This window comes from Ascaphus truei, chromosome 3 (genome assembly GCF_040206685.1).
Source record: "Ascaphus truei isolate aAscTru1 chromosome 3, aAscTru1.hap1, whole genome shotgun sequence".
Lineage (NCBI taxonomy): Eukaryota > Metazoa > Chordata > Amphibia > Anura > Ascaphidae > Ascaphus > Ascaphus truei.
Genome location: NC_134485.1, coordinates 53,173,368 through 53,245,456, shown reverse-complemented (window position 1 = coordinate 53,245,456; position 72,089 = coordinate 53,173,368). Strand labels below are relative to the sequence as shown.

General features: G+C 41.6%; 2 protein-coding genes across 4 annotated transcripts in view; both read right to left on the bottom strand.

Annotated features, from left to right (window-relative positions):
* Positions 1–7,980, bottom strand: part of C3H3orf38 (chromosome 3 C3orf38 homolog) — a 13,522-nt gene extending 5,542 nt beyond the window's left edge. Inside the window, exons 1-3 of the mRNA XM_075594009.1 lie at positions 7,787–7,980; positions 5,753–5,958; positions 822–2,581 (exon numbers count right to left, since the gene is read on the bottom strand). Coding sequence (XP_075450124.1) covers positions 2,042–2,581; positions 5,753–5,958; positions 7,787–7,913 — 873 coding nt within the window. The 5' untranslated portion in view covers positions 7,914–7,980 and the 3' untranslated portion in view covers positions 822–2,041. The remainder of the gene's footprint in view (positions 1–821; positions 2,582–5,752; positions 5,959–7,786) is intronic.
* Positions 7,981–18,977: 10,997 nt separating this feature from the next.
* Positions 18,978–58,346, bottom strand: ZNF654 (zinc finger protein 654). 3 transcript variants are annotated; one of them, XM_075594006.1, is made up of 9 exons: positions 58,125–58,346; positions 47,993–48,138; positions 46,409–46,490; positions 43,629–43,764; positions 42,627–42,829; positions 40,702–40,841; positions 38,342–38,483; positions 25,444–28,201; positions 18,978–24,218 (listed from the first exon to the last, which is right to left on the bottom strand). In XM_075594006.1, the coding sequence occupies exons 1-9, from the start codon at positions 58,254–58,256 to the stop codon at positions 24,208–24,210; spliced, it is 3,750 nt and encodes a 1,249-aa protein (XP_075450121.1). In that variant the 5' UTR covers positions 58,257–58,346; the 3' UTR covers positions 18,978–24,207. The 3 variants fall into 3 exon arrangements, with proteins under 3 accessions (XP_075450121.1, XP_075450122.1, XP_075450123.1); XM_075594007.1 differs by lacking the exon at positions 58,125–58,346 and having other exon boundaries at positions 48,030–48,138; XM_075594008.1 differs by lacking the exons at positions 43,629–43,764; positions 46,409–46,490; positions 47,993–48,138; positions 58,125–58,346 and having other exon boundaries at positions 40,702–40,893; positions 42,627–42,762.
* Between the last annotated feature and the right edge of the window lie 13,743 nt (positions 58,347–72,089).

The window sequence follows — 72,089 nt, the reverse complement described above, 5'->3', positions numbered from 1 at the left end:
GTCACGTGGGCAGTTCGCCCAATGAGGGTGTACCAGCTCCGTGACGTCACTGGCCCGCCCATAGAGACACCCCCGGACGGCGCGCGTACTAAGGTCAAGGAAAGCACCCGCTTTCCCTCAGTCTCTGCGTGCCTCCGCACGGCTGCAGTGTCTATGGACGCAGCCTTACTGTAACAGAGCGCCTGGGAAGCCAGACCATAGTGCCTGCCTAATGTCATCTTCCTATTACTCACGCTACTCGGTCTGAAGCACTTATAAAAGGCATAGGCAAGGAAAATACACAACAGTGTTTCATTTTGATAACTGGTCTTTTAGCAAGGTAGGCCAGAGAACCGTTTCACTATATTTTCTAATACTTGTTTGGGTTTCTAGTCTCAATTGTCACATTCTTATTTTTGTGCAACCTTTTTTTTTTTTTGTATACAATTAGTTTTTTATTTAGTAGAGCAATCTTAAGAGAAAGTATGTGTATCAGAAGGATACTTTCATTATAAAAAGACTAAACTACAGTATACACAATTTAAAAGTGAGATTAACATCTCAATAGCATTTAATTATAGGCTACTTATTGTAGTGTTTTGAGGAATTACATTAAAATTCCCATCATAATATAGTTTAAGTCCATGTAATAAAACTAAACAATATTTACAATGACTATAATCCAAGGTGCTCTAGGCTTGAATTTTAATTATAGCTATTTCAACCATAGTCTGTTTTTTTTTTAAAGTAAGATGCACAGTAGTTTAAAGCAGCAAACAAATTGAAATCTTATTGATTTTTTTTTTTTTAAATAAATCAGTTCTGTAGTATTAGATACTTACGGCATTTTTATTATTATTCAACTCGTAGTGCCATTTGTAATGGGTTTTTAAGCATCCTTTGATTTCTATAGCAGGTATTAGCCTACCTCCCAAGCAGTGCAAGATCATTGTAACAGTTTCCTGTTTGGGAGAATTTGTTGCCAATATTCCAAGCAGTTTGAGCTGCAAACTGTAACAATAGATAAATGTTACCTTAGTAATATCAGGATACATTGTAGCTGCTTAGTTACACTGACTGAAGCAGCCATTATGTTAGCCACACAATCAGGATTTTAACGGATTAATAACAGGAACACCAAACGATTGCCAGCTTAGGTAAGAATGTAGAATTATACATTGTCACATGCTTTGCATATACAAATAATTAAAATTTAAAAAAAAGGGGGGAGGGAGAGATGTAGTATTGCTGCATTAAAGAGGCCTTTCATGGGAATTAAAACTTTAGTCTTAGTTTAGCCAAGTTATTCTAGGTATAGAGTGCAGCTATTATAGAGACCTTGCACCTTGGATTTAGCAGACCTAAAAATCAGCACATGGAAAGTGATACTTTTTATTTTCCGAAATTAATTTTAAGCAGGAATCTCATTAAAGTTTCAGTCTTCACCAGCACGGCACAGCTAGTAAAGTGCCGAGATTGGCAAGTACAGAACATGGACACCCACTCAAGGACTGTTACTGTGGGTCTGTCAGTTTGAGTCTGTCTACAAAATGGAAAGCAAACTAGATTTAGATTAAGGTTATGAGCCGAAACTGAATATCAGTTGTGTGATGTTTTAGACTGAGGATGGAGTGAGATAGGAAACGTGTGCAGTATACAGTATGTGAAAACACTTGACTGTTTACTGTCCTCCAAAGTAAAAAGCACACTTTTTTAAATCTAGTGGTACATAGCCATCATATAAAAAGTCACTATTAGGCGACAAACTAGAGATTAAGTGTCCTCGCATTTAACTGCATTAGCCATATTTTGTTTGCATGTTTTAACTCATGGCTTTCAGGAAAATGTTTTACTACTTTACCCATAGTGTAAACTTATTTGTACAAAAACTTAAAAAATATCTGCATAAATGTTTGAACTCGGTTATTATAGGGATGGACCAGCTTAGTTTCACTTGAAGACATTCTCTAAGTGAATGTTTAATCACAATAGAATGTTTAGTTTAATGATACCATGACCCGGTTTTGCACTTGATATAGTGAAGTGTGCTATGAAATACATTTCAATTATAGAAACATTCCAATTCACTTGTCTTATATTGAATGGAAGGCACTGGCAGTGACTCTACTGTGCCCAACATGTCCCGCCCAATGATTTTCAGGTTAACAAATCTGATCTTCCAGTTTTCACCCACTGGGCAGCGAATTAGTCCAAAGATCTTTTCAAAGACACCCATACACAAACTGCCCCTGTGCATTGTGCCAGCAACGGCCACTACCACGAGCCCATGCGGAGAAAGCACACATTTTAACCCACTGGCATCAAGGTTAGGCTGAAACAACAGTCTCTCCTCTCGTACAAGAGCCAGCAGACGAAGGCTTGCCATTTGGGCACCACTGTACTCCTCCACATTCTGCTCTGTTGTGCTGTATACAAACTTGAGTACAACATCCTCCCAGAAGTGCTGTGGTCCCCAGTCACCCTTTTCATGTTCGAGCAATGGGTTCTGAGAGTTCAGAAGTTGGAAGAACCATTTGCAGAATTGTTCTCCAAGTTTCACACAGTCAAGTGACCCAGGGACGGGCTTGTCTTCTTTCTTTACCTGCAAACGCAGAGAAAACGCCATAACCAATCTTTAAAAGCAATAGAACATAGTAATACACTGTAGATCACCACCATTGAAAACGCTGCTTCTGTCCTTAATGGACGAGTAGTTTGATGCAGAGATATCCCGGTATGGTTATAAAGACCCCATACTCTAGCATAAGGGTGCTCAACTCCCGTCAACAAGACCCTCCAAACTCCCAACAGTCTTCAACTGAGCCACCTGTGCTGAAGGAGGGTTATCCTTAAAACCTGACCTGTTGTGGGATCTTGAGGACTGGAGTTGAGCCCCACTGTTCCAGAATACTCCATCAGTGTGCAGTATTTCAAATATCAAGTGTTTGCAACCAGTGTAATAAGCACTGATACCATAATGCAGAACTGATAATCTGATTATGAGCAATCTTCGTATTGACAAAAAAAGAATACATAACTATCTCCTGTCACTTTGTACAGCTTTACAAATACAGAGACTTGGAAAAGCCCTGTTCAAATCAAAGTGTCAGCTTCACAGGGCAAATCACTTTATCCCTTAAGGTTGGAGGAAAGAAGATTCCACCAGCAGGAAAGGGTTCTTTACAGTAAAGGCAGTTCCAATTTGGAATTCATAATCCATGGAGACTATGATGGCAGATACAATAAATAACTTCAAAAAAAGGTTGGATATCTTTTTAGAATGGAAAGGTATACAGGGATATATCAAATAAGTTAACATGGGAAGGTTGTTGATCAGATATCTGATTACCAATATATGGAGTCAGGACAGTATTAATTTTTTCCCCCTTATGATGACGTCATCACGCTGGCGTCTCTGAGGGTGTTGGATCGTGAGACACATGCAGTGTCTATCTGGGGCTGGTAACGTTGTATCACATACTGGGATATACTGATCTGTTGGATTTACCCTATTGTGTCAGATCTAGCGCTTTCATGCTGCTGAGGTTTATTTTTCAACAGCCTTGGTTTACAGGACAGTTTTTGATGCAGCTAATACATGAGGCAACATTATTCTAAGCATGCTGATTATAACATTTGTTTCTGATTGAAGCAAGAGCTGTTTCTTAGGTCACCAATTGATGTAGTTATACAGGATTACAGATGTACTATTTAGCAATTGTGTAGTCAGGTCTCCACTATTCGTGCTTTGTGGCCATACTGCACATACCCACGTATATATTTGTGATATACTGAGCATTTATGCTGTTACATTGTGGTTTATATGTCATCTGATACCTGGTATACTATGTGCCTATTAGGTGATTACACCAACAGGGGATTTTTTCCACTGCGTACCAACCACTGCATTTATTAACTGGTGTATGTTGAGGATAATAATCCTATTATTTGAGTCTTATCTCATAAATTGACTTACACCCAACAGGTCTAGATTCAACACCCCATAGGGGATTTTAGTATTTGTTCGTTTTGTAATTTTAAGTCGTCGTGGTTGTTATAATTAATAAATATTTTTTTTTTTTTTTTTTTGAATTATTGGTTTTTGTGAGCTCTGACTCACTCTAGTTTGTTACTAGGTAGGGGTGATTCTACTTCATATAGTGGGACAATTGGTATCCCAGGCTAATTTAGCTATTAATATTACTTTGAGTGCAGTTAACTGGGTTCTTTTCGCTAACCTTAGAGTTAACGTGTTGTGCTATACCAATATATGGAGTCAGGACGGTATTCATTTTTTTCCCCCTTATGAGACAGCTTTGGATATTTCAATGGGGTTTTTTGTTTGCCTTCCTCTGGATCAAAATACTGTAAATACAAATATAGGCCAAGTATCTGCCGTATAAATTTAACATAGGTTGAACTCTTCTACGGGCATGTATTTTTTTCAACTTCATCCACTGTGTAACTATGTCATTATGTAACCATCTTCTTGTGCCTCAGGCATCAAAATAGATGGTTAGCTTGTCCCGACGTGTCTGTAAAAGTCTATATACAGCATAGCGTACCGCATGCTATATTGTAATTGTGAAGCGCTTTGTCCCCCATTGGGAGAAAAGCGCTACATGAAATAAAGTTATTATATTCTATCATACTAAGAGGGCTGGGCTGTATGTTCATCCAACAATCAAATTACAATATAGAAATTAACCACTTCCCAGACCTGAGGGCAGCAAGAGGATTTATTGTTGTGCGTTTGTAACCAAGAAACTCTAAAAAAATAAATAAAAAAAAAGCAAGTTATTCAGTTCCACCAAGTAACGTTTAAATAATTTTTATGGTGCAAACATTAAAAAAAAAAAAAAAAGGATATAGATAGATATTTTCATTCTGGCAGAAATTGCAAAGCTGCTTCACTTCACTAAAAAAAGCATCAATCCCCTGATTAATTCCAGTAAATATGTTACTGGAATCATCTGCTCTAAAGGACAAGCTGGGAGTAGCAGATCTCCTTGGAATCTCAACTTTAAACTTAAACTACACGCTTATTATAGCAAACAAAAAAAGGCAAAAGGCCCTTTGAGTCTGCTTGCCCACTCCCTGGAAAAAAAGGCGGCGGACACCTTTGGTTAATACCATTAGTTCATTCTGATAATAGGAGGCAGGGCCACGGACAGCTTTCCCGGGGCCCAGGACTTTCCCTTCCCCGCGTCAACGGCCTGGAGAGCCTTCCCCCCTCCTTTCACAACAACGCACCATCACCCCCCTTCTCCCTATTTATTTCTGTCCCTCACTCACACACACCCCCTTCTGCTATTATTCAATGACACCATCACTCAATCCCGCTCCCTCAGTTCCCGCCAATACATATACAATTCCACCCACAATCCCGCCACAATAATTAACCCCAATATACACACACACGCACACCTTGGGGGTGGTATCAAGTGCCGTTCCGGTCTGCGCGTGGTGGCGGAAGTTGGGTCCAACTTCCGGGCATTACCAGTTTCCGGCGCGCACAGGTGGGAGAGAGGCAAGCATGGCAGGCCTGGTGGAAGAAAGGCAGGCCTGGTGGAGGAGAGTCCCCTAGCAGCTGGGGAGAACTAGGGCCCGGCAGCAATCAGAGGTCTGGCAGCTGGATGCAGAAGTTGGACCTGACCTCTGGCCAAGCCAAACTTCTAGCACTGTCCAGTTCCCACAGCTGCCAGGCCCAGGCCGTTGTCCAAGCTCTCCCTCAGACGGCGGCCCTGCTAGGAGGGACATGTTCACTGCTAACCTGTGATATTGGTGGTGGTCTCTGTCGAACAACTGAGTCTCTCCAGTGCTCAAGAACACGCTGGATAAGTTGATGCTTTTCACTTGTTGGCAGCACAGCGATATTCTGCATCACAAGATACTTAAAGATCTCATCACGTTGAACTTTCCTCCGTTTCAAGAGCTCTGTGGCACTCTGACTATATGTTAGTACTGCATGAATGGCTTCTGAAAGGAAAATACAACAGAAATGCAGACAGACTTTACCTCCCGGGTGCCAGCTTGTGTTGAAGGAGAAATTCAAGCAATATCCTAAGTTTTTTTTTTTTTTAATATATAAATCAGTTCTGTAGTATTAGATAACTTACTACTTTCTTTACTTTAAAATTAAACTCTTATTAAAAATGGTATCGAGTTTAAATATACTGAGCATCTTTTGATTTCTATAGGAGGCTTTAGCATATCTCCCCAGGAGGGCAATATCTGTGCAACACTTTGTTGCTTGTGATCATTTGTTTACAATATGCCCAGCAGTTTGACCTGCAAACTGTAACAACAGATAATGTCACCATTGTAATACAAGAATACATTGTAGCTGCTGAGTTACACTGACTGTAGGATTGATTGAAACGGAAAAACAGTCATTTCATGAACCCTGGGATGCATCCCGGGAGAACAAATCGATCGGCAGCTAAAGTAATTCGTTTTAAAAAAAAGGTTACCAAATGGTGAATTTATTAAAACAAAAAGTTTTTTTTTTTTTTTTTTTTTTTTTTTTTTTTAAGCTGCTTGGACTGCTTGTTTAAAGGTGTCTAACACTAAAGGGAGTAACCACTGCTCTACTGCTGTAAGGCAGCATCTGGCTCACAGCACCTACTGTATATGGCCAATTGTGGTGTACACTGAAAGAGCAAGCAACCTGGGGTTGAGGGGTCTGCAAGTGGGGGGAGGGGGGGGAGGGATGAAGTAAGCAATCTTAACTAGGATATTGAAAGGTTAGTTGTGTTTTTTGTATGTCATTAGTGTGGTGTCATCTCCTGGTTAAACAATGTATATCCCAGTCTGACACTTCCTGGATTGATCACTAGGAAGTTATTACGTTCCCAATGTTATATATGTTGTACGTTAGTAGGATGGTGTCATGTTGCCCTGGTTAGATATATTATACTTGCGACTAGTTGTAGGCTAGCCAAACATCCGTATATACGAGATGGTCCCTTATTTCATTTAATTGTCCCATGTTTAGTGCCTTGACATGAAATCCTGAACTTAAAATTACTGTAATGAAGTAATAAACCGTAAAAGATTTCTACTTGTGTTATAGTTCCCTTTTCCAATAGATGTCACCTTAATAAATTATTCAAATAATAACGTTAGGACACTGCATGGTCATCACATAATACCATGACACCCACCCCTATAGACCAGTGTTTCCCAACTCCAGTCCTCATGGAACCCCAACAGGTCAGGTCTTAAGGATATCCCTGCTCCAGCACAGGTGGGTCAATCAGCGGCTCAGTCATTTTGACTGAGCCACCTGTGCTGGAGCAGGGATATCCTTAAGACCTGACGGGGTTCCCGGAGAACTGGAGTTGGGAAACACTGCTATTGGTGTTACTTTTTCTTCCACCGATACTTCTTAGTTCAGTGCGCATCTTTCCCCGCCAAGAGCAGAGGGGATAGAAAAAAAAATTAAAAAAAGAAGAATATAGCGGTCAAGTGGGCGATCCCATTCAGTTTCAGGAATGTGTAAATCATGCATCAAACTTTCATACTGGATTTCGGTGTCACATATTATAAAAAGATAAATGTGGCAACCATAGTGTGATTTGTTCCCTTAGTTACATGAAATGTATATGCCATTAGGATGTTATCATCCTTGGGTAATAATAAAGTACACATGGTCGTCAGTACAATAGTGTAATGCTCTCTTGGTTAATTAAAATGTATGCATCATTAGGATGGTGCTATTTTCGCCTGAGTGTCCTGTTATGTTATAGGCTGCAGCTCACATATTCAGTCTACATCTCCTCCCTCCGCAGCTCGAGGCTCTCACCTTCTCTGCTCTGCACCTGTATCAAGCGGTTGGTAACAGTCTCTGCCAGAGCCAGCAGCTCGGAGGTTCCCAGCAGCTCCAGCAATTGCTTGCAACCCGCTCTCTCCCGCGCACTCAGGCCCACCATGGCCAGAACACCACGACTATGCCAGGCGGGTAACAAGCAGTGCGGCGTGAACCGCACTGAAAGATCACTTCCGCGTTCCATGAAATGGACGTCACATCCGGCAGAAACCACTTGTCCGGCTCTAACGTTCCTGGGCTCCTCAGCACAGCGATTGCTGCAGGTGAGGCGATGCAGTGAGCAGCACATTGTACCGGGCCCCATGCCCCATGCCCCATGCCCACCGGTACAGCCCTGACACCCAATATAAATCCCCCAGAGTAAGAGATGCTCGGAAATTCATTAATGTTCATCTAACGTTCAATTCATTGACTTGGGGTTTTTATTTTATTTTTACATCCACCTAAAAAAACAAATGTAAGTGTTTAAAACATTGAGGGAGTTTTATGAATAGGGACAGTTGGACTGTGTGCCGATGAAGAGAATACAAGATAAAGTATTTGCATGGAGGCAGTTCTGCATTACAATTGGTACAGTGGAAGACATTTTAAAGCACCACTAACCCAGGTCAAGTGATGAATCTCACCTACATTAGCACAATCACTTTCTAGACCTCAATGGGGTTTCACTGGTAAATACAAGTAAAAAGCAGCAATACCTTCCCCCACTATTAAAATACCACAGGTCAATAAGAATCCACAAGGCCAGGAGTGGGGGTGACGGGGACGTTGTGGCTTCTTATAGAATAAGCAAATAAAAATACCACTTGTGGTCCTTTTGCAAGTCTCAGACAGGTCTACAACCCTGTCCCTCCGCATTATCGCTTAGCAGAGGGGTGCGCAAATGGGGTCGTGAGATTTTTCAGGGGTGCGTGACTATTAAAGAGGTTCCGCGCTCTCTCCCAAGGCATATAAATGAAACACCGGGGGACTGCGCAATGCCTCTGTAAGGCTGCGCTTATAGCAACGGCAAAACAAATGCATTGCTGCTGTCGCGTGCGCTTATAGTAAGAGCGATGTGACGGCTTGGTTGCTATCGCTGGAAGTCATCTGTATTTGATTTTTCCAGTGACCATAGCTTGACCGTCGTGTCGGCAGCATTATAAGCGTATCCTTAGACTGCGCTTATTATACTGGCAACGGCGCTGCAAGTACTTTAAGACCGTCGTGGGCGCGACACAGCGACCAAAATCGCTGTAGTCAAAGAATTTTGTATTTAGCCAGCGACGGAAGCGTGACGTCAGTCACATGAGCGGTTCAGCCAATGAGGGCAAACCGCTCCAGTGACATCATGGGCCCCGCCCCGTCACCCTCCTGCACCTCAGTGCAACAATAGCGACGGTCGCATCGCCGTCCCCATAGCCACTACTATAAGTGTGGCCTAACTTCTATCTGGTCTTCGGTGACGCATCGCCATGGTAACTCGGCATCAAATGACGCCGCAGGGTCACGTGATGTTCTGTTGCCATGATGCCGCCAGAGCCGAGGGGGGCATGTGCAGGGGAGAAGTGCAGACGGGGGCGCGGGGAGAAAACTTTGCGCACCCATGGCTTAGCAAACAATGCTTCCACTCCCACCAGGGATTCTGGCTAATGCGTATCTTCGCAAAAGTTTTATATACCAGTTATTAAAAAAAAATAATAATTATAATATATATATATATATATATATATATATATACATACATACACACATATATATATACACATATACACACACATTACCATGGAATGGCGAGGAAGCGACAGCACTCAGGTTGCAAGAAACAAACGTGTATTAAACATAGCACATAACTCCAACGTTTCGACCCCTCAGGGGGATCTTCTTCAGGGGGGTGCAGAGAACAAATGACCATCAGTGACTTAAATACCCACAAACCAGTGACATAAACCACACCCACTCATTAAAAAAACATACTTGCGCGCATCAGCAGGTATAAATCACACATTCAAGGAGGATCAGCTGTGTCTGTGTTGCCCTGGTGCTATAGGTCTAATGCCATCACATAGCTTAGTTCTGTCCGGCCTCTCCGTCACTAGGAGGCTTCCTCACACCGATCGCATTATGTCCCTGGTTGGCATGGCAACCACACATGCGTGATGATCAAATTCGCCGCTCTGGGGCTTCTCACAGCGTCCGCGAATGTCCTGGTAACGGCGCATGCGCATGCTATAATCTTCCGATGTCAGATATCTACTGGCTGCCCTAAAGATCTCAACAACTATTTGTAACATCCTAACAATTGTATCAACCACCTCATAGGGTGCACACAGCGTGACACCTCTCTATGTACTCAGCGGTGTGGCATGCTACAGTCTAATCCCACACGGCATTTAAATTAATAAAGATAATAATGCCCCCCATACAGGGTTGAGGGATAAGGATAGTGAGATCAACCTGAGTGCTGTCGCTTCCTTGCCATTCCATGGTAATGTATACCTCTGTTAACTCTATGGGACATGCACCAGTCTAACATTTACCTGTACAGGAGTGCCAGTGTTTCTTTACCACATATTTGAATTACGCACTGTGCACCCGGAGTGTGTTATTTACGGTTCCTCAGCCGCTTTACAATTAATATTGGAGTATTACTATTACTTTGAGATTCAGGACTGTCAGATATGGAAGATTTTGCTGACGCAGCTGCAATATTCGCTGATCTTTCTGATACACTAGGCCAGCGGGGCGCAAACTTTTTTCTCTGCGCCCCCCTGCTGGCGGTCCCCTCACTCCCGCGCCCCCCCAACCCCCACTTACCTGCGCTCCGGCATCATGACGTCACGTTGCCATAGCAACGTGACATCACATGACCTCACGCCGCGTTGCCATGGCGACGCAGGAAGGAAACCACCGGAGCCTAGGTAAGTAAAGGTTTACAGAGGCCCTGCAGCTCCCCCGGCACTTAATTTAAGTGCCTTCGGGAAGCGCGCGGGGCCTCTGTAAACCCCTCGCCCCCCCGCCGGCAGTCTCGCGCTCCCCCTGGGGGTCGCGCCCCCCAGTTTGCGCACCGCTGCACTAGGCTACACGGACGCAGATGTAGCTAAAATACGTTATACAGAATCAGTAGATGTTTTTGGGCCGGAGAAACCTACTGATGTTTATAATGATCTAATTCGTTTAAAGAAGAGAGAAGTGGACTTTTATTTCCACGCAGTTACGCTATCTCATTACCATAAGGAGAGGTTACTTCCTCGTGGCTTCCGGGTTAAAAACCAACCTACTATTGGACGTACGGATCCGGAGTTCTGTAAAAAGTGGGTGGCGATTCTAAATAAATGTTCCTTGGACCTGACCCTATTGGTAGTTGAACAGTCCACGAAGGAAATCACGAGAATCAAGAAAGAAATTGCAGACATTCAAGATAAACACGGACATATTCTGGAATCGGAATCCACAACCAATTGGACTGATAAACTCCAGACCGCAGTAGATTTGCACAGGGCCAACCTTATCAAATACAAACGTGATAAATTGAAACAGGTCAAATCTGATTACAAAGACCAGAAGGTATATAAGTGGCTTTTGGGGCTCAGTGACAGCACTCAGGGCAAATGAGATATTACTCCAAATCCAGAAAGGCAGCTTTTGGAGGGTCAAGGTATAATACCAGCGACACGGACCTGTCAGACACTCCAGATAATACCACTTCAGACCCTTTTTTAGGAAAACAACCGAACATCAGCAGGAAACCCCCGTTACCGGACTCTGACGTCGGGGACCAATCCGTAGAGGCGGGCGGAAATCAACAGTTTCTACCACGAGAGTCGAAGACAAGAGGTGCGAGAGGAAGGACACAGAATCGGTGATCTTTAAATTATCGGACTATACCCTCACTCCTGCAGAGATTGCGGTACTCCAGAAAGGGCTCTCATTTGTCCCAACCAATCTAAGGCAGCCGTTTGACTGGGAGGTAGACCGTTATAGGATGAACCGGCAGTTGAAGCTGAAAGATTTCTTCTGCAAGAGAGATGAGTCCACAATCACTGCTGGAACTCTGGGTCCTCATTCAGACATTAAGAAATCTAGACCTAAGAGTGTCTTCGATCCGTCAGTTACGAATCATTGCATCTCCATCTTCATGGGACTGGTTGAGTCTCATACCAGACCACGAGTGGTGAATCGTCAAATAAGTTATAACAATCTCACTAACAGTGAGCGTCTGGCATTCAGATCTCTCAACAATAGAAAATAAATTATTATAAAACCTGCGGATAAAGGGGGAGGCATTGTGATAATGTCATACTCCTATTACCACAGTGAAATCTTGAATCAACTTGCTCGCCAGGACCACTATAGGAAACTATCTGCAGACCCTACAGCAGTGTACAAACGTGAGGTGGATTCTATCATTTCAATGGGAATAAGCAACGGGTGGATCGCTGAGGACACGGCGAATTTCCCGACTACTGACTATCCAATTATGCCAGTTCTCTATACCTTACCCAAGGTCCATAAGTCTCTTATAGCCCCACCGGGCAGACCAATAATTCCTGCCAGGTCTTCACTGTGCCATCCGCTGTCACAATTTGTTGACTTTTTCTTACAGCCAATCGTTGCACAGATGCCATCATACATTAAAGATACCACTGATTTTATAACAAAGCTATTGGTACTTTCATTTGACCTTACAGATGTCCTGTTGGTGACACTAGATGTGTCAAGTTTGTATACCAATATACCCCACCAGGAGGGGATTGATGCAGTCAGGAGCTATCTACACTGCACTGGCCCTACTGATGGACCACCATCAGAGTTTATTATGACCCTCATTGATCTTATACTACATAAGAATTACTTTAGATTTGAACGCATCTACAACTTATGGGAACTGCCATGGGGTCCAACGTGGCCCTTGTTGATTCTACCAACCATGACGATTTAAAATTGTTACCAGTGGCGAGACACTTCAAGCTTAAACAACATAGCTTGGCCACATTTCGTTGCATGCCAATTGCACAAGCCCATCCATGTTCCACCAAGGGGAGGAAATAGAGGCAAGAATGATTTACAGGGACACGATGGCCCCTAAAGGTCTAAATGAGTGGGTGTGGTTTATGTCACTAGTTTGTGGGTATTTAAGTCACTGATGGTCATTTGTTCTCTGCACCCCCCTTAGGAAGATCCCCCTGAGGGGTCGAAACAGAGTTATGTGCTATGTTTAATAGTTACATAGTTACATAGTAGATGAGGTTGAAAAAAGACTTAGGTCCATCAAGTTCAACCTATGCTAAATTTAGACAACAGATACTTTATCCTATATCTATACTTACTTATTGATCCAGAGGAAGGCAAACAAAAAACCCCATTAAGGGGAAAAATTAATTCCTTCCTGACTCCAAGAATTGGCAATCGGCTGAATCCCTGGATCAACATCCTTCCCATGTATACTTATTTGGTATATCCCTGTATACCTTTCCCATCTAAAAAAATGTCCAACCTTTTTTTGAACAAATCTACTGTATCTGCCATCACAGTCTCCATGGGTAATGAATTCCACATTTTAACTGCCCTGACTGTAAAGAACCCTTTACTTTGTTGCTGGTGAAATTTCCTTTCCTCCAACCTTAAGGGATGGCCCAGAGTCCTTTGTACTGCCCGTGGGATGAATAGTTCTTTTGAAAGCTCCTTGTATTGTCCCTGAATATATTTGTATATAGTTATCATATCCCCTCTTAGACGCCTCTTTTCTAATGTAAATAAATCTAATTTAGCTAGCCTCTCCTCATAAGTTTGAATGTCCATCCCCTTTATTAATTTGGTGGCTCTTCTCTGCACTCTCTCGAGTTCCATAATGTCTTTTCTTAGGATTGGTGCCCAAAATTGTACTCCATATTCAAGGTGTGGTCTTACTAATGCTTTGTAAAGGGGCATCATTATGTTTACTTCCATTCCATCCATTGCCCGTTTGATGCAAGATAAGATCTTGTTTGCCTTTGCAGCTACTGCATGACATTGGGCACTATTGCTACGCCTGCTCTCTACAAGCACTCCTAAATCCTTCTCCATCAAGGATTCCCCCAATATATCTCCATTTAATTTGTAAGTCGCCTTTTTATTCTTGCATCCAAAATACATAACCTTACATTTATCTGTATTAAACCTCATCTGCCATTTAACTGCCCACGTTTCCAGTCTCTCCAAGTCCTTCTGAAGAGAAATTACATTCTGCTCTGATTCTATTACCTTACACAATTTAGTATCATCAGCAAAGATGGAGACTTTGTTCTCGATCCCAACCTCAAGGTCATTAATAAACAAGTTAAAAAGCAGGGGTCCCCGTTCCGATCCCTGAGGTACTCCACTCACTACTTTAGCCCAACCTGAAAAAGTTCCATTTATGACAACCCACTGTTGTCTATCCTTTAACCAGTTTTCAATCCAGGTGCATATATTATTACTGAGTCCAATTTTCTTTATTTTGTACACCAACCTCTTGTGTGAAACCGTATCAAAACCCTTTGCAAAATCTAAGTAGACCACATCAACTGCATTACCCTGGTCTAAATTCCTACTTACCTCCTCAAAGAACCAAATAAGGTTAGTTTGGCATGATCTATCTTTCATATATCCATGTTGACTAGTACTAATAATTTTGTTTTCCATTAGGTATTCCTGAATATTATCCCATATTAAACCTTCAAGTAGTTTCCCTACTATTGAAGTCAGGCTTACAGGTCTGTATTTTCCCGGTTGTGAACTAGCTCCTTTTAAATATAGGCACCACATCTGCTTTACGCCAATCTTGTGGTACGGAGGCAGTGGAAATGGAGTCTTTGAATATTAAATATAATGGTTTTGCTATTACTGAGCTTAACTTCTTGAGAACTCTTGGATGTATGCCATCGGGGCCAGGTGCCTTATTTACTTTAACTAATTTTTTTCAAGTCGCTTATGAACTTCTTCCTCAGTTAACCAATTGTTCATTAATATGGAGGTTGTGGCTTCCTCCTGTGGTACTACTATTGAACTTGATTCTTCCCTGGTAAACACAGAGGCAAAGAATTTGTTTAATACCTCAGCTTTTTCCTTATCTCCAATAATCTGCCTACCCATCTCACACTGAAAGGGTCCTATCTTTTCTTTTCTCATTTTTTTGTTATTAAGGTACTTAAAGAACTTTTTAGGGTTGACCTTACTTTCTATTGCAATCCTTTTTTCATTATCCATTTTTTGCTAATTTGATTGCCCTTTTGCAATTTTTGTTACATTCCTTATAATTCTGATACGATGTCTCTGTCCCTTCTGACTTAAAGAATCTAAACGCCTTCCTCTTCTTGTCCATTTCCTCCCCTACCTGTTTATTTAGCCACATTGGTTTTGACTTATTTCTTTTATACTTATTACCCAAGGGTATACACTGATAAGTGTGCTTTTCTAACAATGTTTTAAAGACTGCCCATTTATCTTCTACATTTTTCCCTGCAAAAACATCATCCCATTGTATTACTACTAGATTAGACCTCAGTTTATTAAAATCTGCCTTTCTAAAGTTTAAGGTCTTTGTTGAACCCAAGTGATCTGTTTTTTGATAATTTATTTTAAATGAGACCATGTTATGATCACTGTTAACAAATATTCAAGTCCTGGAACATTTGGGTATTACAGTACTTCTACATTGTTTGATATGACCAAATCCAGAACTGCCCCTCTCCTGGTTGGTTCCTCAATAATTTGGGTCATATAATTGTCTTTAAGCACCCCCAAAAACCTGTTTCCTTTTGTTGTAACGCTAATCTCATTGCCCCAGTCTATGTCTGGATAATTAAAATCCCCCATTATGCAAACAAGACCCAGTTTTGATGCCTTCTCCATTTGCAAAAGTATTTTAGCTTCCTCAATCTCACAGATATTTGGTGGTTTGTAGCATATTCCCACAAACATTTTCTTTATACTTTTATCTCCACTGCTAATTTCTATCCACAAAGTCTCTACATTTTCATCATTCCCTTCATAGACATCATCCCTTATAATAGGTTTTAGATCCGGTTTAACATATAAACATACTTCACCTCCCCTTCTATTTGTTCGATCCTTCCGAAAAAGAGAATACCCCTCTAGATTAACTGTCCAGTCATGAGTTTCATCCCACCATGTTTCAGTAATGCCTATGATATCATACTGCTCCCTTGCAGCTATTAATTCAAGCTCCCCCAATTATCTGTCAGGCTTCTTGCATTAGCAAGCATGCATTTAAGATTTTTTTCAGCCTGTACTATTATCTTATCTGCTCCTTCCTTTCTGCTCCCACTTGGTTTAGTCTTTAGAAGTTTTCTAGTATTATCTGTATTTACTATGGGTGTCTCACTGCTTGTCAAACTTGCACTTGCCCCCATTCTACCTCCATACCACCTTGTATCCCCATCTATTCCATTTAGTTCACCAACCCATCCACCCACTCACCAACCCACCCAGTCACCCACCCACTCAGTCACCGACCAAAACCAAGTCACCGACTCACCCACCCAGTCACCACATGGTCACCGACCCACCCACCCAGTCACCGACCCACCCAGTCGCCGACCCACGCAGTCGCCCACCCACTCACCCACCCAGTCAGTCACCCACCCAGTCATTCACACACACACACACACTGACTGACACACACACACTGTCTGACACACACACACACACACACACACACACACACACACACTGACTGACCGACACACACACACACACTGACTGACCGACACACATACACACACTGACTGACCAACACACACACACACACTGACTGACTGACCAACACACACACACTGACTGACCGACACACACACACTGACCGACACACACACACACACACACTGACCGACACACACACACACACTGACTGACCGACACACACACACACACTGACTGACCGACACACACACACACTGACTGACACACACACACACACACACACGCTGACACACACACACACACTGACTGACACACTTCCCCCCTCAGTCAGCTGACAAATACACAGGGGGGGGGGGGAATTGGAGATGTGAACTGGGGGGACGGGGGACCAGAGCTGTGAACAGGGGGGGTAACGAAGCTGTGAAGGGGGGGGGGGGTATTGCTGTCAACGGGGGAGAGAGGGGGGAGACAGTGGAAGGGAGAGAGAGGGGGAGCCAGAACATAAAATCCCAGGCAGCGCCGGGTATATCAGCTAGTGTGTATATATATATATATATATATATATATATATATATATATATATATATATATATATATATCGCAACTGTAAATATTCCTGTATATTCATTTGCATGTCTTAGACAGGTCTGCAACCCTGTCTTTCACCATTATCACCCAGCACACAGCACTTCCACTGCAGCAAGGGATTCTGGGAAATGACATGCAAATGAGCACACAGTGCCACCTTTTATCTCAAGCTCACATTACATGAGCACACACTGACACACACACACACACAATGCAGCATGCATTGGCTAAGAGTTGCTCATGTAATGTGAGCTTGAGATAAAAGGTGGCACTGTGTGCTCATTTGCATGTCATTTCCCAGAATCCCTTGCTGCAGTGGAAGTGCTGTGTGCTGGGTGATAATGGTGAAAGACAGGGTTGCAGACCTGTCTAAGACATGCAAATGAATATACAGGAATATTTACAATTGCTTTATGCTTTACTGTGGAGGGTTTTTGTCACTTTTTTTTACCCACCATAACCTGGGTTGACAAATCACCAAAAAATCTACTCGCCACCTAGTACCAAACGTGTGCTGCTTGGGCCAATATTTACTCGCCCGGGGGTTAAATCCACTCGCCCGGGGCGAGCAAATGTATAAGTTTGTCGAACACTGTATATATATATATATATATATATATATATATATATATATATATATATATATATATATATATATATATATATAAACAAAACATGGCAGCTGTTTTATTTTTTGTATCTTTTAGATTTGAATTCTGGAAAAAAAAAAAAAAAAGATTTCTCCACTCTGCCAAATAATATTGCACCACGCAAAAAAAAAAAGTGAGAAATCTTTGGCATGCAAGTCCTGGTAAGTGCAGGCTGTGTCAGGACCAATCTTGGGTTTTCCCTCACCCAAGCAGCTTCCTTGAGTGACAGTAGTGGAGGCGGGACAGGGCCTGTGTTGTGCCCAATCTTGGGCTCAGACCTTGTACCTTCCCCATCTGTACGAAGGAAGCTGCAACCCTAAATTGTGTTAGTGTTGTCTCGCCCTCTGGGGTGGGACTGTACCCTCAGCCAATCAAGGGGTTAAGGAAAAGCAAAGGGCAACGGGAAAGGCCTCAAGCCTCAAAGCTGACCCAGGACCATCCTGAAGTCTGGGACCAGAGAGAAGTCTGTAAATCGTGTATATCTACAGGTTGCTGAGTAAATTATGTTCCTGTTCAACTATAAAGAGTGGCTGTGGCGCTCCCTCAAAAAAAGAATAAATATACAAATACAATAATAATTAAAAGGAACACAGAAATAAACCGAAGAAGCGTTTATACTGGCCCTTAGTGTGCCGCTGCTCAATCAAAAAGGATCAAACGTTACATTTCAATCTTCCTACAAAATGTAATAGAAATGTTCACATTTCACCAACACATGTGTCAATCCTAATAAAATAAACACTTAAGCCTCAATTTAAGGGCGCCATGAAAAAAATCTGTAACGATATTTAATAAGGGATACGAAGTAAGCAAATATATTACGTACATACAAAAATCTATGCTTTTTAATTTAATACTACTTGTTTAATTTAAAGTAGTAACAAGTAACAGATGTAACCGTGAATTAGCTTTATGATCATTTTACCTATTGTATTTGCATACATAATTATACATTTAAATGCACATCATGTTACAGATCTAGCAGACGTTATTGCTAATGCGATAGCGTCATATTGAATGTTGCATCTCGCTCGATAGAAAATAATGGTAACATGTGCATTCTCTCCTTAACGTACACATACATTCATTTGTTCTTGTGTTACTGTATCCCACGTAAACGAGGACCATAACCTCTTTCTACCATCTTACCTTCAGTAGGTTGGCACACAAGTTCTAAAATTTATATGCATAAAAAGGGAATTCAACATATAGTTATAGCAACATGAAAAAAAACTCAATTTGTTCTCAGACAAATCACACATCCTTGGTACCAACAAAGAAAATATTTTATTGAACAAATCTATGTACAATACAAAATTTGTTTTCAAAGAAATACTACCGATTTATTGCAGTTCAATGGCTCAGTTTTTACTTATATCCCTATCAAAAATTCAAAGTAAAATAATGTGACTTTTAATAAGGAAGCACAGCTGTTCTTTGCCGAGTCCGAAATATTTTACAAACTAACAGTCCCTAAATGCATAACGTGCATTTAGTCACCCAAATAATTACTCTTACACACTGCAAGAAATAAATTAGTAAATAAACAATTTCCTCATACAGCCTTTCATGTGTTTGAGAATGAAGACAATATAAAACAGTTAAAATTTGATATTTAACAACTTCAGAAATGAATTGGATAGCAATGCATTGCTCAGAGAAAGAATTTGCATTTCAGGTTGTTTGTAAATGCTAACATCACTAGGATATAAAAAGATATACAACTTCCCCAGCGGGATCTAAAAATGTGGAGTGAGACATAATAGCAAGTTCTCAAGCCAAGAATGAAGACATTCCACCGTTTAATTGCTCAAGCTGCAAGGCATCACATCCACAGAATACCAACAAGGACTTTAGGGGGGAAATAAAATGCAAAAGTAAAAAAATAAAGTTTTTAAGTATTTATATGTATGGAAAGTGACAGCAATAGCATTTACTTTTCATAAAAACCAATAGTCTGCTCCCATTTTTCTTCTAGAGCAGGGGGTGGCCAACTCCAGTCCTCAAGGGTCACCAACAGGTCAGGTTTTAAGGATACCCATGCTTCAGCACAGGTGGCTCAATCAGTTGCTCAGTCATTAACTGAGCCACATGTGCTGAAGCAGGGATATCTTTAAAACCTGATCCGTCGGTGACCCTTGAGAACTGGAGTTGACCACTCCTGTTCTACAGATTAGTTGTGGACTGTTGTCCATTAAAGATTGTAGCAACATGACAAGTGCACCCTGTGCCACAGAAAAGGCACATACAGCAAGACCCTTTTAACTTACTTCAGTTTTGTAGCTGTGACTTGTGGTCAACACGATCCATTGAGAAATTAATTTAAGTACACACTTGATATATTTTTAATTCTTTAAACCAAATCCCAAACTAGGTTAGCATGGATAAATTTGTGCACGGTATGTAATTAATTTAAGTTTTCACGGTATGATTTGAAACTAACACTGTTCGTACACAATACTTGAGCACACAAAATATCAAGATGATAATTGGAAAACCCATCTTCTCTTGCAGAACAAGGCTGTGTAGACACGAAGGATTGTTATTATTAAGTGCAACAGCAAAATCATTTTTAAATTGAAAAAAAAAAAATTGTTTTGGTAAATTAATCCGCCAATACAACCATCCTAGGAACAATTTGTGAGTTTATATAGATTAAATTCAAATCTGTCGTCAGCAGAATGACGCTGGGGGAACGTAAAGCAAATGACAGAGATAACAAAATTAACAATACACTACTGCTTACAAAGATATTTAAATTGTTTTAATGTCTTTCATCTTACAAAAAGTAATTGAAATCCAAAATGAAAACCAACCCGGTAGGAAACACAAATTCTTTTTTTTTTTAGAATGTAATAATACCAAACATGGTATAAATAAACTGGTGTGCAAAAAGAAACTGGTATCGAAGCAGAGAAAGTGCAATGTAGATGGGAACATGTAGAACTAGGTCACAGATGTAGTTATGCATACAGTTTGCTGTGAAATAAGACATGAGACTATATAATGGGGGCATATCCTTCTGCACTCATTCTACAAGTCTGATAATCATCTTCCTCTTTGTTTTAACCCATTAAAGTATGCGAGAGTACACATTTCGTTTGAGATTGGATGAATATGATGTCCATTGCTGCACTGTTATTAACACGCGTGTTGTGCTACTTAAAAGGTGCAGTCCTATTAAAGATAAGAGGTACCTATTGGCAGTGCTAGTTTTAATAAGTTAAAGTTTAGTAATGTCCACTTTAAATAATTTGACAGATTCTATTTACAGTAGAGGTTATTGTCTATCTTGTTTCTTTCCATGCGCACGATAATCTAATTAATATAATGTGTAACAGTAGAGAACCAACTAAAAAAATAAAAGATTGGGAGCATAGCGACACTTAACATACAGGAGGATAAACAAAGAGCAGAAGAAAAAAATTGAAACAATTAAGTTCCAATTTACAATTATATAAATCACCTCCAAGACAATTTTAAAATACTTATTTTTTTGTAATCTCTGAAAGCCAATATATATAGTTTTTATTTTGCAGAAGTATTGTGCTTATTCAGGCATCAAAAAGTAACTCATATACTGTATCACTGCCACTAGTACACTCTTGTCCTGTGTGAGATTCTAGTTTTAAAAGCGCCGGTTTTATTACCATATTTTGGATTTGCAGTCAAGTAAATCTTCCACATTTGACTAGATAAAGATTGATGTTTAATGCAGAACAAAGTGTGACCTGAAGCCTTAACTCTAAACAGCAGAACAATAAATATAATGGAACATACAATACACACGCTTCAGACAGGGCGTAGTACCTTCGTTGGAGGCTTCCTACTGAGGAAAAAAGTGCTGCAGCATTCCACACTGAAGTGGGCAAGGATGAACTAAAGCAGTATTTGGAAAGTTCACTAAGGCAGATATTTAAGAGCCGCACAAATATTAGTTTAAATAATTTCTCTGTAAAAAAAAAAAAAAAATGAAATAATTTTAAAGAAATCTACAATATCCTGATGCCAGTGAAACATCTACAGTAATTAGGGTGAAAGGGGAAGATTCTAAAAACATTTTTGTTTAACTTAATAAGCAGGTCTGCACCTAGCAGCAGTCCTCACAACACTTTTTATTTTTTTAAATAGGATTGAAGCAGGGGGTCTCCAGAAATTAACTGCGTTAATTTTTTCTGCACCGGGGACCCAATGCTGCTTGGGATACCTCGGAAGGGGGTGCCGGTAGCAGCCCAGAGGGGGCTATCAATATGGCGGCTTAAATACCCCGCGAGCCAACAGGTAACAGTGATGTTATCCCTTGCAGCTGCCTATTGGCCCAAGTGACACAGGACCTTTAAACTGTGCAGATATACTGGCACTCCCTTTTGAGGTAAGTATCTCATGAAGTAGGGTGTCCCAGAACTGAAATCAATGCTTTCTGCCCATTAAAAAAAAATCGCCAGGACTGCTGCTTTTTTAAAAGGAAAACTGCAGATGAAACCCATAGAAAGTAACAGGATTTATAGACTAAGGGCAAGAAAAAATATTTTGTAAAATACTTGGTGCAAAACATTTCAGTGATAGATGACAGATGAGGTATCCCACAGTCTTCATGATAGAAAGTGTAAAGTCTAAACTCTATTTTCAAACCAAATAGAGTGCATTGAAAAACATCTGTGGCCATATTTCATATTATGTAAGAGATGAGCTTTGGGTTACTTCTTCCAGTCAATTAATTTCTCTTCCACTTTACATTAGAATTGCTATGGAGGTGTAAAATGCATACATAAACAATGATTTCATTTTCACATTTTCATTGTAGACTGCTAGATCATGCATTGAAGAGATCCCCACATTTCAAGTCACAGAAAGGTTCCATAACTGCTCTAGTCTTACAGTGAAATTCATCGCTGAAATTTTATTCCGATATAATTCCTGCTGATCCTATTACATTTATCCAAAATGTGTTGCAGGCCTCTCTGGGCACAGAAAGATAAACTTGCTATGAGTGTTTGCATACCTTCTTCCTCTTTACATGACTGGAAAGGATATAACAAATAGAGCCGTCAATGTGATTAAACACATTTGGATTTATCCTGTATGACCATACTCAATTTAGAATGAAATATTTCCACAAAATGCCTTTTAAGATCCAACATGAAAAAGCCACTGTACTAAAGTTTATAAAATGTTTTGTAAATACAAGTATATTTGTGCCCCAGTATATTCAAACGTTATACTTTTTACACAATTTGACAAGTCTGCTTTCAAATGACATTAGATTGTATTTTTTGATTGTACTATAAAACCACGATTACTTTAAAACTAGTGTGCGCAGCATGACACAGTACAGGCATACCCCGGTTTAAGGACACTCACTTTAAGTACACTCGCGAGTAAGAACATATCGCCCAATAGGCAAACGGGAGCTCACGCATGCGCCTGTCAGCACGTCCTGAACAACAATACCAGCTCCCTACCAGTACCGAAGCTGTGCGCAAGCAGGGAGACTATAGAGCCTGTTACAAATGCCTTATTTAAATCAGTTATGCACGTATAGGACGATTGCAGTACAGTACATGCCTCAATAAGTGGAAAAAAGGTAGTGCTTCACTTTAAGTACATTTTCACTTTACATACTTGCTCCAGTCCCATTGCGTACGTTAATATGGGGTATGCCTGTAATGCAGTTTGTTTTTCATTACTGGACTGTCTTTTGAAGCTCATGGTGATTGTTGAGCATGTATTTCCCACTCTTCTACGTTCATGGGGTTTTTGTTTTGTTTTCCCCGTCAATAGGCACGCTTCATTAAGTGTACATCAGGGGTGGCCAACGCCAGTCCTCAAGGGCCACAAACAGGTCAGGTTTTAAGAATATCCATGCTTCAGCACAGGTAAACGTGTCATCAGATTATCAATTACATGTTTTGCATCTGAATCAACGACTGAGCTACTGATTGAGCCACCTGTGCTGAAGCAGGGGTGTCCTTAAAACATGATGACATCTTGGTAACCCTTGAGGACTGGAGTTGGCCACCCTGGTGTAGGGCACTGTTAAATGTAAATAAATTTTGTGCAACATTGTTCTGCTCTTCATTACAAAGTAATCAGATTTCTCACTACCTGAAATCAAAAGTTGAGGCTTAAACCCAGAGCTAAAAATTAGTTCATGTTCAATTAGCATGGAAAGCAACAAATAACTAAGCACATGGTATCAGGAAGTCTCAACATAGGCAATCTTGGTAAAATATAAACTTTTTATTTGGTTAAATCTTTCAGGTAGTATTACACTTTAACAGTATAAAGTGGCACAATTTGTTGTCTCTAACGTTAGCTGAGAAACCTGACATTATTCTGGACTTGAAATATACACATCTAGCAGTCCACTGAAATGATTCATGAAAATGTGAAAGCGGACAAAATCCTTTTCATTTAGGAACCAAAAGCATTTTGATTAAGGCCAATTTGTTTACTGGAAAATTGATGATTTTTGTTTCTTCATCTTCTCGCAAGCTTTTACCAGGCACCTAAAAAAAAGAAAAGAAACATTGTTGACATTTATTAGCTCCCCAATAGTAAAAGTTCACTCAAGAACAATAGAAAGAGAGAGAGAAAAAAAAGGACCGGTGGCAGCTAATTTTTAGATTCATTCAGAAACTATATTCATTCTCATTTGCGTTCCTGAAAATTGCATGAACGCAGCATTACATAAAGCTTGTGATGCAAGTACCGCATGCACTAACTCAGAAATCTGCGTTAATCGCTGCAATTGTGGAGGGAGAATATCACTTTTCAACCAGAGGGTTATTGTAATAGCATTTCTTAAAACCCCTATAGCAGAACATGTAACCCCTTTGATGCCTGACGCTACTAATGCAAAGCAAAAGAACCAAAAAAGGTGATAACATACAGCAGTGTTTTGCAACCAGGGTTGCTAGGAACCCTAGGGTTCCCCGGGCATCCCCTAAAGGGTGCCCTGTAATTTTCAGGTCATTTTTGAACTATACCAAATACAGAAGAATTTGCAATGCATCTGAACTCAGAATTTCACATAATGTTCCTTCACAAAAATAACGCTGGAAACCACTTACATACAGCATAAACATCCTACTAAACTAAACTAAAACTAACTAACAGCATAAAATCTATGTGCGCAAATATTAAGGCAGTAATAATCATTAGCAGCCGTTCAGGCAATTTTAGGACACGAAATGCCTGAACATCCGTTTTGAAATATATAGAATAAGGGCCTAAGCCTTTAGTAGCCAAAGTGATGATGACTAGCTGGCCACTCGGGCTTCTAAGGGTTTGATATATGAATAAGTTCTACATTGTAAAAAAAAAAAAATGTCAGATAGCTACAGTAAGAGGCACACAAGCGTCTATTTCCGATTTCCTGCACTGACAAAATGTGTCAATTTTTTTCCTCTTAAAGAGAAGGTCTCTAATGAATACACTTGCACACAAACAAAATAAAATTAAAAACAAATAAAATGCCAAAACTGCTGCCCATGGAAAACATGGTGCAGGAAGACATTACATTTATTTTATGGCACTTCATTTATATGAAGGCAGTTAAAAAAAAGGTATTAAACTGTTCCTTTGTTTTAAATGCACTGTATTTAAAAAAAAATTAAATAAACATGTAGCATTTACAATTTTATAGAACACTACATTGATTTTGTTTAGTGATCAAAATCCAGGTTGGATCATAGGCTACGAAGGGGGAAAAAAAACCTTTTGTTTACTTACTTTCATCATCTGAATCAAATCCAAAATATAGCTGACACTTCTTTTGTGCAACATGCTCGTCAAGTGCTCCTGAGCTACAGTAATTTGTTAGGCACTTCCCACATCTGAATTTCTCCACTGATTTTGTACAAACAATATCTTTTTCAGATGTGCGGTCCTCGTTTGTTTTTCTGCGTTTTGGCATGCTTATGTACCGTTCATCTAGATAGCTTGGAGGCAAGGGCCTGAAATACGGCCTCTTTGCAATTACACCATATGATGTCAAAGCAGTGTTTGCATTTGGTGTGGAAGGATTCTGCACATGGTCAGAGGCAGGACCTTCTAGAACACCTTCGGAAACAAGAATAGTCTCTGAACTAGTGTCTGCAGTGCTCTGTGCAGAATCGGAGGATGCCACATGTATGACAGCATGCTCCTGCACATTGTTTCCATTAACAATTTGTTCCCCAATTATGAGACATTCAGAGGGCGTTTCTAGAACCCGAGACTGTTGGTCTATCATCTCTGACGCATTAGAAGCCTCCTGGGCTTGCGCATCATTCTGATCTTCACCATTTATTTTTTTCTCTATCTGAGTATAGGTCTTTGGTTCAGCTACATCCTTCCTTGACTTCCAGGTAGGAACTGGCAAGTCTAAAATGTCAATTTCTTTGACAGACTCTACTTTTTCAGTACAGAGATCAGATAAGTTTTTGTGAATACATGTCAAGTCTTGAACATTGTCCATCAGTTTCATTTCGGTTAGCTGTGTGGCAGCCTCACAGGCATTTTGTTCATAGTGCCGAGATTCATGATCATAAAGTTCGGGAAGCTCTTCAAAAAGTTCACAACAGTTCATATAACTGCACTGAGCTTTAAAAGATTCATGGCTTGACATGTGCTCGGTTAGTTGAGTTGCTAGCTTAAATCTTGTATTGCAGTTAAAATGCTGACAGAAATAGGTATTGGGGTAAACGTGTCTCTTCAGATGATCAATAAAATGTTTTGAATCTGTAAACTTTCTCTGACAGAAACGGCATTTGCCCTTATTCCACTTCATTATATGCTGATGTACTTTATCATCTGTTGGGTGAGCTTTCCTTGCATGCTTATTGAGGAACCGTATTTTTTGGAAAACACGATCACATCCCTGAGCAGGGCAGTTGTAGTTACCTTGCTGATTTAGAACAAGCTCTTCATTAACAGAACACAAAGATCCATTGATTTTAATGTATACAGGCACATCTTTTGTCAAGCTGTCCTCACCATGGGGCATTCCATCCGAAGCAAAAAAGTAATCTGAATTATTCATGTATGTCGAGTGATTTAGATTTTCACTATTATGGCCAATTATATAATTTTCAACAGGAGCATAGGATTCCGGGACAGGGGCATAGGATTCCGGGACAAGGGCATAGGATTCCGGGACAGGGGCATAGGATTCCGGGACAGGGGCATAGGATTCCGGGACAGGGGCATAGGATTCCGGGACAGGGGCATAGGATTCCGGGACAGGGGCATAGGATTCCGGGACAGGGGCATAGGATTCCGGGACAGGGGCATAGGATTCCGGGACAGGGGCATAGGATTCCGGGACAGGGGCATAGGATTCCGGGACAGGGGCATAGCATTCCGGGACAGGGGGATAGGATTCCGGGATAGGGGGATAGGATTCCGGGACAAGGGGATAGGATTCCAGGACAGGGGGATAGGATTCCGGGACAGGGGGGTAGGATTCCGGGACAGGGGGATAGGATTCCGGGACAAGAGCAAAGGATTCCGGGACAAGAGCAAAGGATTCCGGGACAGGAGCAAAGGATGCCTGGACAGGAGCAAAGGATGCTGGGACAGAATCTTGACAGATGACATTTGAAACAAGAATATCTGGCATTATCTCATTGGTGGAGCTATCGGAAGTACCATTTTCTATAGAAAAAGATGAAGTGTCTGAAGAATTAACTTCATTTGTATCTGACAATTCCGGCATAGAGTAGTTTGAAGCAGCAGCAATATCAGCCATGTGTTGCCTTTGTATTTTTTTTATGTGGTTCTTTAAATGCTTAAGCATAATTACTCTATTTCTGAACTTTCTGGCACATATAACACAAGAAAAGCAGCCCTTTTTCTGATGAGCCTGTGCATGCCTAAAAATATGACCACCAAGAAATTCCTTATTGCACAAAGTACAATGATGCCTTAGGACATTATGGTCCATCTTATTTGAACCAAGCACAGTATGGTTTTTCTTTGTGTTAGCAGGGATTGTAATTTTAGAACTGCTGGGATCTTTATGTTCCAATGCCCCATTGCTTCTTTCCGGAACACAGTCATCTTGATGCAAAGTTTGCCGAACTATTTCTGCATCAGTTATATTAACCAGTGTATTCGAAGGAAATAAAACTATAGCAGCTTGGTCTCCAAGCATAGTAACACAGTTTTTCTGAATCATTGAGAAATTCCAAAATTCCGGATCAAATAATAAACCCCGTTTTAAAATTGGAAGCAACTCAAACCGCACGCGATTTTCAGCACAGCTCGTAAACTCATTGTAATCCTCATCTGGGCATTTGTACAAACGCTCTACGGCATAATAGGATTCTATGGTCCTCTCCAAGAAAAAAACGGACAGCACACAGATCCTGCAGATCTCTAAGTCAGTGGGTAAAAGGCAAGCAATCGTTTTATAAATGAGAGATTTTGTTTCAGGATCATCATGAAGGTCTAGTTGTAAAGCACATCCGCACAGCTCAACAGACAACTGCAAACCAGTTTCTCCAACCTGAAAACAAAATCATGAGAAGTACAGCATGAATACATTTATAAAACTAGAAAGCAAACATACTGTACTAGCCAACACGGATATGTGTAATGTAAAGAAATAGTCTGTTTTGCCAGACGGCACTACATGCAATAATATAGTCGAGCAGTAGAGGCAGCAGGAGACAGCTATACGTGTGGACACCCAGACCACCTTCCTATACACCCGATAGAGCACAATCCTGAAGGGAAGTAACACTGGAGATAGATACAGGAGATACATCTATATCAGATAGAGATAGATATCTAGATAAAAAATATATTATCTATCTTATCTATATAGGATGTAGAGGTATCTGTACCACGTAAGCCGAGCTTAATGTCAAAAAATGAATAGACCATACCGTCCTGTGGCTAACAAAATGTTTTTATTTGTGCAAGCTTTCGAGACACTAATCTCTTCCGGCGGTGTTACAATGAATAACACAGAAAGGTTTTGACTTAAAAACAGTGCATCTTTGAATATATCTGACTGAAGCCTATCCATCTCCCCTGTGCAGTATGCGTTTTATGACTTAAGGTGTTAAATGATGTAAGAGTATGTGTGCGTGTATGCATGTGTAAATATAAATTTATAAAGCGCCCAGTGTATACAGCACTTTACAAAAGGTGTATGGGAGTGTATACCAATGGTACTCTTTTTCATATATTTCCCTGCTCCCCCCTCACACCTTCCCTTTTAACTCCCACATCTTCTCTTATCCCCTCACATTTTTTATTTTCCTCTCCATTCCCAATCATTCTCCTTTATTCCTCCCCCTCCCCTTTTTTTAGTGCCTTCACTGGTTAATTTGTCCTTTAATTGGGTCAAATTTCATCTCTTTACTGTTCATGGATAAGGTGTCTCAATGTTCTTCTTATATTTGCCTATCAGGTTATTTTAACAGTTTATCTTAAATTTGGTCATTTTTATCATTTGTAAATGTTTTTTTATCAACCATGATCAATAGTGCATTTATATCAGCTGTATGGCATTGTTGCACTTCATCAATTAGATAAACTGTGTCTTATTTTTATTTCTATTTTTATTTATGTTATGTCCTAAGTTTGTGCCCCAGGGTACTTATGTATGTTTTTTTCTATTTATATAGTTTAATATTTTAGTTACACATTAGTGTTTCAATTTGTGACTATTGAGTTGTGTTAAACTGCTGAACAATGAAATTCTGTTAGCACAGCCTATAAATTGTTGTCTTGTATGATATCCAGCTTCCACTGATGAAGTCAGCTGATGCTGACGAAACGCGTTGGGTGTGACGTGATCACGCTACTGACGAAATAATATTGCTGAAATGAAGATACTGTTGATATATTACTGAAAAGGACTGGGGGGGGTCTCTGGAGAAGGATTGAAAGTGATGTTCAGTTTCCATTTTGTAAAGTCAGTTATGTTTAGTATCCATTTTGTCAGTAAGTATGTGTATGTGTATGTGTATGTGGTGTGAATGAGAGAGTTTCGTTTCTAAGTAGATTTACGACTGTGCCTAAAGTAACGCCCATATTCTTGTGATAGTGAGTACCAGGTCATAGCTGTTTCATAGCTGTTTTGAGGCCAGTTCTAACCAGGTTTAATGAGCTGTAAGATGATTGGTTTAAGAAATAAGGAGTGGTTAGTATAATTTGCCTAGTAACACATTTTGAACAAAGGAAATGAAATGTATAAAGGTTGCTGCCTGGACACTCCCTGGCAGAGAGTCTTGTAGACTTTTGAATGAGTATGATCATACTATACTATGTATTGAATAAACTACTTATCAACTGAACCCCGTTTGTCAATTTGGAACATTGACACTACTCTGAGGCGTGACGTGTATCGAAGGGATTCTCCTTGTACATGCTGTATGCGAGCTGGAGAGGAACAGATTGACTTGCTCCACTGGTGCTGTTTACATCGGGCTTTGCGGCTGTTGGAGGACTCTAGCAGCAGGTTGTGTCTCGGCATATGATCCGGAGGTTCCCCCAGCTGGCGGCCATTGAATGCGGTACCGCCACACACTGATAAAGATACCTGTATGTGATTTCTAATTATATCAATCTTGTAAGTGGGCATTGTCTTCCACTCTATTTTTAAGTAATCAATATCTATTTTTATGGAAACACACTAGGGTTGTGCGCTGTTTCTTTTACTTTTTCCCACTCTTTGGGGAGTGATTTGTCCCGCAGCCCCCTTACCTGCGTTTTTGGCTTTATTATACAGTTCGTGTATTGGATTTCCTTCATCCTTTTGTATCGACTGGACTTTAACTATATTTTTATTTTTATATTGTTTATGAACACCAATTTTATGCTTTTGTAATTTGATTGCATCATTATTTTGTGTCTTGCGCTGTATTTTTTTTTTTTTGAGAGAGAATAAATGAGTACTTCAGTATTAGGTGTTACCTTTTTTATTTGGACTAACAATTTATGTCATTGGACAAGCTTTCAAGATTTCCCTCTTCCTCAGGTCATGATATGGATAAACAAAGGAATCTATAGCTAAAGCAGGGGTTAGGAGAGCAGGAACCTCCCCCCCCCCCCCAAAACCCAGATGTACTGTAGATAAGGTAGGGTGAGAAAGTGGCGTTTGAAGATACAGGAAGGGTAATAAAACGGTGACAAGGGACAGCATTTTGGGGGGGTGGAGGGGAAAGGTGTGGATAAGAACATTGGCAGAGAGGCAGGCAGGATAATGACAAATAATTGTGATAGTGTTTGAGAAACCCCATATCCCAAGTCCTCTTGTTTTGGTGTCAAAGAGTCTTATCATTCTGAGTTCAAATGTTTTCAGTTCTTGGGTGCGTTCACTATCGCAACTGGACTAACACGGATATATAGATATGCTATTTCTATACACAGTAGGGCCCTGCTTTTCGGCGCTCCGCTTCTCTGCGTTTCCCAATGTATACCCATATTCATTAGGTTCAACGCTTGTTCCGTTTTTCCAGCGATTTTCGGCATTACACGCTCAGCAGCGGAGTATCCGGTGGTACAGAGAAGGGGGCCCCAATGCCTGCGCATGAGCAGAACGGGGACAGCAGCGGTCGCGCATGCACAGAACGAGGGACTGCAAGTCTGCGCTTACGAAGCCAAAAATGGGCGGTTCTGCTTTTTGGCGATTTTTGCTTTGCGGCGGCGCCTGGGAACGGAACCCGCCATACGAGTGGTGTGTGTGTGTGTGTACACAGTTGTGTGAAAAAGAAAGTACACCCTCTTTGAATTCTATGGTTTTACATATCAGAACATAATATCAATCATCTGTTCCTTAGCAGATCTTAAACTTGGGTAAATACAACCTCAGATGAACAACAACACATGACATATACACCATGTCATGATTTATTTAACAAAAATAAAGACAAAATGGAGAAGCCCTGTGTGAAAAACTAGGTATACCTTACGATTCAATAGCTTGCAGAACCACCTTTAGCAGCAATAACTTGAAGTAATAATTTTCTGTATGACTATCAGTCTCTCACATCGTTGTGGAGGAATTTTGGCCCACTCTTCTTTACAACGTTGCTTCAGTTCATTGAGGTTTGTGGGCATTTGTTTATGCACAGCTCCCTTAAGGTCCAGCCACAGCATTTCAATCGGGTTGAGGTCTGGACCATTGCAACACCTTCATTCTTTTCTTTTTCAGTCATTCTGTTTTAGATTTGCTGGTGTATTTGGGATCATTGTCCTGTTGCATGACCCAATTTCGGCCAAGCTTTATCTGTCGGACAGATGGCCACACATTTGACTCTACAATACTTTGGTATACAGAGGAGTTCATGGTCGACTCAATGACTGCAAGGTTCCTAGATCATGTGGCTGCAAAACAAGCCAAATCAACACCCCTCCACCACAGTGCTTGACAGTTGGTATGAGGTGTTTGTGCTGATATGCTGTGTTTGGTTTCCACTTTGGTCTCGCCTGTCCAAAGGACATTGTTCCAGAAGTCTTGTGGTTTGTTCAGATGCAACTTTGAAAACCTACGCCGTGCTGCCATGTTCTTTTTAGAGAAGAGGCTTTCTCCTGGCAACCCTTCCGAACAAACCATACTTGTTCAGTCTTTTTCTAATTGTACTGTCATGAACTTTAACATTTAACATGCTAACTGAGGCCTGTAGAGTCTGAGATGTAACTCTTGAAGTTTTTGCAATTTCTCTGAGCATTACAGGGTCTGACCTTGGGACGTCCACTCCTGGGAAGATTGGCAAATGTCTTGAACGTTTTCCAGTTTTGAATAATCTTTCTCACTGTAGAATGATGGACTTTAAATTGTTTGGAAATGGCCTTATAACCCTTCCCAGATTGATGGGAAGCAACAATTGCTTCTCTAAGATCATTGCTGATGTCTTTCCTCCTTGGTATTGTGTTAACACACACCTGAATGCTCCAGACCAGCAAACTGCTAAAACTTTTGCTTTTATAAAGGTGGTCACACTTGCTGATGATCAATTAATCAAGGGCATTTGATTAGCAGCACCTGTCTGCTACTTAGCATCTTCATTCCTATGGAAGCAGTAAGGGTGTACTTAGTTTTTCACACACAGCTTCTCCATTTTGGCTTTATTTTTGTTAAATAAATCATGACAGTGTAATATGTCATGTGTTTTTGTTCCTCTGAGGTTGTATTTACCTAATTATTAGACCTGCTAAGGAACAGATGATTGTTATGTCCTGATATGTAAAACCATAGAATTCAAAGAGGGTGTACTTTCTTTTTCACACAACTGAGTGTGTATACTTGTGTGTGTATATTATATATCTATATATTAATATTACACGTTGTGTATGTATACACTATATAGTGTGTGTGAATATACTATACAGTGTGTGTATGTATACACTATATAGTGTGTATGTATACACTATATAGTGTGTGTGTGCAGCAAAATTATTTTTGTTCTTTGTTTTCTCTCTGGTATCATCCTCCATGATCTTTCCTCATTGGCCTACACAGAAAGATGAGTGTATATACTAGATTTATGGTGGTCTTCACTTTAGAAATGTTTTACCTTTGAAATGTTGGCATGTACAGTATTGCTAAACCATCAAGCATTTATCAGAATACATGATTTACATATATTACTCTATATGGTCTTATTCTCCTGAAAAGGTAAATCTTTGTAACGTTGCCATTTTATTGCTAGACTATTAAGTATTTTTCTCAAGTGCCGGATTGGCACATACGGCTTTAAAGAAGCTCTCCTAAGCACCATTTTCATTAATTTCAAATATTTTTTTGAAATAAGGTTGAAATAGGGGGTCTCCGGAGCTGAACCTTGTAAATTTAAGCTCAGAGGAACCCCCTGTTCTAGAGATACTTAGCTCTGATGGGGTGCCGGTAGCAGCCGAGAACGGGCTATTTGGGGCTAATGAAATGGCAACTGAAATGTGCCGAGGGCCAATGTGACGTCATTCCTTGCAGATTCCTATTTGCCCACATGACATTTAAAAAAAAAGCAGAGAGATACCGGCACCCCCTACGGAGACATCTGTGGAAGCAGGGGGGTCCCGAGCTGATATTAACACAGTTCAGCTCCGGAGACCCCTGCTCTGCTTCAATCCCATTAAAAAAAAAAATGGTCCCTGGAAGTGTCACTAACTGAATGGTTCTCCTGACACTAGGTTAGCATGTACTGCTCGATTATTGAATGTTGTTATACACCACTGTGACACAGGATTAAAGTGCTAAACATTTCTCGCAATATAAACTGTACAGGCATACCCCGCTTTAACATACGCAATGGGACCGGAGCATGTATGTAAAGTGAAAATGTACTTAAAGTGAAGCACTACTTTTTTTCCACTTTACGATGCATGTACTGTACTGCAAGCCTCATATACATGCATAACTGATGTAAATAAGGCATTTGTAACCAAAATAAATACAGTAGGCTTTATTCAAATAAAATGAATGGGAGCAAGCAAATAGGTGAGAGGCGCGCACGCGGGTCAGTACTGTATAGCAGCTCTCTCCTCGCAGTCACGCGTTCCTTCTCGCAGTCTCTCTCTCACTCTCAGTCAGTCTCTCTCTCTCAGTCAGTCTCTCTCTCTCCAGAGAGTCTCACACTCACACACACTCACTCAGTCACACAGTCACAGTCACTCAGTCACTCAGTCACACACACACACATTGTCACTCACTCAGTCACACACACACACACACACACAAACACACACAAGCAAAGATTGCAGCAGACGATCTTCACCTCTCCCTCACTGTTGCTCGTAGTTCACATTACATGCAAAGTTTTGCAGCAGACAGGAGCGAGCTGAGGAGGGAGGAGGGGGGAGGAGGGGGGAGGAAGCAGAATCACGGGCTGCAGTAAGTGCGGGCGGAGTTGCTGGTTAAGCTGCTGATTTATGGAGCTTGGGTGCCGGAGGAACGGAGACAGATGGGAGGGGGAACAGAGACAGATGGGAGGGGGAACAGAGACAGATGGGAGGGGGAACGAAGACAGATCGGAGGGGGAACGGAGACAGATGGGAGGGCAGAGGGAACAGGGAGATCGAGCATGAAGGAGGTTGCAGGAGTGTTGAGGTGCGCATGCCGCCCCCTGGTGTCCGTACTCGCGAAGCACGCGTACGTACACAGGGGTAAGGTGCAACAAAAAAAAAATGTATGTACTAGTGAGTGTACGTAAAGCGAGTGTATGTAAAACGGGGTATGCCTGTATTGAACATTTCCTTGTACAGCAACAGACAACTATAATATAGCTAGACTGCCATACACAGTATAAATTGCTATAAGTATACTTGATATATTGTTACACCGTGCTTTGTGATACGGCTTACATATCGAACACATGATCATGCTCTTAATACCTTTTGATACTTTTTCCATGAATATTTGTCACATTCTTTTTATGAGTAAAAATTTCATTTTATAGCAATTCAAGTATCTGACTTGTGTTTTTGACTGCTGGGACCATTGGTAGAAATGTTTCATATACAGTAATATAAAGTTCACCTAATGCCAGTACATGGTCAAAAAAGGTTTTGTAGCGGGTTGTCCTTACATTTTGGCCAGGGGAAACAATAAATAAATTCTACATTGTGGTTGTAGTAAATGTTGTGTTTTCAGCTGTTACAATTGGATTAGGGAATAGAATGTGTGACACAAATGCCAAGTTAAACATGCATAAAAAGCAGCATCATTGTAAGCAGCCATCAATATACTGAAAGGAAAATAGAGGGCATTGTCTGTCAGCAATGGCAGCTGGATTGAATGAAAGTCAATCCCAGTGATAAAAGCAGGAATTTATGATCAACATCTTAAAAGCAGACGTTCAGGTAAACCGAAACAACAAAAGATGATCATGCATGTTCTGCAAGAGTGGACTAAATGCAAAAAAATTAAGATGTGCCATTTAGTCAGATATATTAGCGCAAACAGGTGTTAAAAGAGGCAGGACAGCAGTTATGCCCATGACGTACATATTTAAATATGTTCTATAATCATTGTGTGTGTCAAAAAATGAGTAGAAACTGCGTCAAAATTCTATGCCAAAGTTTTCCTGGCATAAAATCATACAAAATCAGTATAAAATGTACCTAGAACTGCTTATATTGCCATGTAGAAACAAAGAAATATTGAAAGCACGGATGTTTCATTATATACATTAACAAAATGTAATATGTTTATAGTAAGGCTATAATAAAATCTTAAACTGAAAATAGATATTGGGGAGGGGGAGCACTCCCTTGAGAAAGCGCCAGCAGGGGTGAAACGTACATCGGGATTAGTTGCGAGTGATGTCAGATCTCACGGGGGGCGGGGCTTCATATTGGGAGTCAGGAAGTGTTTGAAGCAACTGCACTTTGCACCGTGAGTTAAGCACTTAGATACTCACGATCTACTTTTCAGGCTAGAAGAGGTATAAATATAGATTACTCACTACTCTAACTAATCTATCATTAACCTTGATATTTCTGAAAGCTAAAACAGAAAATCGAACTATTAGACCACTGAGGCATTACTTGGCTAGTATTTGCAGAGGTGTGCTGAGCAAGTACACAGGGTTTAAAAAGGCTTTATTTGTTGCCATCCCTGCACAATATAATAGCTCATTTAGCACAATACTACCCTGAATGTATTAAAATACCCCTTTTTTCAGAGTAACTGAACTAGCAGGCTCTTCAAAGCCATTCCAGTTACTTTTGAAGTACAATCACAGGCACCACCCTGGGATTTGTATCCAAGGTACACTAAATACACCAATGCTCCTAGGTAAATTACTATACCTCTTCTATAGACTCGCCTTACTGATACTGTTACCAACCTCATTAATACATATTCTAAGCCCTCCACCACAGTATATCAGGGCCAGATCCTAGTAACAGCAGTTATCTTCCAGTATATACCATTCACCCACCCTCTCCCCTCTGATTTTAATCTTTTCTATGTACCAATTGTTTTATTTGTATAACTGAATAAAGGTTATGTTTTAACGATCTTCATTACTCTGATGAAATAGAAGTTTTTGTTTGTTTAACTGTTCCCTATAATACACCAATTTAAGTGTGCACAATAACAAGGAGGTATCTTTGCAGACTCTCCCCAGTTCTACAGTTTTGAAAATGATATTTACTAATAAGTGTAAAAAAAAAAACCTATTTAAATGTATGTAACTAATGATTTACTTATGTAAATTCAATTGTAAACAAAATATAAATATAAATGTACCATGACAAATAATGAAACGTATGGGTTATCTTAATACTTTTTATCCAATAGTATGTTTCCTTCATAAAGGAGAAAGTAATGCAACCCTTTGAGTGCCACAGCCCCTCCGGCATATCATGAACATGTGATCGCGGCGAGACAAGAGTCTTCCTCTTCCTTTTTCCTGCCAGATCGCGTTCTGCCCTAGAAAACGCATCTTCGTCATGGGGCCCCTGGAGTGCCAGACCCCATTGCTACGTCATGAGGCACTCAAAGGGTTAAAATGTCTAAACATTTACGTCAACGGACAATTTCCAATCATCACATATCAAGCAAATATGGGACATGATGCAAAGCGGTAGACATTAAACTATGCTTTATATGTCACTTAACGACCTACAAAAATAACACACCATTTTTCTAAGGTGAATGCTGCTTTTTAAACAGTACATTCTTGATGCAAAAAGGTTTTACAAATATCAGGTTATAGTACATTAACCTCTTAATATATTCATGCTAACTAAATGCATTTATCATCTTCACCTAAATCTCTATACAGTAATAAGACTTTGATGAGCAATCTACAAATCAATCCTCACTGCTTCCCTTTATTATCTTTGTAAAATATCTAACTAGCCACATAGCTAAGAGTGGTGAACAATGTCTGTCTTCTAAGATCAGGAATTCCCAGTACCTGGTTGAGAACAAACAGTCAAAAGTAAAATTGTCACATTAAAAGGTAATGGAATATTTCGAAGTAAGTCAATTAAAAGGTTGTTTTAACATTGCTTTTTTTATTTACCCGATACGTGGAACTTGCCAACTAACTTCGTTGGGTATCGACTATGGAAATACAAATTTATGTATCAGTGTGTGTTGACACAATTTTTTCTACTTGAGCTTTAAATTACATTTGTCGCAAACAATAAGGCGGGGAGATTTACCTTATATGCATTGCCTGTTACCTTCCCATCTCCAGAACGACTGCATGCTTTAATACATAGACACACACTCCTGGATCTATAGATTTATGTGCAAATGTAAAGATGAACACACAATATATATATATATATATATATATATATATATATATATATATATATATATATATATATATATATATTATTCATCTGTGACATCATAATGCACATAGCCTGGTGGCAGATATGGAGTAAGATAGCTATCAATTTAGACAGAAAACAGACAAAGAAAGAACGAGTACCTCAGTTGACATGTGAGGAGAAAGAATGCTGAAGGAGAGAGAGAGAGCAAAGAATTGATGATATCAAGTAAATTAAATTAAATATGCGGTGCAGAGAGAGAAGTGAGGGGGGAGAGGGGCGATATGGAGAAAGTGGGAGACAGAAGGTGGGCAAAGAAAAAAGGCAAGGGTGAACAAAATGTGCATGGGCTGAGCCCGTGTGTTTATTTGAAATTAATAAGTTTACAAAAAACAGCACTTACTTCATTTGTGATTGCTTTCATGAAGGGGAATATTACTTTAACATTTCTGGCAGTCCTTAACATGCGATAGCACTGCTCAACAAGTACTTCCGTCGAAGGATTAATTTTCAGTTGAAGTTTACTCCAAATAAAAATCAAATCCCTGAAAAAAGTTTAAGATTTGAAGCAAACACCGTTAGACTAAAGTTTCTGAAATATCTTCATCATGGCTTTATAGCTTCCTTTCATATAATTAACAGCAATTCGAAGAGCTAAATGTAATAAACAAAATCTTATTTTACACATCCTATCAACATACAACATCTTATTTTACATTTATATATTGATACATTTCATAACGGTTGAGATGACTTGCGACAATCTATATATTTAGAATATAATATAATTAGAATGAAGTGTCAAGTAAGATAAATTCAATGCCCTTAGTGCCAGTTAGATTGAAAACTGTAAAGTGCAACATTATGCCCTACTCTAGGACTTAATTGTAAATATATTTAATTCAGAATTTTTTTTATAACTGGGAATCTTCAGCATTGTATGGTGTAAATATTTTTAAAGGTGGCTATTTATGGAGGTAGAAAAATGGATTGGCAACAGACTGCAACGTCCAAAAAGCACCCTCAGCTCAACAGATGTGGAAAATTAAAATGCGTTTATTAAACTACATAAAAATGAAAAAGGACAAACAAAATACAAATACAAAAAACACACAACCTCCTACGCGTTTCAGGCTCTAAGAACCCTTTCTCAATTTATGGAGATTGAGGACTTTGAAAGTGGACAACACCTCTATTTCTAGGGAAATAGCTGTAACCAGCGACCCACTTCAATTGATATTTTAAGGGATTAATCCACCCTAATTAACCTCTTTTTAAAGGGAATTTAAATGGCCCTCAAATAGGAAACGATAACCGATGTTGCAGCTTCCTACAGACCAGAGATTTGACAGCCATTTTGTTTCCCTTGAGGGAAATTTAAGACTGTTAACATCCCGGGTAAGCATCTCTGGAAACACAAGGAAACACAAGGAAACACACACACGTCGGAGGAACTACTTCTTTAAAAAGTTGCAATTAATGTTTTTTTCCCATTTTTTAATACAGTATTGAAGCAGGGGGTATCTAGCGCTGAACCCCTGCTTCAGAGATACTTCCCTCCGAAGGGGGTGCTGGTATCACAGCAGTTTCAAGCTCCCGTGTCACATGGGCCAACAGGTGACATCACGGCTTCCTATTGGCTTGCAGGCAGCGGGAGATTTGATGATTTAATCCATAATGTGAACCCTGGAGTGTCTACCGGCTCCAACTACAGAGATAGCTACCTACAAAAGCAGGGGTCCCAGGAGCTGGAATTATTGGAGTTCACCTCAGGAGACCCCCTGCTTCAATCCTCTATTAAAAAATGGAAAGAAAAAAAAAAAAAACCCTGCATGGATTGTCTCTTTAATCCTCCAAAGATGCTGCTTGGTGAAATTTCCTCCCTGTCAAATCAAACCATAGAACACAAACATTTCATTTTGTCTATGAGTTATATTAGATTTTTGTCTTAAGATTGTCGGGGTAGGTGTCGTGTTGAAATCTTCAATGTCAAAAATGTCTAACAGATGTCCATTTTACATAGAGAACAAGCCATACAAATAATGTATAGCAAAGACCAAGGATAAAACGTAGCTAAAAGTAATCAATTTGCATTTAAGTAAAACTACTTTATTTGGCATATACCAATAAAATGTGGGCATTTATGACAGAAAAAAAGGATTTAAAAATAATAATAATAAATGTAGAAGTGATACGTTTAATGGCTAACGGATGTTTACAGAGCATGCAAGCTGTCAAGACAACTCAGGTTGCTTCTTAAGGTATGTTACAATAAAATGGACAATAAGCTATGTGTATACAAGACAGAATATAACAATACATTACAAATCTATGATATAGGTTTTATTAGAATTTGGATTATTTTCTTGAATGTCATCTTAGATTTACATTAGTACTCTGTCTAGAACAGGAGTGGTGAACTCAAGTGTCACCAACAATTTGTTATCCCTGCTTCAGCACAGGTGGCTCAATCAGTAGTCAGTCATTATGATTGACCCACTAATTGAGCCACCTGTACTGAAGCAGGGATATCCTGAAAACCTGGCTTGTTGGTCTTGTGGACTGGAGTTAGCCACACCTTGTCTCGAATGACCGTCACACATTGAAACAACTTCAACACGCATCCATCAGGGCCATAAAAATCCCTAGCATGATGGGTGCCTTGCAATTGATATTACTAAGAAAGTAAAATTGACAGATATGGTCGGCCAAAATGGTTGCTCAGAAATAAAGTATTTTAATTAGAGAAAAAAAAATACTTACCAAAGACAATACATATCTCCACTTTGCAATTGTGTGATGAGAAACGCTTCGCTGAGCTGGAATGCCAAAGCAGTTTTCCCTTCCTTTTCAGTGTTGCAGATAATTTGGACTCCATCGCTGCAGTCTATTCTCAGTACATGCTGTACAATGATCAAAAACATTATTGGCATCTATAATTAAAAGGATTTCCACCTTAAATACAAAAAATGTGTAACAGAAAATATATTTTTACAATGATGGTAATTTTTACAATTAAAAATGCTTTTATTCCATGATGTCAATTATCTTTTATAATACAAATACCACAATCTTAATGAGCTCCAAAACCCACTATATAGAATAGTTCAAATGGAGAGCTACAGGGAACTTGAACTGAGATACACAACACAAAAATTAAAAACAAAACAAAAAACACATCCAATATAATAAAAATGTATTTATATATCTTCTTCTACTAATAAATAAGGGTCATTTAGTTCAATCTTTTGGCCAAAACATGTTAAGCTACAACCACATCAAGGTAGACCCCTTTCAGTAGACGTGGTAGTAGCCTTAACATGTTTTGGCCAAAATAATGAACTGAACGACCCTTAAGTCTTATAACAAAAAAAATCTAAATGAATTAAATAAGGTGTTAGATTACATAATACAGAACCACCTAAGACAAAGATGACCTAGCAGTGTTCTTAAAATTAGGCTGGGTCCATGGTGACCGCGCAATCGCATCCGTCTGCATGATATCACCCGCTTTTTAGCGCCAGCGATTTGTGGCCAGGGTAGACGCGCAGGGGGGCGTGGTCGTGACGTCACGGAGCTGGTTCGACGCCCACGTGACCTGGCCGCCGCGGAATCAAATGTATCCGATTCCTCGTGCACCGCGCGGTCTACGGCTGCGATCATTGCCTTAAGGCATTGTGATCGCTCCGCGTGCGCGCTCTCGTCAACCATGGACACGGCCTTAGACAGTTTAAAAAAGAGCCACACCGGCCACTTTTCAGATTATTACTGGAATGCAAGTACTAAAATAATGTTGCAAGTTATCACAATACACAAACATTATTAGATCATAACAGGAATGTAAGACACTTCTAAAGCCTTCTGTGCACCTAGTGCTGGAGGGCTGAAAACAGTCAGTCATACTGACAACGGTAGAAGCGGAGACGCCATTATATATTTCTGCATTTTACACAGTCCTACACAGAACAGTCCCTGAATTAGAATACTTTTAATGTATAACTATTTACCAGGATAGGAAAAACATTTGAAACATAATTTATTGGGCGGCTATAGTCCACAACATATATTCCACCTCTAGAAAATCCTGTGGCGCGTTTCCTGGATATGACTGTAAAGTGCCTTCTAAACACCATCAGGAGCTTTGTGAAATAGCACTGCTTAGTAAATATGGGCCAATATGCCTCATAGTGACCTCATGTATTTTTCCTATGTTCTCATACCCCCAAAACCTCCTTTATTGAGTAAATGTAACTTAAAAATAACTTTGTTTGCATTTTACTGCATGTGCCCACTAACTTTAACCTACAAGGATGCCTCCACAATACCAGATTCCTTAAAATGACCCTGTTCAATATATGACGATTCATCACCGTGTTGGGGAAGACAAGCTAATGGATCTTAAATCTTTCTGATTAAGAGGAAAACTTCTTTAAAATCATACTGAATAGTGGCCAAAGTATTTATTGGACTATTGTGAATTTCGATGTTGAGGAACGGTACCAATTGTCTCCATCTTTAAAGCCAAAAAAGCATTAGACCTTATTGCTTATTTATTTTCAGCACAAACAAAAGTGTATACCGATGCTTTAAATATCTCTTATAAACGTAGAAAAATATTTTACATGCATTTTAAATGTTCAAAAAAGACAAACAAAGAAGTTGAACAAGGGAAATTGTAAATATCAAACCTCGTGGAGAAGCTGATCTGTTAAATGTGTCATATGCAGACATGTAAAATACGCTTGATGGTAATACAGATTTTTACTGACTTCAGGATGACTTAAGCAAGTTGTAATAAGAGCCATCGCTTCTGGAATGCGTTCACAGGCAATGAGGTATCTGACACGCAATTCGAAGAACAGTTGATTTTCAGACCTCAAATATTTGTCCACTGCAGGGAGAGTAAGAGTATATTACAAACCAGGTTGATTGAAAAGCAATTTATATCACAAAGTAACCGCAGCCAATGTGTATGGCTATAAATCCTTATTTATAGGAGCAATCCAAGCTGGTGATTTTTTTTTTGCCTTTTTTTAAACCTAGGATTGAAGCAGGGGTCTCCGAAGCTGAACCCCATATAATGTCAGTTCTGGGGACTCCGTTTCCAGAGATACTTGCCTGCGAAGGGCCAATAGGAAGCCTCGCCGGATGACGTCACAGCTTCCTATTGGCCCGCTGGGCGCGGGAGCTTTGAAAAGCGCTCATTACGTGATCCCTGCTAGCCGAGTGGCTACTGGTTCCCATAATGGAGGCAAGTATTTCTGGAAGCAGGTGGTCTCGAGCTGAAATTAATGGGGTTCAGCTTTGGGTACTACTTGCTTCAAAGCAATCTAAAAAAAAAAAAAAGAAAATTATAATAATTATTCGCAATTTTTTTTTTTTTAATTGTCCATTTGGATTGCCTCCAACCAATGCAGCAAAAAAATTAAACACGGTAAATTAGGAAGGCTTTGACACTGTACCCTTAAAGCTGGTTGTAATAAATACTGTATATATTTTTTGAGTATTGAAATTCTTTATTTTTATTTACTGCAATATTCAGATACCACAAATTACATTTAAATTAATTGCATTTAACTAAAATTCTGGTTACATAACTTTATCCCTGTACAAACAAAAAAATAATAGAATGTTTAATATAGTAAAATATGTTTTTAAGCAAGGATACACACTGTATAAACATCAGTTACCTATATCTTGAGGTTCAGATTTTCCCTTGAGTATTGCTTGCAATACTGGATCTTCCCATGGTCCTCCAGCCTTAATTACACAAGTCAACAACCTTAGGTCTGTGTTGTCGTAGCGGTTCAGGAGGTCATGACATTCCTGCAAAAAGCATCTTGAGTTAATGCATGTTCTTCAAAGTAAGATAATGAAAAAGTGCACAAAATATGCCACTCAAATTCTTTATTAGACAACCAAAAATGTAATATTGTTAAAGATTTATTTTTACATTTGAGGAAAACGGGTATCACTTAAGTATAGGAACATTCTATTCCCAATTCTAACAATTAATTTCAAAACACAAACTTACAGTGGCGAGAAAGTTTGAGAACCGCTTAGGATTTTCACATAGATTACGATATAATCATTCGATATAATAACATTTTAGGTTGGAAATATAAGTCCTTACAATAGATAAAGATAACGTGATCAAATAAATTACACAAAAACATGATCCTTTTTCAACATTTATGTATCTACAAATGATTCAATATTCAATGTCATGTGTGAAAAAGTATGTGAATCTTTAGATTCAGTACCCAGTGTCACCCCCTTGATCAGCAATGACTTCAATGAAGTGTTTTATGTAACTGCTGATCAGTATCTCACATAGGGTTTGAGGAATTTTGTCCCATTCCTCCTTACAGAACTGCTTCAACTCAGTGACATTTGAGGGCTTCCATGCATGGACAGCTTGCTTGAGGTCCTGCCACAACATTTCAATGGAGTTTAGGTCTCGACTTTGACAAGGCCATTCTAAAATGCGGAATTTATTCTTTTGCAGATCTGCTTGTATGTTTAGGATCATTGTCTTGCTGCATGACCCACTTTCCCTTCAGCATCAGTGCACGTATGGTTGGCTTGACATTCTCCTCTAGAATCTTCTGATACAATGCAGAATTCATGGTTGTGTCAATGATGGCAAGACATCCAGGTCCTGAGGCAGCAAAGCAGCCCCAAACCATCACATTCCCACCACCATGTTTGACGGTTGAGATGAGGTTCTTCTGTTCGAACGCAGGGTTTGGTTTTCATCAAACATAACGTTTCTCATTCAGGCCAAAAGTTCTACCTTTGACTAGTCTGTCCAGAGAACATTGTTCCAGAAGTCTTGTCTATCATCTATGTGCGCTTTGGTGAACTTCAGATGGGCAGCAATGTTCTTTTTGTAGAGCAGTAGTTTCCTCCTGGCTATCCTTCCATGAACACCATTCTTGTTCAGTCTTTTTCTGATAGTTCAGTCATGAACACTCACTTTAGCCAAGACGAGACTGGCCTGCAAATCCGTTGATGTTACTCTGGGATTCTTTGGGACTTCCTGGATGATGTCGGTTTGCTCTTGGAGATTTTTTAGTCGAACTACCGCTACTGGGTAAAGTGGCTGTGGTCATGAACTTTCTCCATTTGTATACTATCTGACAGTGTATTGGTGGAGCCCCAAATCCTTAGAAATAGTTATGTAACCCTTTCTAGACTGATGAGAATCAATAACTGCAATTCTGATGTCAGGGATTTATTTTGATTGAGGCAGAACGTGTTTTCACTCACATGAATGGAGAAGAACAAACTCACAACTTTTCTGATCTTTAAATAGGGTGTGGCCTCCCAAACTCACACCTGAAGATCTACCTAATTATTCCCTTTAATTTAGCTGGAAAAAAACAGGGTTTCACTTACTTTTGCACATAGCATGTCTCTTAATTACCAATTGTTTGTCAAATTCATACATCATTTGGTTTCAAAAGACATGGAATTGGTTAATATAAAACCGTATTAGATATTTAAGAAAGACTGGTTTTGATTCAAGAACGTCATCATGGAAAAACGATGGAATTTCCGTCATTTTCATTGGGGTTCACAGACTTTCTCCCCACTGTATAGCACTCAAAGAAATTGTGTGCACAGTCCACACGTTTTACAGATGTGATATTGGTTTTATAAATAGAGGATATCAAGGCTCATAAATACAACATATTGGATCACGATTTAGCAATTCATGTTAAACTGTTATTTTTAATATTTGTATTTTTATATATCAAAGAATTAACATATCAAATGAGAAGCTACTGTCCAAAGTAAATCAGTAGAGTGGAGTTACTCAATATAAATGATGTTAAAAACATGTTATTTAAAAAGGCATAACACCTGAGAGAGAAGGAGTGGCTCAGCGAGTAATGACACTGACTGGCACTGAATGACACTGAAGCAGGGGAACCTGGTTCAATTCCCGGTGTCGGCTCCTTGTGACCTTGGGCAAGTCATTTTATCTCCTTCAGGCACCAAAAAATAGATTGTAAGCTCCATGGGGCAGGGACCTGTGCCTGCAAAATGTCTCTGTAAAGCGCTACGTAAAACTAGCAGCGCTATACAATAACTTGCTATTATTAAGTACTGTAAGGTGTTCACACAGTAGCTCCAGATGTTTATTGGCACTTTCTCCACCGGGCAGCACTTTTCCACGCAGAAAAAAAAAGGGCATTATTAGAAAGGTTTTTTGAGGCCTACTAATTTCTCAGGAAAGGGCTTAGTAGCCATATTAATTTACACTTGGGCGTTTTTGTTTTGGCATGCACAGTATACAGAAAGCAAATTAATAGGCAAGAAAACTAAACTAGAGCAGATTATACAAATAATCTTATTAAGTCCTCATTAAGAACAAAGTACAGTATTAACAATCAGCTTTCATTGCCATTACGTTTTCAGAAGGAATTTATGGAATCTCCATCCTTGAGAACATACAAATTACCTGGATCGAGCCAAGAATCTCTTTTAAAGGGACTTCATAGAATTCATCTTTTCCAAAAAACAGCAGCAACTCAAAAAGACTCCTGAAACATAATTAAAGGACCTATATTAATGTATTGCTTCAGAAATAAATTAAATAGTGCACACTTTCAGGAACAAACACATTGTTGGGTTCAAATCTGCACAGTTCGTATAGTACTTTTAGCTTTGTTGTCTGCAATCACTAATGAAACAGAAGAGCGCCAGAGAGATCAAGCAACTGCTAAAGAGGCATTTAAAACAGCAATCCTATCCATTTTTTTTCCAGATTGCAAATGGGGGGGGGGGGGGGGAACCGCAAGAGCTGAACCACTTTATTTTCAGCTCCAGGGTCCCCCAGTTCCCGAGATTCCCATCAGTGAAGTTATTGGCATTACTTCCTGGTCTTCTTCTGGTGATTTTAATTACCGTCCAATAGGAAGTAGCAACGTATGATGTTGCGGATTCCTATTGGCTCGTTGGACGTTGGCGAATTGCATATTCTCTACTAAATATAACAAAAATATCAGTTTCCTATCAAGAAGCAGATTACTGTACTTTGTGCTCTCTGAACATCCTTTAATAATCACAACAGCAAACTACCCAGAAAGATTCTGCCCAGTAAAAAAACTCAGGCATTGTCCAAAGCGCGGGCGCGCGTGCGACGGAGCGCATGGGGTCACGCACGCCTGTCGCCTCAGCGATCTGTAGACTCAGAATCGTTCGCGACAGGGAGGCTTTGGCCGTGACGTCACCAGGCTGGTTCGCCCTCATTGGCTGAACTGCTCACGTGATGCGGCTGTCGCGCGAAAAAACTAAATTACTTCCTCGTGCGCACTATTGCTGGCCAGATAGAGATACTGTATTTTGTTTGCGCCACACATCCCTAAACACAGGCAGCTCACTTATGTGAAAGAAAATCAAAATACTGTATAAAAATAACCATGTATTTTTTTTTTCTTTTCTTAGCAAGGTAACTTCCAAAACTAAATACAGCAGTGTTCATTGCAACTGTAAACAGTAGGACTATTTATTCAGTTACAACACAGAATTGATATTTATGTTTCTAACAGCATTCTTTTTCACTGCTTGTGTGGTATAAACACAGCGCTCACCATTACTCCACATAACAGAAAGAGGCTTTAAAGCATTAAGTCTGCAAGGGGCAAAAAAATATTACTTTATCTGTTCCAAAATGGACATGACATCGCTGAGTATGGCCTCGTTTATAGTAGCCGCGTGCGCGACGAAGCTCATGGCGCGACAGGCACGAGCGATTGCTAAACATCGTGGTTCAGGCGATGGGAAAGCGTGGCTGTGACATCACGCTGGTTCACCCTCATTGGCTAAACCGCTCACGTGACTCGGCCATCGCTTGAAAGGACAAAACATGCCTTTCCAAAACGCGGTCGCACCTCATCAGACTTAGGTTTGTTGTTAGCGACGTGTGCGTCATCGCGGTTACTATAAACGCGGCCTATAGCAGTACAATATAGGACAAACAAGAGGATACCTTGACAAAAAAGTTATAGTTACACTAACGTATTAATAGGAAAAATGTACTTACAAAGCTAGTCTACTCAAAACATACTGTACGTGCTCACATTCAGCGGCGAAGGATACACTGGCAGATGTGAAGCAGCAGAGAGCAGTCTGAAGTACTTGGAGTTGGGGCAAAGGTACTTGCCATCGTGCAGTATAGTCTTCAACAACCTAATAAAGAAACAGTGTTAATGAGCATGAAACAATACCCTGAACTATGGACAGTATTTCTAGACTCACCGACGAGTGCGACTCATACACAGGATTGCACGATCCAGAAAACATGCATGTAACATTTTGCAACATCACATAACACCAATAACAAACTGAAGATCCTCAAATAAAGTAGTATTTTTTACAGAATGTAGGGAGCTGGCTGGCTGTATGTATGTGTATATATACATTACATATTATAGTGGCGGTAGCGTTACGAAAACTTTATTTTCCCAATCTTCCCCCTTGTCGGCCGGTTCCACGCTCACTGCCGTGCACAGCCCTATTATAGAAAGGCTGACTAACCACAGCCAACTATAACTGCTGCGCGTGCGCACGGCGCAGCAAGCGCACACACTATAGAACAGCCCTTAGCAAGCGACTGCAGGGGAGACATGCTCAGATGTCACTTCCTTTACCACACTTTCTGTTTCACAATTCCTCACAGGATTCAGCAAAACAAACATAGAAAATCAAGACAACATGCTGTGGATGTGGTTCATGAAAAATTCGTTAGTACAAATGAATATACATTACTCTGTGTCTGCATACAGAGCGTGGGATACATTGGAGCGTAGTGCGTGCGAGTGCGCACGCAGAGCGTGTGCAGTGTGTGCATGTGCAGAGCGTCATGTGCAGAGCGTCGTGCACGCGTGCAGTGCGCGTGCGCAGAGCTTAGTGAGCGTAGTGCGCAGAGCTTAGTGAGCGTAGTGCGCAGAGCTTAGTGAGCGTAGTGCGCAGAGATTAGTGAGCGTAGTGCGCAGAGCTTAGTGAGCGTAGTGCGCAGAGCTTAGTGAGCGTAGTGCGCAGAGCTTAGTGAGCGTAGTGCGCAGAGCTTAGTGAGCGTAGTGCGCAGAACTTAGTGAGCGTAGTGCGCAGAGCGCAGTGTGTGCAGAGTGGTGAGTGTTGTGCGTGTGCGCAGAGCGTCGTGCGCAGAAAGTTGTGCGCATGCAGTGCACGTGCAGAGCGTAGTGCGCGTGTGCAGCACGCGTGCAGAGCGTAGTGCGCGTGTGCAGCGCGCGTGCAGAGCGTAGTGAGCGTGTCCAGAGCGTAGTCAGCGTGTGCAGTGTAGTGCGTGCACGCAGAGCATAGAGTGTGCGCGCGCACGCAGAGCATAGTGTGCGCGCGCACGCAGAGCATAGAGTGTGCGCGCGCACGCAGAGCATAGAGTGTGCGCGCGCACGCAGAGCATAGAGTGTGCGCGCGCACGCAGAGCATAGAGTGTGCGCGCGCACGCAGAGCATAGAGTGCGCGCGCGCACGCAGAGCATAGAGTGCGCGCGCGCACGCAGAGCATAGTGTGCGCGCGCGCGCAGAGCATAGAGTGTGCGCGCGCGCGCGCAGAGCATAGAGTGTGCGCGCGCGCAGAGCATAGAGTGTGCGCGCGCGCGCAGAGCATAGAGTGCGCGCGCGCGCAGAGCATAGAGTGCGCGCGCGCGCAGAGCATAGAGTGCGCGCGCGCGCAGACCATAGAGTGCGCGCGCGCGCAGAGCATAGAGTGCGCGCGCGCAGAGCATAGAGTGCGCGCGCGCGCAGAGCATAGAGTGCGCGCGCGCGCAGAGCATAGAGTGCGCGCGCGCGCAGAGCATAGAGTGCGCGCGCGCGCAGAGCATAGAGTGCGCGCCCGCGCAGAGCATAGAGTGCGCGCCCGCGCAGAGCATAGAGTGCGCGCGCACGCAGAGCATAGAGTGCGTGCGCACGCAGAGCATAGTGTGTGTGTGTGGTGTGTGTCAACAAATCCAAAACTGTTGTCTGGCAGAACATGTACTGTGATTGAAACGAGCAATCACGTGACACGGCCGTCGCAAGAAAAAAAAACACAAATGTCTCAGTCTCTTCCCCAGCCGTACGCTTTATAGTATGTCGCGCCGCGACAGTCGCTTGCAGTATGATCACTACCATTTGTTGTAAGCTATTTGTTTTGCCGCCGCTACACGCGCACATTTATAGGTATAATCACGGCCTAATAGTAATGGAACAAGACGCTCTACTTAATCTTTTCAAAAAAAATTCATTGCTTTTAGAAACAAGGGAGAAACAACATTTCAGGTCCAACGCAAACCTTTAATTCGTCTGATCACAGGTCTGCGCTGCACCTGAAACGTGCATTCCTAAAAGGAATGAAAATATTATGAAAGACTTAGGCCGAGGGCATGGTCAGCTGACCCGCGGTCATGCTTGCCAGTGAGCCCCTGCAGCCGCAATGAGAGCGGCTTTAGCAGGGGCTCGTGCACGCTTCCGCGGGCATGCGGAGGCGTAGCAGTCAAAATGTTTTTAGTTTAAGCGCTCACGGGAGCGGAGGGCCGGTCACGGGAGCAGTTCATCCAATGAGGGCGAACCAGCTCCGTGACGTCACTGGCCCACCCCCAGACACGTCTCTGCATGGCTGGAGTCTATATGGACTCAGCCTAAGGCTGCACTTATAGTGCCGGCAGCAGCGACGCTGCATCAAAAACAAATGCATTGCCGCCGTCGCGTGCGCATATAGTAAGCGCAACGCGACGGCTTGGTCGCGATCGCTGGAAGCCATCTCGATTTTATTTTTCCAGCAACCGCAGCTTGACATCGCCATCACTATAAGCGGAGCCTAAGTAAAGCTTAAACATGACAAACTAGAAACCATGTAACCATGAAAATGACATTCTACTAACCCAATGTAGCAAAATATTTCCATTAAATTGGCTTTCATTCCATTGTTCTGGAATAAAGCAAACATTTTACAAAATCTAAAATCCCATGTATCCTGCACACTGCAAGATACAAAATAAAATACTTGTTATATTTGTGTAATTCTTCAAACACTACATCAACTTTAACCGATTCAAAATTAAAATATTTAAAAAGTTATGACACCTTTATAGGAATGAAAGTTTGTGGAAGAGCCCTACAAATCCTGGCACAATATTAACAGGAATATACGATTCTGACTTGCCCTGTAAAATACTACAAAAAAAAAAAAAGAAGATTGCACTAATGCAATTTTTTTTTTTTAATGCACCAACATCTCCCCCAACTGCAAAATACCTAAATATTTCCTTGAAAACATTTGTGACATGATCTGCAGGCAAAATGTGAGGGCTTCAACCACACTAGAATTCCTAAACCGTAGTACTCAGCCCTCACCAAGAAACAAGTTCATTATACCAGAGCAATTTGAAGCACAATGTGCTATAGGATTTCCAGCATTGTATTGAATATTATTTATTTTTATTTATAAAATATTTTACCAGGAAGTAATACATTGAGAGTTACCTCTCGTTTTCAAGTATGTCCTGGGCACAGAGTAAAACAAATAATACATGGTTACAAATACAGTTACATAAATGAACAGGGTATACATTATATACAAGACATTGCGTGCACAGTTAAAGATAATATATATTATGGGCGTATGAAACAGTTACAGACCAGATTAAAGTGTGAGACAGCCTTAGATTTGAAAGAACTTAAACTGGTGGTGGATGTGAGAGTCTCTGGTAGGTTGTTCCAGTTTTGGGGTGCACGGTAGGAGAAGGAGGAACGTCCGGATACTTTGTTGAGCCTTGGGACCATGAACAGTCTTTTGGAGTCTGATCTCAGGTGATAAGTGCTGCAAGTGGTAGGGGTGAGGAGCTTGTTCAGATAACTGGGTAGCTTGCCCATGAAGAATTTAAAGGCAAGACAGGAAAGGTGAACTTTGCGCCTAGACTCTAGTGATGACCAATCTAGTTCTTTGAGCATATCGCAGTGATGTGTGTTGTAGTTGCATTGGAGAACAAAACGACAAATTGAATTGTAGAGTGTGTCAAGTTTGTTAAGGTGGGTTTGAGGTGCCGAGCCATATACTATGTCTCCATAGTCAATAATTGGCATTAGCATCTGCTGTGCGATACGCTTTCTGACCAGGAGACTTAGGGAGGATTTGTTCCTGTAAAGTACCCCTAGTTTGGCATAGGTCTTGGTTGTCAGGGTATCAATGTGCATCCCGAATATTAAATGGGAGTCAAACCATAAGCCCAGGTATTTAAAATTAGTGACAGGGGTTAGGGTGGTGTTAGCGTTGGTTCTAATCAGGAGCTCAATCACTGGAAGCTTTAAAAATTTAGTCTTGGTCCCAAATACCATATAGTACATATCACAAATAATAATTAACGTTACTAAATGTGGCATGAAACTATATAACAAACTTAACAAGGTGATTTATAAGAGCACAAAAGTAATACATATTTCAAATCTTAAGGGTCATATTTACTGAGCAGTGCTAATCCATAAAACACATTCTAGCAATGCTTAGTGAATATGGCCCTTAAACATCTTCCAGCCTGTGAAGTGTCTAATGGATTAACAGCGCTTAGTAATGTATAACCTTGCGCACCTCTTATTTATTTGAATGGTGACTGTCAGCCTAGAAGGTCGCTTATAAAGTAGTTCCTAATAGTAAATATGGCCCTAAGCATTTATCTTTTATACAAATGATTCTGTTAAAATTATATTACCTTTTTAGGGTCTTTAGATTTAAATAACAGCTTTTGTTTCTGGGTATGTCAAGTGAAACACAAATCTTGCCAACTATAGACGCATAAGCCACAACTTGGTATTACCACCAAAACCATGCAAGCAATTGATTTGGATTATAAATGTAACAAAATTAAAGCAACAATTTAAATGCGAGAAAGGGGATGGTTGCTATAAAACAACATATGTGCCATTATTTATTAATTTCAAACTATTTATTGTAGTTAAACTAAACAAAAAAAATAGACATTACATGAGTGATTACATAAACCCATGATGGAAACAACAAGTGTATGCAATAGTACCAAAAGTCATGCAGTAGCTGCAAAAGCAAACAAGATCTTATCTTGCATTAAACGTGGAATGGATGGAAGGGAAGTAAACGTAATTATGCCCCTCTATAAAGCATTATTAAGACTACACCTTGAATATGGAGTACAGTTTGGGCACCACTCCATAAAAAAAGACATTATGAAACTAGAAAAGTGTAGAGAAATAGATTTATGGGCCTATTCACAAAACCAAGTCATTCCCCTTCAACAGAACTACAGCTTTGCCTTGGTGAATGAGGCACATACAATTCACTGCAAAGGCTGAAGGAGCAGCTCAGTGAGTAAAGGCCCCGACTCTGAAAACAATTATACTGAGTATGAAGCAGGGGAGCCTGGTTAAAATCAGGATGTCAGCTTGTTGTGAACTTGGGCAAGTCATTTTATCTCCCTGTGCCTCAGGCACCAAAAACATAGATTGTAAGCTCTGCGGGACAGGGTCATGTGCCTGCAAAAATTCTGAACAGCACTCTCTCAGTGCTAGAAAATAAAAAAAAAAGGCCTTGCACATCAGCAAGGCTCAAGCAAATAAATCAACCAATAGAAAAGAAAAACCCTAAAAGTTGCATTGCAGGTAACAAATGTTCAGTTCCCACTGTCTATCATCAAACCCACTGTTATAGTTGTATATTTTTACAATTTAATATCAATTTATTGTCCTTTGCAATATATACCATCATACTTTACTACTAATTGAGATATATTGGTAATGTGTGGGACAACATATTCATACTAAAATATAGATTATAGATATCTTTGTATTTTAATCTGTGTGTGAGACTTTAACTGTGATTCATATCCACCAAGATGGATATAATTAGTTAGAATTGATCCTGCTGTGCGGGAGGTATACAAGATCTGACACTGACCTGTTTATCAGGGGATCACGCTACAGAATTGTTTGAAACGCGTAGCCGCCCTAGCACAGCCAATTTCTAATCCGTGTCTGCCTCAGTGCCTAACGGAGCCTCCTCGATTCACACCAGTCTCCTGTATGCAGAGTTCCTCCGATGAGAAGCAAACCGGAAGTGCAGGATCGCCGGCACCATCAAGCTAGCCGCAGCGCGTGGGACTTGAAGCCAGGCTAATACCACACTTCCCTGGCATCTCGTACGGCCGAAGGTGCAGTGTATTGTGACTCACTCATTACATTTGACCTCATTGTAAGTGGCTACTTATTTTACCCATTTTAATATACCATTTACTTACCTCTGCTGCGCTCTGTGTGCTTCTTTTTCCTGTCTATAAAATATCTTCATGTTTTATGACAAGGGTTGCATACCTATGCTATCAATGTGGTACTATACAGAGGGACAACTGGCTATAGGTAAGTGAATAAAATAATACAACAAAGAAAAACTTGCTCTAAATCTGCCATATACAGGGGATATTAATCTTCATGATAACCTCTCCAGAAAGACAAAAATATGACAATAAGTATATCAGCACTCAAACCTCCTGAGCTCTTCATTTCTAATATTGTACTATATTATCAAAATTGATAATACAGTATAATATTACAAATGAAGATCTCAGAATGTTTGAGTGCTAACATACTCTCATCTTTTGTAAGTGAATACAATACATCTTAGAAATGGGGGTGGTTGCTTAAGAAATGTGCCCTTCTATAATAAATGTTGCACTATTCATAAGAGTCACTAGAAAACTAGATAGTCCTTAATGTTTTATTCTTTGTTATACAATTGTATTAATCCATGTTGGAAAGACAGTGAATTATGAACGTGTTTTTCATATACCACTTTATAGTTTATGGTTTAAGAAATTAGAAAATCACAAGAGACGGTGCATTTCTCAGCAGACTGCAGCTAACTTAGTGAAATACATCCGTTTCCAATTCATTCTGTGGTTAAAACCCTGCATTCTAGATAATGTCTTGGAGTAGTAGTCATCTCCCAATCAGCCATATCAACAATGCTAATTATATGTTGCTGTAGTGTAAAGATCACTCTGCATAAGGAATTAAGCAAGAGATATGTGCCACTAAAAAGCCGTATGAAAAGTAAACAAAGAAATTCAAGGTCTCATGAATTGCAGCTCGTACAACAACTTTAATAATGAGTCTGCACAGTAATATTCAAACCTAACAAAACTCTGTTTATACTAAATTATGCACAATGGTATCACTTACGATAAGCTCCAACCATCCAACCTTTAAAAATAGTTCACCCAAGTCAACCTTCATTTTGAGAAATTGGGATTGGTTTGTAACTGGACTTTATATTGAGATAATATTTTTTTAAGATATTTTTTTGTTTTCGCCACAGAAAAAGGATCAACATTTTTGCTTTGACTTGGAGCACCGAGCACACTTCTTGAAGGGAATAGATTATAAATAATGGGGCATCTAAGAATGTCCTGCAGAGTTATTAACTTGATTTATCCTCTATTACTATTATTTACCGAGCCTGTCTTTATTTTACTTTATTCCTGCTGACCTAATAAAAATACTTGTATATTCCTAATGTTGTTTTCTACTTTGGAGAAATATCCTTGTAAACTTAAATCGGACTGCTTTTGTGACTTTCAGTACTGCTAACACAGCCATAATCTCTTCCACTTTTTTAATATGTGGGATTTAATGCACTCATGATTTTAAAGTTGCAGCAAAGTTCAGTAGAATGGCTGATATACATTAAGTTCAGATGTTTTTTAACTAATGGCCAGTGATCTTACAAGGAATTTTTTGTATTTGACCAATAAATTAAAAATCCACATTATATATATGCATTGTGTTAAAAAAAATTAATACACCCTGCGTATTAGGGGAAAAAAGTGATATGGAAACTTCCAGTTCACATATTCCAAATCCCCCACCACTCCATCAAGCTTTTCTTTGTTGACTGTTGTCCCTGAAGGACAACAAAAGATAGTTAAGTCAGGGGTGGGATGCTGCTTAAAATAATAATAATAATTTAGAAGGAGTGGGAAATCAATCTGATCTTTATGAACCATGGATATAACCTTACTAAAAGTTCTATAGAACATAAGTGTCATTTGAATTTTGGTGCCATCTAAAAAATGTGCAACCGAGCCAGTGTGCTTCTTGTACAACATGTCTAAAACTAATACAGTAAATACAAACATCACATGTGGTGCATGTGCATGTCTCAGACAGGTCTGCAACCCTGACCTTCCCCATTGGGTATCCAATAATACTAGAACCAATCTTGTAAACAAACAAGAACAGATGGAGAAAAAAAAAAATAAATAAGCACCAGTATATGAGCATAAACATCATAAAATAAAAGGTTTTCTGTTTGAGGAAAGAAATTCACCCCACCCCAGAAAATGTATATTTCCTGTAAATAAAGCAACTGTGGCAACACTGACAGGTGTAAACTTTGGAAAAGTTAACCTTTGTTTTGTGCCACCACAGCTATAAAAATGCAGCCATAATGCAGTTCAACCTAAAAATGCACCTTCAAAAAGTTGCACTTGTCTAAACAGCATGGAATGAAATGCATTCTTTACTCCTAAATACACAAAAGCGACTTCAATTGTATCTGATCTTTGGATTTCTTCAAAGTTAAGCACCCAGCTGGCCTCTGACATCTTATTCATCTGTCACATACGCCACAAAAACAAGCAACTTTACAGAAATCAAAAAGATGTACGTGACCTGCTACAAAGTGAATGAATATACAATATCAATTGGATATTGGAAACGTACAGAATATAAAAGTAGCTGGAAAAAAAAACACCCATCAACACCATCATAACAAGTTTCCTGTTTCTTTATCATAACTAGCACTGAAAATCCTCAGCAAAATCGTGTTAAAGCAATTATAGTATTGAATACACAAAATGCAAGAGTGCAAGTCACATGAAAAAAACAATATATAACTATACTGATGGCACTACAAAGTGTGGACCTCATATATATTTAAGCGGTTCCAGTAAACGACATACCGATTCTAACTTATTCAGTTCCCAGGACCTGTAAAACATGTCTGCACTTCCACCCAGCACTCAAAGAAATACACTTATACATACCACATGAAGCTTAACCCTTTCACTGCTTGCGGGGATTGCAACACATTGCTAACCCATGTGGAAGCAAAGGGCTTAAACTAATGGACTGCAAACTGGTCAGTCATTTTGGGTTAAGTTATAACCAGCCAGTCACACGGTTTATTCCTGTGCAGCCATGACAGGAGAAGAAAGAGGCGGATGATTCATATGCAGACAAGGATATTTCTGACAGGAAGAACTGTTGTTGACTGAAAAGCTGTGTTAAAGTGCACAAACTGTGGGTGAAAACACCCAACATTTAAAGCATCAGATGGAGGGGTAATATGTATAATTGCATTTATATAGCGCCGACATTGGATGCAGCCCTTCGCAGAAAAATTAAATAGGTAACTACATTACAAAACAATGGCAATAAGTGCAACAGGTAAATGACAACATGAAGCCAAAGGAGACACCTGCCCCAAAGTGCCTACTTACCCAGCAGCTGTGTGCTTGTCCTGTTGGTGTCAAGGCAACACACAATTCAACATTTTATATAGCAATAAGGAGCCACATATGAAACCATTGTTGTTGCCATTGAAGCAGCATGAACAAACATTTCTATGGCAATAGCTCAGCCCAGAGGTTGTGTTCCAGCACATACCCTCACACACTTGTGGGTTGTGTTACCCATCACGGCAATGACTTCACCATGACAGAGAGAAGATCAGAAGGGGGGAAGCTGCCATCGCGTGAGGTTATATCTACAAACTGGAGCTCTGTCTGCTAAATGGGAGGGTGCCATGACGCCCAGACGCACACAGCGCCGGGTGTGTGTGGACACGGTGTCCCCGGGTGGCAGCAGATCACTCTGCAGTTACTGTGTGCGAGGCCTGCTCTGCGCTCCCCAGTTAGCCGGAGCCCAGGCCCGGGATAGAGACCGTGATGACACCGGCCGGGGGAGGCGAGCCCCTCTATCCGCCCCAGGGCTTGTCTCTGCCCCCCCGGTATCCCTCGCAGAAGCGGCGGCAGTATTCCCGGCTCCGCGGCTCGCAGGGACCCGAGCCCTCCTGTCCCCCCGGTGTCCCTCACCTCGCAGGGACCCGAGCCCTCCTCCCCAGGGCCTCTCTCTGCCCCCGGTGTCCCTCACCTCGCAGAAGCGGCGGCAGTATTCCCGGCTCCGCAGCTCGCAGGGGCCCAGGCCCCGGACGCCTGCCTCGGCGATGGCTTCCAGCTCTTCCCCCAGCCTCTCCGACTCTTGATCGCTTTCGTCTTCCGCCATGCTGCTGTGCCCGACCTGCGCGTACTGCTACAGCCGGGCGACCGCCCGCCTCCCCTTCCTGCTCCGCCCAAGCTGCCGCATGGTTGGCCGGTGGAGATGTCAATCACAGGAAGAAGTGGGTGGGACGAGAGGGCACACAGGGCTAGGGCAGACACAGAGATCGCTGATTGGACGCTTATCATAACCGTCACCATCCAGTCTCCAGAAGAGTTGACGTCTCTGGTCGGCCGCCCATGATTGGTTGGATTCTGAGTTATCATTAACACCGCCCACGGTGGGTTGTCATAAACATGGGAGGGAGTGGAGCAGCTGTGTGTGGTTATGCGTGAGCGCTGCTGGTCTGACCTGTATTGTGGTTATGCATGCGCTCTGCAGGTTTGAGCTGTTTGTGTGTGCGCTCTGCAGGTTTGAGCTGTTTGTGTGTGCGCTCTGCAGGTTTGAGCTGTTTGTGTGTGCGCTCTGCAGGTTTGAGCTGTGTTGTAGTTGTGTGTGCTCTGCAGGTTTGAGCTGGGTTGTGTGTGCGCTCTGCTGGGTTGTGTGTGTGCTCTGCAGGTTTGTGCTGGGTTGTGTGTGTGCTCTGCAGGTTTGTGCTGGGTTGTGTGTGTGCTCTGCAGGTTTGTGCTGGGTTGTGTGTGTGCTCTGCAGGTTTGTGCTGGGTTGTGTGTGTGCTCTGCAGGTTTGTGCTGGGTTGTGTGTGTGCTCTGCAGGTTTGTGCTGGGTTGTGTGTGTGCTCTGCAGGTTTGTGCTGGGTGGCGTGTGTGCTCTGCAGGTTTGAGCTGGGTGGCGTGTGTGCTCTGCAGGTTTGAGCTGGGTGGGGTGTGTGCTCTGCAGGTTTGAGCTGGGTGGGGTGTGTGCTCTGCAGGTTTGAGCTGGGTGGTATGTGTGTGTGCTCTGCAGGTTTGAGCTGGGTGGTATGTGTGTGTGCTCTACAGGTTTGAGCTGGGTGGTATGTGTGTGTGCTCTACAGGTTTGAGCTGGGTGGTATGTGTGTGTGCTCTACAGGTTTGAGCTGGGTGGTATGTGTGTGTGCTCTACAGGTTTGAGCTGGGTGGCGTGTGTGCTCTGCAGGTTTGAGCTGGGTGGCGTGTGTGTGCTCTGCAGGTTTGAGCTGGGTGGTGCGTGTGCGTGTGTGTGAAGTTTGAGCTGTGGTATGTATATCTTTATATAGTGCTGCAGTGTACTCGGTGCTTTACAAAGACAATACAGTATGAATTATAATACAATAAGTGCAACAAAGTCAGGCAATAGGAAAGGAAATCCCTGCCCTATAGAGTTTACAATCTAAGTGGTATGTTGGGAAATTTAGAGACAGCAGGTGAGGGAATAAGTGTAGTAGATGGCAGTGCTTGTTAGGAGCGATTTTTGGGTGTGGGACAATAGCCACGAGTCCAGGCTATTGGATGCTTAATTTAAGAGGTGGGCTTTCAGGTTCGTCTTGAAGGTGGGAAGAGACAGTGCTGAGTGTGAGGGAGTTCCACAGGTAAGATGCAGTGATGGCAATAGGTTTAAAGCGTAAGGGAGCTGAAAGAGGTGGAAAAGAGACAGTTATGGTAGAGAGCAGGCGCCGGTCATAGTGAGAGATCAAAGTGAAGATAATATGATTTCTGACTAAATAATAAAAATGCTATATTGTCTATATACATATATATTCATTCAACTCGTTAAAATAAGTAATTTAGTATTAAGTTAGAAATTATGTTGGAAAATTATTAGCGGCCTCTGCAAAGATAAGCTGAAGATGGGTGGGTGTAGAAATGTTTAGTTTGATTTTAGGAACTTTGTATGTTTAATGTCTGCTGAGTTGAATAGTATATGATCAAGAGTTTGGAATCAAAGTTTGGTTAAATACTTAGACAATACAATAGAGATGGGTCTTAAAAATAAGGCACAGGATTAACTATAATTGACAGCTGCAGGATGCCACCGTCATCCTTGGTGACAGAACAAAGAGGGGTTTCTGAATCCGGGTAAATATTGCTAAAGAAAGAAACAGTGTTCTAAGATTGATTGACTACGAATGTTTGGGCTGACGGTGAAAGAACCATGTATTGTTAATCTATAACGAGTATCTGGATTTATAGAATTCAGAATAATTTAATATCCAAGATAACAAGCAAGCTAATGATTCTCCACTCTAACTAAATTCTATATGCCTGAATGATGTAACCCAGGGGGGCGCAAACGTTTGAAGTGAAACTTCTTTAGTGGCACCTATTCTGATGGGGTAAAACTGGAGAGTTGGGGGTGAAATGTGAAACGGAAGTGACGTCACGGCTCCCCATCACCCTCCCCCCACACGCCTGCTGTGACATGCTGCCACCACTCCTAACGGCCGTTAACCCCACCCATCCGCTGCCATGGGTATACCAAGATGTCTGGCGCAGAGCTGCGGATATAGTAAGATGGCGGAGGCCCCGCAAGTCCTCCGGCTGTGACAGGAGGAGCCGCTGCTCAGCCTCCTCCCTCTTCTCTACCTCCGCTTCCCTGTATCCGCTCTCCCTGCCGGCGCCGCTCCTAACGGCCGCGGTTCCCCGCTGCCATGCCGTGCATGCGCAGTTGTGATGGCGCCTCTGACGGACGCCACACATGCGCAGAAGTGGCTGGCAGCGGCGCCATTACCCCCACATGCCTAAAAGTTTGCACAAACTAAAGATGGCTGCCCTGCGCGATTGCTGTGGATTGCGCATGCGCCGCAGATCTGTTGAGAGCACAAGGCGGAGACGCGTCTCTTTGGTCTCCAAGGTAAAGTTCATAAATAGTGGGCCTGGCGAGGTGGAGAGCTGCGCAGCCGCAGAGCGTCTGCTGAGGCCGATAGGGAGAAGAGAAGAGCCTGGAAAATTCAAGATGGCTGTGGTTGCTATGAAGCCTGGGAGGGGTAGGCTATGAAGCCTGGGAGGGGTAGGCTGTGAAACCCACACACCCTGGGACAAGGGTCCTCACAGGTAATACAACATAATGTGGGGGCCTGCTGAGGGGGGACGGGGAGACTAGGGAGGGGGTACAATGGAGACCCCCTACATACAGGGGAAGAGCAAAGAGACCTTACAAGAACCAGTGACACCATACACCCAGCTCAGGCTCCTTATAAAGGGTCAGTGACCCCATGGCCCTGTACCTCTGCAGTGTGCGCTGGCTGCAGCAGGACATGCAGCCGTGTGCGCATTTCCGCCAGGGGGAAGAGATTGGGGGCTGCTCCGGTCATGTACGTCTGGGGGGGAGAAAGAGCTGCTCAGGAGACTCAAACAGAGCTCCCCGTGTCCGCAGCTCCGCCGGGGGTGGGGGGAGGACACAGACAGAGAGAGACATACCACACAGAGAGAAAGACACACATACACACTGACTGACTGTTACACACACACACACACACACACACACATATACACTGACTGACACACATACCTCCGCAGGGGGGCTGGCTGCCGCAGAACACACAGCCCACAGCTCTGCCGGTGGGGGGGGGGGACTCAGACAGATCCCCCCGTGTCTGCAGCTCCGCCGGGGTGGAGAGAGTCAGGAGAGGGGGGAAGGACACAGAGAGACATACATACCACACACAGAGAGAGAGACACACACGGAATTCAGTTACTATAAATATAGACGTGCAAATAGCTAAAACACGCGGTCAAACTTCTTTGTGTTTTGGAACTGAAATTGTGTTTTGATTTTTAATTAAAAACATCACCATCACAAATACAATTTCTGTGACAAAAGACAAAGAAGTTTCACTTACTACGCGCGTGCACAGCACACACAGCCTTTTTTTCACTGCGCCCCCCTGCCGGCGGTCCCCTCACTCCCGCGTCCCCCTAACCCCCACTTACCTGCGCTCCGGTGCCATGATGTCACGTTGCCATAGCAACGTGACGTCACATGACCTCACCGCGTTGCCATTGCGACGCAGGAAGGAAGCCGCTTGAGCCTAGTTAAGTAAAGGTTTACAGAGGCCCTGCAGCTCCCCCGGCACTTAATTTAAGTGCCTTCAGGAAGCGCGTGGGGCCTCTGTAAACCCCGCGCCCCCCCCCCCCCCCCCGCCGGCAGTCTCGCGCCCCCCCAGTTTGCGCAACGCTAATGTAACCAACTGAAATGATGCGGTGAAAGATGTTTTTTTTCTTCTATTGTCTCTGATTTAAATTGAGAAAAGTACCGGACCGTGGACTATTTCATATATATTGAAAGGTGGGATATTTTATTTGCACCTATCTAATGAGCAAATGTTCACAAAGCTGATATGTAGGAAGGAGCAGATAAGTGGAAATCCTTAAAGGTAAGGAGAAGAACTTTGTAAGTGATACAACATTTGATGGGAAGCCAGGACCGGGATTTAAGGAGCAGATGAACGGATACTGTTGTGGGAGAGTGAAATTATCACCTCTATGCTGACAACACATAAATGTAATTTTCAACCACTGACTTTACACCTGCTCTTCAGACCGAAGTCTCTGAATCTCTACACAATGTATGTATGGAAGGCAGCAGAGTGCCCGACAGATGTGTGAACGATAACAATGTCCAATCGATGTTTTGCTTTTAGAACAGTTGTCAATAAATATGTGGGAGCAGCAGTGTATCCATTGGATTTTTGGAGGATACAATGGATGGTCTCGGTGAATAAAGACACTGACTGGCACAGAGTTTGAAGCAGGAAGAGCCTGGTTCAATTCCCGGTGTCAGCTCCTTGTGACCTTGGGCAAGTCCCTATATTTCCCTGTGCCTCAGGCACCAAAAACATAGAGTGTAAGTTCACGTGGCAGGGACCTGTGCCTGCAAAATGTCTCTGTAAAGTGCTACATAAAATTAGCAACGCTATACAAGAACATATTTATTATTATTATGGCTTAGATTAAAAAATATCCTATTAATGTTTTTTTGAGTTTTAGCAAATAATAAATGTAAAGCCCGATCTCCTCCCCTCCAATTCTAAGGCCGCGCTTATAGTGCCGGCGACGTGACGTCGCTCGAAAACAAATACATTGCCGCCGCATATGCGCACGCGACAAGTGACAGAGCAATGTCGCTGTCGCGAAAATTTGATTTTTCAAGGGCCGTCGCGTCACGGCCCTTGAACAAATCAAATTGCCGGAATCCCTCAACCCCGCCGCCCGGCAAAACAACTTGCGACGAGTGACGTCAACCGCCGTGTTGCCGTCGCCAACCACGGCACTATAGGCATGGCCTTAGGCTGCGCTTACAGGGCTTGGCGACACCGCGCCAAAACAAATACATTGAATCCGTCGCATACGCTTATAGTAAGAGCAACATAGCGACCAAAATTTTTTGAAGTCAGTGAAATTTGATTTTGGGAGAGACAGTCGCCACATGTGACTCTAAACCAATCACAGAGCGCCTATTGCACTCTGCCCTCCCCCTTCGTGACGTCACTGGCCTTGTCGCTCAAAACTAAAGTTCAACTTTTGCCATTGGCGACGGCTAACGTCATCCGTCGCCGGCACCATAAACCCGGCCTTAGTAATATGTTCCAATCCTATATATTGAAGACCTATTGTATTGGAATTGTGCTTAGTTTTAAAATTAAGCGGTACACTTTGTCACTCTAGACCTAACATGATATTCCGTAACTGCGCTAAGATCCTTACCCTTAATGGGCGGGTAGTTCTGCCTACATAATGTAAACCGCATAGGCAGGTAAGTACATATACCACATGGGTGCTTTTACAGTTAATGAAACTGGTAATTTTTGAGGGGAGGAGATAGGACTTTACATGTATCCCAGCGTGAATCATATTGGATACACCGCCTCAATACACTCCGACCCAATGGCTTAAATGTGGACTTAGATTTTAATGCCTTTTTAGTGTAACTTTTAAGTTATATATCCATCATCTTTAATTGTTACATTATATACATGGATGTTACTTGGTTTGTTTCATCATATTAGAACAAGTAAAACACCAGATATTATATATTGAAGGGATATTGCATTGTTTTTTATATAATTTTTATATCTTATTATATCTTTTTTGAAGTGAAACTTCTTTGCAGGCACCAAATCGCCTATCTAGGAGACGGAAGTAGGTTATGGAAACAACGTCAGTGCTGGCAGATGAGGCCGTCGGGCCGCCCTCACCCACACACCATGTCACGGTGATCTGCGCATGTCCCGTTTCCCCCCCCCCACCCAGCACATGTGCGCACAAGTGTCCCCCTCGAAGCATGCGCAGAGGCTCTGTGAGCACATTCATAATGACAACTGCCCCCCTCAACGCATGCACAGAAAAATACTCCGGCCGGTGCACATGCACAGGAGTCTCCGGCGCGCATGCGCAGAGGCCTCTGGAGCTCGGCAGCGCGTCGCGCATGGGGAGCAGCAGCACCAGAGCAGCAAAGAGACCACACACACACACGGAATTCACAGTTAGTGCAAATGGCTAACACAGGGGCTGTGTGCCGAGCACGCACGTTCTAAGTAAAAATTTCTTTGCATTTTGAATTAAAAACATGACCAACACAACTACAATTTCTGTGAGAAGAGACAAAAGTGTCACTTAAAATACGCCTCCGGCACACTTTTTTTTTTTTAATATCAAATTTATATAAATCATAATTGTAAGTTTCTTAGTATAGCCCCTTTCCCCCTTTTTATGTTTAAATATGTAGCTTTGAAGATTCCTCTTATCATTGCCAATACATTTAACCAGTGGAGTAGGAAATGTATTTTATTATTGCTAATTATGTATACCAATAAATGTATTATTGTCATGTTAATAATGTTTTTACAATTACAGAAAAAAACTTTTGTTTGCATTTGGAGTATCACATTTCGATATGTATATTTATTAATGTCCCCATTTTTCTATTAACCATTTGTTCTCACACCATTCTATTTCCTGTTTTTTCATAATAGTTTTAATATCAATATGATTGTTCTTTAAATCTAAACGAAAATATCACTGCCAAACTCAAGTCCAAGCCCCTGGATTGTGATGCTGCCTCATACCCTTGAATAGCAGGCCTTAAAACACTAATGTGACCTAATTGTTATAACGTTATTTCCATGCTCTAATATGAACGGAGGTTTGTGGATCTACATTGTAAGATTAATGGCTCATTAACATATGATTTGCATAAGCTGTGGTGGATTTACAAATCCGCTGCCCATAGGCACTTACCTTGGTGCCACACACGCCGCTGCCTCCTCCCTTGTGCCACCCTCCTTCAATGTGACATTGCTGCGACATTTGATGTTATGCCATCATGTTGCCATGGCAACAAGCCACCGTGTGATGTCATGTTGCCATGGCAATGCATCACCATGTGACATCCTAGCATAATTTGACGTCGTGATGCTGGAGGGCGGCACAAAGGCAAGAACTTTACAGAGGCCCCATGCTCTCCCTTGGTAATCAGGGGGTTAGAGAGCGAGGCTTTTGAATATGAGAGGTTTAAAAAAAAAAAGGGAAATTTGCCATCACCAAATTTTGCCGCCCTATGCCCTGGCCTATCCGGCCTAATGGTAAATCCGCCACTGTGCATATGAGTAAGCCAAACATCCGTTAAAAGTTAACCAATATTTTTCTGGTTAACTTGTGGCCATCTTGACACCTTAATACCGGGATTCTGGATTGAGCACAACAAGGAGGGTAAAATAAATTGTAATTTATTTCCTTTTAAGACAACACACAATTCTTCACAATTACACTCAATATACACTTACTGGGATGGGGAAACAAAATATACTGTCCACGGAACGAATAACCGGAAAACAAACTCTAGGCACCACTGCACGGGAGCGGAGTAGTGTGCGAATAGAGCCGTGCGACAGTCCTTGGCTAGGGGCGTGGGATGCAACCCCTGTATTGCCGCCGAAGGAAAACTTTTTGTTGTGTCCTTATAGGATTCGTTCGGGAATCCTTAGTTCAAACGAATTCTGGCAGAGGGGTGCAATCCTTGGTTACGATGTTTTAACCCCTCACACTCAGGAACTTTGGTTGAATCTTAAGATGTTTCTTAGGTGAATCTCATTCATAACTGGGATGCAGGAATTCTTATAGGTTTAAGACTCCTTTTTTTTAACCTGTACAGCCAATCCCCCCGTGGGAATATTTTTTTCCACCTATCCCAGACATGCCAGTAGCTCATAAACCTGGCCAAGGTGTCCTCCCAGTCTGCTAAGGGCTAACGTAGCACCTATGCCGCTTAGCATACGGGACCCAACCCCTTACCTGGCGACAGTAAGTTTGGGCTTCAGCTACCATTTGTTGCTAGCCAGGATTTTTCACCGGTACAGGCTTTCAACTCCGGACTCCTCTAGACATTGGGGCGGCAGCCCAGCAGAGTGCCCTTTGAAGTACGGAGTTGGAAATCCCTCAGCTCATTTATCCCAAACATATGTGCATGTTAATGGATTCACTGCCGGACTGACAGGAAAGGGTTCCTGTCTTCATATTTTAAAATACCTAAAACAAGGCTTATTCTCATATGTGGCTTCTATATGAGTTGGTGGTATTATAACAACATGTATGTGTATGATTATTTCTTAGACATCTGCATTTCAAAAATTAGAGTGCTAGCTGACTCCTAACGCAAGTTAGCCCTTAATTGAATGGGCTCTGTGATGTGGTCTGCGGTCTGACTTATAATCGTTCTGCGGTGAGAAGCCGGCATACAATGTTGCATTGCTTGTTGGGATCAATAACCGCAGAGGCACTTTACCAATTGACCTTAATTGGTTAACGAGACCGCAGGATACATTGTTGCAATCCGCCACTTCAACTAGACCACAAGCCACTTATCCACTTGAGTTTGTGTTTAAGGCTTTCCCTGAGCAATTTGCGGTTTAGAAAGTGATTCAGGACCACAATGCAGCTGCTCACCGCAGGTACGCTAATTCAATTAACTTTTACCAGAGCGCTAGAAGCCCCCTTTGCTTAGCGGGTACATTCTACACAATACACTACATATTAACAGGACTGCAGCTAGGTTCTGAGCTGCAGAACTGACACTCCATTTCTACGGTATGACTCAGGGGACGTCACATGTGATATACAGGGAATACATGGCATTACGGTGACCATACAGTTAACCCCTTCATCCCCAACAGGGCTTAGGGGCAACTAGCCGGGCATAATACCTTTATTATTGATCTGGTTACCCCTTCACCGTCACACCATCAGAATGCTAATCACATTTGGGGATATGCATTACGACTATCAATATGTTAAATGGGGGGAACATCATGATAAAACATTTAATGGACTTCTGAGGATCTAGCCCAAAGTATGCACAAAGAATTGTCATTTAATTGGAAGGACAAAACAAAATATACAGTACAGGCATACCTCAGTTTAAGGACACTCACTTTAAGTACACTCGCGAGTAAGGACATATCGCCCAATAGGCAAACGGCAGCTTGCGCATGCGCCTGTCAGCACGTCCTGAACAACAATACCGGCTCCTTCCTGTACCGAAGCTGTGCGCAAGCGGGGAGACTATAGAGCCTGTTACAAATGCCTTATTTACATCAGTTATGCATGTATATGACGATTGCAGTACAGTACATGCATCGATAAGTGGAAAAAAAATAGAGCTTCACTTTAAGTACATTTTCGCTTTACATACATGCTCCGGTCCCATTGCGTACGTTAATGCGGGGTATGCCTGTATCTACTTGTAAACTTTATCAACAACAATTACATCAGGGTTTTCAAAATACCACATAGACAGCCTTTTCTAACTGACTTCTTACAATCAGTTATTTTTTCAGGGTATCCATAAATATGATGGCACCATAGAGAAAATACTGGCAATTAACTTTCACTGTATCTTGCATTTTAACAGTCAAATTACCACATTTTAGTAAATCATTGTTGGTGCTTTGTCAATTTTCCAATAAATAAAGCTCTTTAGAATATTTGCCTTTGATAAATGCGACTGGTGTGACATATACAGTATTTAATGTTTTTAAATTTACAATGCCTTGAACTAGTTGGTAATCAATAAAGTACATTGACCAACACATTCTAAAAATGTATAAAAATAAAGAAAAGGCTAATTCAGGTCGTAAAATACAAATTATGTAAAGTAGTTGTAGTTGATGCAGTACAGTATTAGTTGTATTCTTTGCTTTCTATTCACAGAGCAAAAAAAACAGAAATATATTTGATCTAGCAGTTAATTTTACCAACAAATCCATTCAATTATTTCACCCTTGAGACAAAAGATTAAATCAGAATAGTATAGAGGATACATTTAGTTTTCTTCTAAGAGGAAACTTTAGTGTTGTAGGTAACCACAAATGCAATTTCAATGGCTGTTATGTTGTGTCTAATATGATTTCTGTTGGAAGCTCATCTACAATTCCTTGTCATTGCAGAATAACATGCCATTTACAAATGGACATGCAATGCTTGAGGGCCCACTACATCAAGGTCATATCTGATTTGTAGGCATCAAAGTTGGGATTATACTTTAAAAGTAATGCATACTTTGTGTCCTGATTCACCTGGCAAAGTAACAGTTTTTTTGCTTTCAGCACTGCAAACACATGTTAGGGCTGGGACCCGCTGAGCCAGGCGGCACGGGCGGCTGCACGGGCTTTCCCCACCAGCAGGGGAATCCTCCCGAGCCGGTCCCGGTCCCCCCTGGCTGCACAGCTCACTACACTCAGTGACGCGTCAGCCGCTAGAGGATACAAGAGAATTGGAATCCCTAGCTTCGACGCGTCACGTGGTGTGGCTGTAAGCCAATGAGGAGGGGAGGCTTCGGGAGGAGGAGAGGCTTCGGGGAGCGGGGAGGAGTGTGGAGTGCCTGCCTCTCTCTGTGTCTGTGTGTGTGTGTGTGTATGTGTATGTGTATGAGTGCCTGCCTGCGTGTGTGTGTGTGTGAGAGAGAGAGAGAGTGCCTGCGTGTGTGAATGAGTGCCTGCGTATGTGTATGAGTGTGTGTGTGTGTGTTGCATGTGATTACTTCCATCAGCAGCCCGTGGAGGGAGGGGGTGGGGGGAGTAGCGGGTCCCTCCGCTCAAGCCACGTCCCCCCCTCCCGCTCAAGCCTCCCACTCCCGCCCACCTCCCGCTCCCTACAGACCGCATATCGCGGTCTGTGTATGTCAGCGCCCCGCCTGTCTGCAGTGCGGGAGCGCTGACGGAGGGAGCGGGGCCTTAGCCTTAGACTGCGGCCCCGCTGGTGCTGACCGTGCTCATGCCTGAGAGTGGTGACGTTACCAGCTTTCCAAGCATGAGCGCCGGGTGTCCTAGCTATTTCGCAAGCGGGGGGGTGGGGGGGGGGGCAGGGGCTTTGCAGGTAGGTTTGCTGGTGGCTTGTCCAAAAATACTGGACCCCCACGACCACCGAACACATAAAAAATACCCCACGCCCCCCGAATACATATAAAAGATACCCCCACGCCCCCAAATACATATAAAACATACACCCACGCCCCCAGAATACATATAAAAAATGCCCCCCACGCTCCCAAATACATATAAAATATTCCCCCACCACCCCAATAAATATAAAATATTCCCCCACCACCCCAATAAATATAAAATATACCCCCACCCCCCCAATACATATAAAATATACCCCCACCTCCCCCAATACATATAAAAAATCCCCCCACCTCCCAAATACATATAAAATATACCCCACCACCCCAATACATATAAAATATACCCCCATCTCCCAAATACATATAAAATATACCCCCACCACCCCAATACATATCAAATATACCCCACCTCCCCCAATACATATACACAGGCCATAGAAAATCCGTGACCATCTTGTGGACATACTCCGCTAGATAGTCCACAGCAAGCTGTAATGGGCCATCGGATTAACACGGCGGGAGTCCCTCTGTTTTAATGGGACTCACGCGGTGTGAATCCTACTGGTTCCACCTGTCTGTCAGAGACGTGCAGTATGAGATAGAGTGACTGATTCGGTCTATCTGCACACCTCTAACAGGCGATCGCAGGGCTTTTATTATATTTGAATAACATTATTATAGCAGGGGGTCTCCGGAGCTGAACCACATTGATTTCAGGTCCTGGTACCCCCTGCTTCCCGAGTTACAGGCCCTATTATAGGGTGCCGGTATCCCAGAGGCCATGTTTAAATTCTCCCACTTCATGGCCCACGTGATCTGGAGATTTAAACAAAGCAGGTGGATACTAGCACCCCATAACGGGGCCTGTAACTCAGGAAGGTGGGGGATCCCGGACCTGAAATCAACGTGGTCCAGCTCCGGAGACCCCCTGCTACAATAATATATTATCAAAATAAAAGCAGCTTCATTACCTTAGCGGCTAACTGCTAAAGCAATTAAAGGGTTAAGCCAGATTTATTGGGGGTAGAGGGGGTGAGTGAATGGGGTAGTTGCCCCATGGTGGGTGGTTACGTCTACCGGGAAGGTTGAGGGAGTGGTTAACCCCTTCATTACCTTAGCGGTAGTAACCACTATTGTAATGAAAGGTTTAACCCCTCCCACTACCCACCTGAGAGGCATAATCACCCTCCTTGGGGCAACTACACCCCTTCACCCACCTCCTCTGCCCCAATAAACATTACATTACAATACATTGAACAAACCCCCTCCCCCAATACATACAGTACAGTAATGGTCAAAATCCATATTATCCATATCTGGATAATAGCTAATTTGCCCATTAAAAACATTACCCAGCCAGCATATAGTAAATTAAAGTTCTACTTACCCCTGCCAGGATTAAGGCCATCCTCGTCCTCCTCGTCTTCAGTGGGCACCAACAGTAAAATAAAAAAACTAGCTACTGGCCACTAACCCCTTAATCACCTTAGCTGTTATTAACCACTATGGTAATTAAGGGGTTAACCCCCCCTGCCGCTACCCACCTGGGAAGCCTAACCACCCTACCTGGGGCAACAACCCCCACCTCCTCTACCCATTGATTGGCACAGTGTCACACCAATACCCTATGGACATGGGTTGCCACTATGACAGTCAATGTGCAAGATGCAAATGAAAAAAACAAAAACAGCACCAAATTAAAAAGACCTCCAATTTCATAACAAATAAAAGCCCCGTGTTCGCCTGTTAGGGGCGCGCAAGTAGAGTGACTGATTCAGTCTATCTCTTAATGCGCGTCTCTTAAAGACAGGTGGAACCCGGTAGGATTCACACTGTACGTGTCCCATTCAAATGTATGGACCCCCTCTGTGTTAATCCCGATAGGCCATTAGTCTGGCCGCTGGAATCTCGCGGCTACGGAGAGGATGCCGTGCAGAACTCTCAAAGGCAAGCGACACAGAACTGGCAGTTACACCTTTATGTACAGTTGTAGCACAGCTTATAGTTTTCGTTGCTGCATTCATGACTGTCACGGCCTGGATGGATTAACACTGCAGGGGTCCCATTCTGAAGCATTGACCCCTTGCAGGGCGACTGAGGCAGACACTGCCTCCAACGCCACAGACTTTTTTTGTGGACAGTAAGCCTTGCTACATATGTAACACAAAAGAACAACAGGACTGGCACTTAAAACAGTAAGCTATAACTCCAACCACAATAAAGGGTGTAGAAAATAATGAAATACAGTAGTTGGCTGATAATGACCACCAGTGGTAAATAGTGAAAGTACACTTAATCCACAAACAAGTGAATAAACATAAATTCTTCTTTTATTTTGTTTCCTATATTCACTCTTTGTTACATATATGTTTAACGGCATAACACTGTTGCTTCATATGGAGTCAAATGTATACCATGCTGTATGATTGTAAATTTTCAAATAAATCTGAGTTGTATAAAAAAAAAATAGACACTCTGTAAGTGATAGAAAATGAATGTAATAAATACAACAAATACATCCCACTTAACCATCAATAGAAAAGAGTC

What these genes read in the sequence shown, in the direction of transcription:
- ZNF654 (XM_075594006.1), bottom strand. Translation starts at nt 58,256, where the DNA reads ATGGCGGAAGACGAAAGCGATCAAGAGTCGGAGAGGCTGGGGGAAGAG. An exon ending in GTTTTGAGTAGACTAGCTTT is followed by an intron (nt 46,491 to 47,992) that starts GTAAGTACATTT and finishes ATTATGTTTCAG; the next exon opens with GAGTCTTTTTGAGTTGCTGC. An exon ending in GGAGATATGTATTGTCTTTG is followed by an intron (nt 38,484 to 40,701) that starts GTAAGTATTTTT and finishes AACTTTTTTCAG; the next exon opens with GGATTTGATTTTTATTTGGA.